Consider the following 72,089-nt stretch of genomic DNA (forward strand, 5'->3'; position numbering starts at 1 on the left):
ACATTCGCTTGAATACTTCAGCATCCATCCAGAGAATGATAAATAATATATATAAAAGATAGAAAGAAAAAATATCAAAATATTTCGTAATAAGTGACGAAATAATATACCAGCTGCCACAACCGCAAAGAAACATCATTCATAACTGCTATTTGAACGGGACGTTTATAAGTACAACCACTTTATGGCATACATACCAACCGATGCAATGTATCCATCGAGGCCACAGGTCGTGCTGCGATATACTGATAAAGGGAGCTCAAACCGCGATATTACCTATAATCTTGACATTATCACCGAAATGACATGGCATACCCCTTCAAAGCAGTAAGTTTCATTTAGTTTCCTCCTCCACTTTTTGGTTTTTCATTTTCTTGTCAGTAGTGTATCTCTGTCCTAAACAGTCTTGTGGTTTTGGTAAAATTTTGGTGTACAATCTGGAAAAACGTAATTTAATCCTCATTTATCGACTTCTTCTCACGTATAACGTCATAAAATAATGTTATAACTTCCACGAAATGTACTCCAGGTTCGACGTAAGATTCTCGATTTAAATGTTACAGAAGTAAATGAAAAAACTTCTAATACTCTTGACCAACATAATCGATATTTTTAGTGTCATCTACATTTGTTGTTTCTTCTGAAATGGACTCAGTAAATTTTAGACACACGAAATGCCGCATCCTGCTGTTAAACGTATAGGCACTGGGCACTGGAACCTGTTCTCGATCTTTCCTTTTCTATTGCGTGTCGGCGGAATCATTCGTGAAAAACACGTTCATTGTCTTCCTTGCCGCAGTAGCCGATGTTTCTTCAGTGTTTGACACTTAACGCGGGAGTTTTCCGTTAGAAATGTCTTTCGTTCGTCCACTATGATTTTGTTGTGTTGTCTGGTCGGGCGTGAGGACGGAGTGTTTACGCGGCTGCGCTGCTCACGTAAGACATATTAACAGCTCCGCGCCACTTCACCTTGGATCGCTCGCATGTTTCCGCGGTCATGCGGTGGGGCTTCTTAAGCGCCACATTCGCCACATGATATTATGTACATGCGAGACTTGCAGAGTAGTAAAATACACAGCTGCGTCAAAATCAGATGGCGTCTTGCACGTGACAGTCGCCTGGGGCAACGGTGTTTGATGAACAGCTCGCCTGGCGATTACGCTACGTCAGCGCCCCGCTGAAGGTCGAACCACTCGGCGCGACTTCCTTATCTGCTGCGTCTGTGCCGGTCGCACATCAGACACAGTAAGCAGTAACGGCTGCGGCTGCCATGAGGTCAGTTCACGGCTGCGGCAGCCGAGTAGCTTGCGTCGCTTGGAGGACGCGGCGGCGAGTTGGTGAGTGAGAGACTCAGACGTTGCCCCGCCATGTGGCTGTGGTACAGTCTGGTGCTGCTCGCAGTGGCTGCCGCGTTGTTGCTCCTCTACCTGCACTCCGTCAACCAGCACTGGAGGAAACTGAGGATCGCGCACCCCAAGCCGCAGCTCTTCTTTGGAAACACCCGCCGCCTGTTCCTCCTCAAGGAATGCCTCCCAGAGGCGCTGGACCGGGTCTATCACCAGCTGGAGGGACTGCCGTTCGGAGGCTTCTACCTCATGACGAGGCCGTGTCTTCTTCTGAGGGACGTCAATCTCATCAACAGAATCTTTGTCGGAGACTTTGGACATTTTCACGACAGGTAAAGTCTCAACCTACAAATGAGCGACTGTAAATTAATTTTTTTTAACGAGTTTCCTGAACTGTATAATTCAACAACCTCTTATGATTTCCTTCCTTGCGCCAACCTCTTCACCTCAGAGTAACATGTCTACATCTACATACATACTCCGCAATCCACCATACGGTGCGTGGCTGAGGGTAGCGGTAGCTCGTACCACAACTAGCATCCTCTCTCCCTGTTCCACTCCCGAACAGAACGAGGGCAAAATTAACTGCCTATATGCCTCTGTACGAGCCCTAATCTCTCTCATCTTATCTTCGTGGTTTTTCCGCGAAATATAAGTTGGCGACAGTAAAATTGTGCTGCAGTCAGCCTCAAATGCTAGTTCTCTAAATTTCCTCAGTAGCGATTCACGAAAAGAACGCCTCCTTTCCTCCAGAGACTACAACTCGAGTTCCTGAAGCATTTCCGTAACACTCGCGTGATGATCAAACATACAAGTAACAAATCTAGCAGCCCGCCTCTGAATTGCTTCTATATCCCTTCTCAATACGACCTGATAGGGATCCCAATCGCTCGAGCAGTACTCAAGAATAGGTGGTATTAGTGTTTTATCAGCGGTCTCCTTTACAGATGAACTACATCTTCCCAAAATTCTACCAATGAACCGAAGACGACTATCCCCCTTCCCCACAACTGCCATTACATGCTTGACCCACTTCATATCGCTCTGCAGTGTTACGCCTAAATATTTAATGGACGTGACTGTGTCAACCGCTACACTACTAATGGAGTATTCAAACATTACGAGATTCTTTTTCCTATTCATCTGCATTATTTTAAAATTATTTATATTTAGAGTTAGCTGCCATTCTTTACACCAATCACAAATCCTGTCCAAGTCATCTTGTATCATCCTACAGTCACTGAACGACGAAACCTTCCCGTACACCACAGCATCATCAGCAAACAGCCGCACGTGGCTATCCACCCTATCCAAATGATCATTTATGTAGATAGAAAACAACGGCGGACTTACCACACTTCCCTGGGGCATGATACCCTCACCTCCGATGAACACTCACCATCGAGGACAACGTACTGGGTTCTATTACTTAAGAAGTCTTCGAGCCACTCACATATTTGGGAACCAATCCCATATGCTCTTACCTTAGTTAGGAGTCTGCAGTGGGGCGCCGAATCAAACGGTTTCCGTCTGATACCCTTCATCCATGGTTCACAAGATATCATGAGAAGAAAGGGCGAGTTGCGTTTCGCAGGAGCGATGCCTTCTAAAGCCGTGCTGATGCGTGGACAGCAACTTATCTGTCTCAAAGGAATTCATTATATTCGAACTGAGAATATGTTCGAGAATCCTGCAACTATCCGATGTTAAGGATATTGGTCTGTAATTTTGAGGATCCGTCGTTCTACCCTTCTTAACACAGGCGTCACCTGCGCTTTTTTCCAGTGGCTCGGGACTTTACGTTGGGCAAGCGATTCGCCATAAATGCAAGCTAAGTAAGGAGGCAATGCAGCAGAGTACTCTCTGTAAAACCGAATTGGAATCTCATCAGGACCTGGTGATTTATTTATTTTCTAACCATTCAGCTGCTTCACAATTCCAGGGATGTCTATCACTATGTCCTCCATACGGCAATCTGTATGAGACTCAAACGGCGGTATGTTTGCACGATCCTCCCGCGTGAGGATGTCTTCAATTATGTGTTGAAAATATTCCAGTCTCCATCATCCTGTCCATTGTTTGCCCTTTATGCACTTCCTAGTACCTGCGACAATCGTCTCACTCATCAACTAATGTCTTCTTATTCTGTCACATGTTCTGCAATTGTATTTAAAGTAGCTACGATTTGAGGGCCGAGCATGCTGGATTTCTCGCGCCAGCGATGTACTAGCAACTTTGCTCCCATTGTCGATTCCCTCTTTGTTGCCGCTTCGCTGCGCAGAGCATCGTGCTTGCTAACTCTCTAATAGAAAACTTTCCCGGATGCGAACATTTCTCCTGTTCTGCCAAGAAACGTAAATAGAATCCTAATTAACATTAAGAACAGACCTTTGATCCTCTTACATACATTAAGATACGTTAGTCGTTCATTATCTCAATAACGCTTTTCACCGGTTTAAACCTGCATCATCAGGAGTATTTATTTATATTAATATGACCTAGGTGTGTAGCCTTAACGATTTTGGAGAAACCTGTGGCACTGTGCAGCACAGAACCAAACATTGCTCCATAACAGGGCTCTATTGATGTATTTCACAAAAAAAACTGAACATAAATGTAAAAGTGCAATTAAAAGGAGTAAAATAGAATACCTCCAGTGGTCACACGCTCCTTTCACTGTCTTAATACTAATCACTTATAAACTGTCACTCATTGTCAACAAAGATGGTGTCTAAAAATGAATTGCGCAAGGAAATGGCATACACAGAAACACAATTTCAAACTAGGAATAAAATACAGCAAAAAGAAAACCCTTATTTCGGAAGTTATTGGGCGGTGATGGAGTCACAAATCATTGAAACCTGTTGTGGAAATAAATTAAAGAGTAATCTGTTACAAAAACTTTTTGTTTCATTCGATATCAATAATAGTCCTAGTAAAGCCTTAAAAACGTTGATTTAAAAAAGAAAAGAAGACAAAAAAGTCCATTTTCCGAAGCTGGTACGTACTAAACGCAATGCGATGGGCTACTTTGAAATATAATTTGTCTATCTATGTGAGTGGAAATTAATGAAAATAAAATTTTAGCAATGGGTTCAACAGTTTGTGATATATAAAGTGGCGAGTTTTCAATTACTTACCAGACAGAAAAATTTTATTCGTAAGAAAATCCTAAACTTCTATATCTTGCTCTAATTAAAGTTTAGGAGATATATTGTATATGCTAGGAAACACAGTAGAAATCTGTAACATGAACACATCTTGTTATCTTTGTTTTGTTTTTGTAGCAGATAGAGACCTTAAAGCGATTTTTATCGCCGCAAAGAGCAATGTGCTACGCCGAAAAGACGGTGCTCGCAGATACAAAGTCATAACTTTGTTGCTTAAAACGTCAGATGCAAACTAATTTAAATTACAGTGTTCTCCATGTAAGAGTTTCCTCGATGATGCTACATAGTACCAAGCCATTTGTTATCTTATCAGTCTACTTAACTGTCACAATAACTCGGTAACACCACATTTAAATCACTTAGATATATCGATTTACTTCTTCAAGTATTTTCCATACTCTGTCATGGACTTTCACATAATGTTGTGCACCAGAGGTACATTCTCAGAGAGTTTGAAACGTCCCCTTAGAAAAATTTATACATAACTGTGCTTAAACTGACACACAATATTTTTAGCGCAACGCAATCTGACTTTCAAAAATCCCTACAAAAGAATGGCCCTGACTAACATTAACCTATACGTTTCACAAATCACTTACCTCACAAAAACCTTCGTTACTCAAGCTACTGCAATACTGTGAGCGCCACTACTGCCAGATAAATAAAAGATTCAAAGTACGCAAGGCACTAACTACTGATAGGTATAGGTAGCAAATAAAAGATTTTGATAGCGAACAAACAATGTATTTACCTTAGTAGTCATAATATATATATCACTTCATGACACCAATTCTTACAAATTTCAAAACTCCGCCATCTCTCTCCCCACGTCCACCACTGCTGGCGGCCCACCTCCAACTGCGCAACGCTACACGCTGTTAGCATCCAGCTGCCGCTGCCCAACACTACAATGGCGAGTATTACAACAATGCCAACCAGCCACAGACTGCACACGGCACAGCCAGTGATTTTCATACAGAGCGCCACGTGGCGTCGGCGTTAACAATAAAAAAACTTAAACAGCCTACTTACACAGCACCCATGCTCCCCACAAAAAAATTACAAATTGTTTTGGGCAGTGGCCAATACAGATTAGAAATTTTTTTCATAATTACAATAACAAAGAAATGAAATGCACATACTTTTCGATACAATGTTGGTCAAAAGCTAAAATTTTTTCACAGTCCATAAAGACAGTCCTGATCATTCATCACAGTAAAATTGCAGTGTTTTTCTCAAAGTCTGAGCAGTAAAAGAGAATGCACAAAGAAGTAGTGGATTTCCATACAGTCTTGAAGAAGTAGTGTTGTCCTTTCAACAAAACTCTTGACATGCAGACAGGTAATGGGCCACAACAGAGCAAACCCACAGCAGAGTCAGTCGAAGTTTTGAAGAATATTGGTAGGTAGATCATCACAGAGCAGACTCATTGTAGTCCTGGTAGAGATTATGGTATTGGTGGGCCACCAGAGGTGCAGACCCACTGCAGTCCTTGTAGAAATAATGGTATTGGTGGGCCATCAAAGATGCAGACCCATTGTAGTCCATGCAGAGACGGCCAGCAGCCATCTGTTGTGACTGTGCAGGTGCACAATCACCATCGAAGAGTTCTGCGCAGAATATAGCAAGTCCATAAACCACCACTTGTGCACTCACAAAGTTTTTGGAATTGTCCTTAGAACCAGCAATGCTGTTATCCAGTCCCTTGCTGAATTATTAACATATGTGCAAACACTATCAGTCCCTACTTCTCACATATTGTCCATATACTATGACTAACAGAAATGTGTCAGTGAAATGAAACTTAATTTGAAGAACTGGTGTCTATACAGTTATAAATTTACAACATAAGAATACAATTGCAAAGGTACAAAATACATCTTTAAAGAACATAACAATACAGATAACATTTGCAGTAGTACAGGCCTTACAAAAGAATCGAAATAGCAAATACATCAGTGTTACAAAAATTATAAGTACATACATAAAAGATCAGAATAACTTTTAAAACATCAACTTCACATATGAGCATTAGAACAAAACAGAATAAATAATGTGTAAACATCTTTACAAAGTAAATAACATGTTATTAATGCAAATTATATTTGAGGATAGTATTCCTCATCATAGTGAATGTAGCTTAGTATTACAAAAATTCTGCAACATAAGCCTTATCAGATAAACATATAAAGACCGGTAGAACATAAATACACAAACACATAGTGGGATAACACAAGTAAAGGACAGGGTTTGTTTTACTACAGTATTTTGCTAACAAAACTTCTTTTACTTCTCGGAGTTCTCCCTTCGTTCTTCATTATTTCCCAAAAGGCCTATCTATACCTGCTTTCTGTACTTTTCTCATATAACCTCTCAGTGCATTTCTTCAAATTCATTGCAACTCATTCTCTTATATAGGTTACCCCCTCTTAAGCTAACTTAAATCTACTGAGCTCAGATGCTTAACTAAGGGACGAGGCAATGCAGCAGCACAAAACAATTTACACAAACAGCAATGATAAAAAATGGAAATTGGCAAAAAAAGGCAGCAATATTACAAATAATATAAGGCAATCCGCAGCAAACAAGAAAAATAAATCAGTAATTAAATTGGCTTAACCTAGTAATACAAAGTGACATTCAGTAGCACTATGAATGGCAAACAGCCGCAGCAAATGCTATAAGTTATACCTCAACATAACAAAGCTCAAGCAGAAAAAATATTACACTAAAGACAACAATGCAGATAAGGGAAATGTATATTCACATCTTAATGTCTATGAAATTAAAGTGGCGCACTACAAAAACTAATTCTAAAAAAAATTACCAAGTACTGGAAAAGAAAATTATATATGTAGTTACTGTTACTAGTCCCTTCTTATTGTTCTTTCCTTTCCAAGTGCTCCTTTTTTTGAAGAATGTGGATCATAAAATTATTATCTAACATACCTTAATAGTCATAATATATATAGCAGTTCATGACATCCAGTCAAAACTTCGCCATCTCTCTCCCCACATCCACCACTGCTATATTCAAAATCTTATTACCAAACGGAAATCGTCGTCTTCATTATTCTTATCAATTGTGAAACAGTGATGGAGATATACTGCATCCTTGCCTATCTCCTTGACTCCCTTGTCTATATCATCTCGGACGGTGACTGCTTCAACGATTTTCTCCTTTGATATCAATAATGCTATATACGTCTTTAAATAACGTATCACTATATCAGGAAAGATTTGTTTCACGCTAATCGTAACTCTCTCTTTTGTATAACTATCTGCCGCTTCCCTACGGTCTGTTCCTGTCTTATCTTCTCTTCCTCAGTCTTACCATACGTCCCTTTCTTCACTGCCTATATTCCAATCCTAGTTTATAAATTCTTTGTGATGGCCTAAGAAGTGCTTCTTCTCTCTGTATTTTTTCCATCCCTAATTCTTTCCTTATTGTTTGGTTTTTAATTTTGTCTCATTTAGAGCAGCCTTTGACGGATGTTAGAAATTCTATATGTTTCTCCGCCTCCCAATTTCAACGTCTTGTAGTAAAGTGTATATTCATTTGTTTTCTTTCTTGTTTTATCCTTAAGTGTTCATCTTGTTGCGTCACATATACGACGGTGAATGTTAATTTCTGTCTGTACATCGATATTTTGCTCATCTGGTAAGTCACATCCTAAATAATGGAAACGGGCTACACGTTCTACCGCTTCATTATTGAATAATATTTTTGTTCGTATTGAGTGAGTACCTAGTTCTATTTACAGATGTAATAAGATTGTAGGTTGCGATTATTTAGCGTAAGCCATTGGTAATTTATCTTCGCTGTCCTGTATATTAACTTGATTATCTACAAGTAACATCATACTGATATGTTTACTCCTCGCTATACTTATGCCTTATGATATACTGTCTGTGATCGTTTCTCCGATCATGTCATTTTCATAGATATTGATTAATGTTGGTGACAAGCTATGAGTGTGTTTTACTGCTCAATTTCTATGTATTTCATGTGCTATGTCTTTATCCGTGACAGTTCTAATTGCGAAAACACCATCTTAGTGTGATCTTCTCTTTTGGACACCCGCTTATTCCTTCAATGAAATTATATACAACGAATTTCTGAGCCTTTTATTGATTACTTTACTGCAGATTTTGCAAGATTTTTCTAAAAAACGTATACCCCTCTAGTTGGATGTATTACCTCTCCCGTGTACTGGAGTGACCTTGGTTATTTTCCATTCCTGTGGTACCTCGTATTTTACCCAGCGCTTGTTAAAGGTTAAGTAGCATTCTTAATTCTAGCCAAATTCCTCTGTGGTTGATTAATTCTGAATTTGGTCTTTGTTTTCAATTTTTTGTAACTGTCTTCAATTCCATCATGTATATAAATCTATTCCTTGGGACTGTTAATTCTTATCCATTTCTTTGGCTTGTGGATTGTACCCTAGTCCTTCATAATTTTTAATCCAGTCAGACTGTTGTATTCTTTGCTAGTCTACATGCTATTTCTCGTCTCCCATGGATATCCGTAGATATTATGTTCATCTCTGCTTATAAATGTGTATACTGATCTTTATATCGCCTTCACTTCATTCTTTCCAGATGTTATCGCTGTTTACCTTTCAAAGATTTCTTTAAGGGCAGCATGTTACTCTCTTACAAAAACTGAAGTTTTATGGAATTGATGGCTTTACACATTATACTTAACAAAGAGAGTGCTAAACGGTGTGCTAAATAATTCAGACTATGTTGAAAGGTAGAAAATTTTAATGACTGGGGAAAGAAGTCCACAATGGGGGTTCCACAAGGTTCAATTTTGGGTCCAAACTATTGATTGCACAAAAGCGAGCAGTAATATGTGGTGTTCACCCAAGTGCGTCATGTATGCACCTTTTCGAGGAGCTAGTCTTTTTAGCTAGGCCGTCATATTAGATATAATCACTAATTAAATTGATCATAAATAGTCCAGCACAATTTCAGATGAACAAAAAGTCCTTACCTACAACACTGCAGGGAAAAATAAACTTTGTAATCCATTGTTAAAGCTTCCTGTGGCTCGGAAAGAAGTTCAGTTTGCCACCACAAAATTTTTTGATTATTTGCCCAACGACATAAAATGTCTAAAATGTTTGAGATGGGGCAAAGTAAGTTTAAAATATAATTTGAAATCATTTCTCCAGGACAACTCCTTTTCTGCATTAACAAGTTTCTTCTTAAAAACTGGTAGCCAGTACTAAAAAAAGTGTAGTTACATGGGTAGGACTGCAAATGATAATGTATTCATTAATGTTTAACATAAATTATGTATACTTACCCTGTAAACTGACTCGTTCCACGCCACTTCGATAAAAGAATCGATCAAATGGTCTATGATACATGTAATTAACAAAGTCCTCACACTTTCATTGTGAAAATTCATATATCTGCTTTTTCTATAGATACGTAGAACTATTTATTTTATTCTGTATCAGGCGCGGCTCGTACTTCAAGTCTCTGTGATGGAGCTGCTCCAAAATATACGTTAAAATACTCAGCTTCGTATTACGAAGTTTGAATTATCAGAACGTATTTCGCATATTTTCCACACGGATTTTAATATCACCAGCCAACGTTTTTGAACCTTAGACATGTGATATCAAGCAATGGTTTTTAAAGAGGTAGTAGCTAGGGTAAAGGTTGCTCCTTGAAGTGCCGCTTTGTTCTGTATAGCAGAGGTTCAGCGCATGCTTCTAAAGAATACAGCTTTTGCGGGCTACCCGAAGGCTGTTATCTTTCAGCCCAAAGGTGTGCTACCAACCTCCACACAATTTTCACGTTCAACTGCCTGCATTGATAAAGAATGAACAGAATTGATAATACTTTGCTAAATAACCCCTGTCTCTGTTTATCTCTCTTAAGCTTTGATAAATAATAAATCGACGTTTAGTATTGTTGTTTTGATAGTGTTTGAGATGGTGTTTTTCGTTTCTGCTATTGCCTACCTTATCCCCTGTTAGAATAAGTTTGAAAATGTTTCGCTAGAGTTAGATGCGGCAACATAAGTTTCACCACCTAATGAGGGTTTACGAATAATTAAAGGAAAACGAGCGTGAAGTATGTACCATTCATTTAGTTTCTACTATGTTGTGAATAACCGTAATATACTACAAGTCAGAAAACAGCACAATAACAGTTCATTGTGCAAATTATGAGAAAAATATTGAACATGAGCATAGGATGAAAGTGAAGGAACTTGGGGCACCACTACCCCATCTAAACTTCAGTCAAGTAGAGGAACAAAATTCAGGCAAGTGTATACAGGCAATTTTAACACTGCAATGTACAATGCAGTTGAGTGATGCTTCGGATGTGAAGTGAAAAAAAAGATTTTTCTGTTTCACTTGCCCAGTTACAAATAGTAGTGATAGCATCAGGATAGAGAGAGGTATTAAAATCTTTAAAAATTTTCAAGAGAAGCTAAAAGAACATAGTTTCAGTGAAAAACAGTTAAATGGTTTAACTGTAATTCCATACTAGGGATAGTGGACAGTTGTACCAATTAGTAGCGCTTATCGCCTTAATATAAATATATATAATGAAAATGTGTAAACAATCCGTATTATATTGAGTAAACTGACAGACTGCATTAAAATTTGCAGCCAATTCCAGCTTGCCTTAAGGGCAATGACGGAACAGAAAGTCCCGAAAACCCAGGAACCATTTGTATTGTAATTAATCTAACGTCAGAACTAGAGCGCATTTGCAAGCTGCACCCCGAAAAATCATAAAACAGGGTCTTCTTACCCCTGCCCAAAACAGTTCAACATTGAATCGCCTCAATCACTTTCTGAGGTATGCCTCAATCTTGTCTGAAGTGAACAGTCGAAGACGAATTTCCTCGCTGTCGAAGTTGATGGAACCACTGACTTGGCAAATTTTACATATCTCATCCTTATAATTCGGTATGAGCTACAGACGAAAATAGACGGAAGATTTTATATCCATTGTACAACCTCAAAGTCACAGCTGTTCTCTGAGAGCTAAGGGTAATAAAGCCTATGTGACGCCTGAAAAACGATCTCAGTGTTACGATAGTGCTCCTGTTATGAGCTGCCACAAAAGTCGAGTTGAAATAAGAATTAAAGAGATGTACGTAAATGCTGCCTGGATTCACTAGTATGTACGTAAGTTAAATTTAATTGTTGAGTGTTGTGTGATGGGCAATGAGCGAGTATGTATTTTCATCAGCAATTCGGAAGGAATTTCTTCCCTTTTTCCTCGTCTCATAAACTCAAGGCGTTCTTCGTTAGACAATGTAGAATCGTATTCCTACCTGTCCTCAGCACATCAGTTGGAATTTAAAAGCGACGAGCGTAATAACAGTTTTTTTAATACCAAAAGAAAATTGTTGATTGCTTGGAAAATATTATTGATGATGACGCCAACGACTATAGGACTACAAACAAGGCTATGGGACTGAAGAGTTTCCTACATGACAAAGATTTTCTTTCACTTACATTTTTAAAATAAAGTCATGGCTCATTGTGACATTCTGTTGAATCAACTACAGTAAGAGAATATTGATACAGTGAACACTACTTAATATGTATCTCACAGTGCATTTTCCTTATTGTTAGGTTCTCGCTTGACACTGACGATCACTTGGAACAGGAAGAAATATGCATAACACTAGAACGTTTCACTGAATCAAGAACGATGTGTGCAGGAGGGGTCTGCGGCCACATCATGACAGATCTGTGGCTGATACAGTTTGGTATTCACTTGTCATTTGCACAGATGTTTGAACCAAAACTGAAAGAGGGTCGTTCCCCACCACTGATCTTACAGCATACGCTCCATTTGTAATTGACACACTTTGTAGGATGTGAATACACTTAGTAGATTGAGCAGTGCCCAGAAGGAATGCGACGAAATGGGTGCTTAGAAATGCCAGCTGTGTACTTTACATGCATTCAAACACCGTGACAATCTCCAACACCATTTCGCAACCCCTGATAGACTTCTCGAAAATCCGCTGCAGCAAGTCAGGCGTAAGTTGTCCAATTGCGAGTTGGATTCCGGCCCCATGACCTCCCTGAAAACAGTCTAAACCGGACATTTTCCTTCACGGTGTAACCATGACTAAGTCTGTAAGTCTTACGAATAAGATTCGACGAATTTTTGAGGTTGTAAAGTACTTTCTGATATGCCCTATATTTTGGTTGAGCCTTCCCATTTTCCTTTTTAGATTTTATAGCTTTATTATCGCGTCGAACTCCTGTCATTCCAATCCACAATATTTTGTCAGCAGATGACCATTATAATCATTTCTTAATTATAGGTCTCCTGCCTTGTAAATACAGATTGTATGCTTTTAATGTAGTGGTCTCCGTTGCTTTGTACGTCCTCGTGCCGCTGATCACTGCAGGCTCTTCCATCATATAGAGGCAATTTCCTGTCCCAGAAGGTAGAAGGTGCCCCGAACCTCTGTTCAACTGTGTGTGAAGTCTTATGGGACTTAACTGCTAAGGCCATCAGTCCCTAAGCTTACAAACTACTTAACCTAAATTAACCAAGGACAAACACACACACTCATGTCCGAGGGTGGACTCGAACCTCCGCCGGGACCAGCCGCACAGTCCATGACTGAAGCGTCTGAGACCGCTCGGCTAATCCCGCGCGGCCCGGAACCTCTGTTCGCTCCTCTGCTCTCTTCGAGAACACAGTTGGCAAGAGTAGGGTACAATAGAAATCTTCGTTCACCAATGGTAATGATTTTCATTTCAAATTTAAGCACTGTCTTGGCTCGCGCTCAGGATTCAGGAGGTACTGATTACTGACCAGGGATGCTAACTCTAGACCACATGACCAGTCTTGATGAAATGACACTGTGGGATATGGCAAATCACCCTCTTGTCTGGGTTCTCAAATGCAGGCAATTTTCTAATCTTGTCCGCCGCTTCATGAAATGCAATTCTGTTGTAGGAAATACGACCCTGCTGAAGATTATAACGCATGCATTCATATGCACCAAATACTTCATAAGAGTATTTTTAGATCTATGGAAGGCCTATGAACCTAATTATAGAAATAACATCCTCGGATATGTCCGTCAGTGGGTCTTGTGGGGATAGCTACTTACCATTCTACAGCCCTTCATGTAAGGACCTTATTTCAGGTACCAAACTGGGGAATTCGTATCAGACCAGTATTAGCTGGAGGACGAAATGCCTCAAGGAGGCGTACTCTTATTCTGTTTTGTAATGATTAACTGTATTACTTCTCAATACGCTGAGAGCGAGAGGAGACTGTAGACGTACAAAGAGTATCGATGGACTTTCGTCATTCATGATACGTATATAGCAGTAGTAATAATAGGATACAATGTTATAAGCGTGAGATTTTAAACTTTAGGAACCTAGTTTTTAACGAAAAGATTTGTGGCTACCACACCTGAGAAACCTGGATCCACAGACTCTTAAAGCACACATAATGTTAAAGAACGCCTTCCACTTTCCTCGGGGCTTTGACAGAGAGAACATTAGTTCTTTATGGCTTCTGCGAAGTTCAAGCTGGATTAAGGCCGCCAGGTTTGTTGATATATAAACGGCATGCCGCATCATAACTTTTCTTGGGGCATGACAGTAGCTACGTCTATGTCTGTTAATGACTATCCAACATAACATGCGGCGTTGTCGCTACAAAGACTTCGTCAACGCAGTCTCAGTTTTAATTTAATTTCCCAAGTGATCATACTTCCATTAAATCACCAGTATATCTAGATGAACATTAACAGGATGGAAATAAACGAACCAGTGTCAGAGCGTAGTGTAGGGCTGGAAACCTATAAAAACTTACTGTTTCCTAATGCGAAAAGGAAAAGAAAATCAATCCCAAAATTTGTTCCTGAAATTGCCTCACTCTGCCCTGTAAACCTCTATTAGTGGCCGGTTCTGAATGCAAAGTGCCCCAAATTCTCATTACAATTACAACAGAGTAGCTGCCCTGAAAACCCCTATTAGTAACCGGCCCTGAATGCAAAGTGCCCCAAATTCTCACTAGGACTACAACAGCGTAGCTGATCAAGGCTCAAACCAGCTTGCTGTCTATCCCGTCATCCCCACCAACAGCACCACAGGACTTAAACTCAACCTTGCTCCGTATAACAAATGTGGAAAGCGTGTCAGACACGTGATACCTCACGAACGTCTCGTCGCACTGTTTCAGGATGAACTTCCCCCAATACAAAAAGGACCCGATGATGCAACACTTGTGCACCATGGGCGGCTCCATGTGGAAGGAGATGCGCCTCCGCATGTCGCAGGTGTTTTCCGTGGGTCACACGCGCCGCGTCTTCTTCGTGGTGCAGGAGTGCTGCTCGCGCCTCCAGAAATCCGTGGAGGCGGCCATCCGGCGCCAGCCCGGCTGCGAAGTGGAGCTCAAGGAGCTGGTCACCTCGTTCACCACTGACGTCATCGGAGTGTACGCCTTCGGCATCGAGTGCGGCGCAATTGATGACGCCAACTCGCAGTTCCGTCGCATCAGCAGCATGGCGAGTATTTTACTGTGGCTTTCGACGTAGGGGTACAATGAGCCCACAAGCTGCTTTGGGCCAGACAGGGGAAGCAGGGAATGTACACACTTAACGATGGTCCAGGAGAGCCATGAAGCGCTATTGTAAAACGGCCTTTTAATGAGTACTGACACGCATTTTTTCCTCGAATAGTTCCGCATGGGAAAATGAGGAATTTGTTGTGGGACATTGTAGAATATTCCTTCTGCAACCCCCATAGTTCCATGAAGTTCCAGTATATAGTAGCGCTATAGGTAGCCCCTTCGAAATGGCATCTGTTACTGAGGTTCATTCCAAGCAGAGAGCTGTCACTGATTTTCTTTTGACGGAAAACCAGAGCATCGAAAATATTCTTAGGCGTTTGCAGTGTGTCCTCGGAGACCTACCAGTGGACAAAAGCACGGACAGGAGTCTGTCGTAATCGCAACGAGATCGCGCAAACCTCTCGGATCGTCTATGTCCCGGCAGGCCGCCCACAGCTGTGACTCGTGCAGTGTTGGAACTTGCGGACAGTCTCATTTGAGGTGATAGACGGATCACAAAGACCTCGCTTCCCGACTGGACGTCTCTGTTGGTAGAGCTGACACACTCGTCCATCAATTGGGGTACTTAAAGATGTGTGTCCGATGGGATCCTGGTCGCCTAACAGAAGACCAGAAGGAGGAACAGAGGAACATATATGTAGAAGTGCTTGCGCGCTACGAGTTGATCGTGACAGTTTGCTGTCGAAGATCTTCACAGATGATGAAAGATTGTTTGATCACTTCGAACCGTAAACATAACGGCAATCTATGGAGTGGCAACTGCCGTTTCAGTCTCGTACAGATTCCCGTATGGAGAACATAGTGAAAGACATCCCTGCGGTTGTGAAGCAGCTGAATGGGTTGAAAATAAATAAATCGCCAGGTCCTGATGGGATTCCAATTCGGTTTTACAGAGAGTACCCTACTGCATTGGCTCCTTACTTAGCTTGCATTTATCGCGAATCCATTGCCTAACGTAAAGCCCGAGCGAATGGAAAAAAAGCGCAGGTGACGCCTTTATATAAGAAGGGTAGAGGGACGGATCCTCAAAATTACAGACCAATATCCTTAACATCGGTTAGTTGCAGGGTTCTCGGACATATTCTCAGTTCGAATATAATGAATTTCCTTGAGAACGATAAGTTGCTGTCCATGCTACAGCACGGCTTTAGAAAGCATCTCTCCTGCGAAACGCAACTCGCCCTTTTTTCACATGATATCTTGCGAATCATGGATGAAGGGTATCAGACGGATGCCAAATTCCTTTACTTCCGGAAAGCGTTTGACTCGGTGCCCACGGCAGACTCCTAACTGAGGTAACGAGCATATGGGATTGGTTCCCAAATATGTGAGTGGTTCGAAGACTTCTTAAGTAATAGAACCCAGTACGTGAGTGTTCATCGGAGGTGACGTATAACAAATGGCACCTCATACCACCACGCCGGGTGATGCGCCAGTGTGGCGATAACGAATAAACGCTTCCAATGTGCGTTCACCGCGATGTCGCCAAACACGGATGCGACCATCTTGATGCTGTAAACAGAACCTGGATTCATCAGAGAAAATGAAGTTTTGCCATTCGAGCACCCTGGTTCGTCGTTGAGTACACCATCGCAGGTAGTCCTGTCTGTGATGCAGCGTCAAGGTTAACCGAAGCCATGGTCTCCGAGCTGATAGTTCATGCTGCTGCAAAAGTCGTCGAACTGTCCGTGCAGTTGGTTGCTGTCTTGCAAACGTCCCCATCTGTTGACTCAGCTATAGAGACATGGCTGCACGATCCATTACAGCCACGCGGATAAGATGCCTGTCATCTCGACTGATAGTGATACGAGGCCGTTGGGATCGAGCACGGCGTTCCGTATACCCTCCTGAACCCATCAATTCCATATTGTGCTAATAGTCATTGGATCTCGACCAACACTAGGAGCAATGTCGCGATACGACAAACCTCAATTGCGATAGGCTACAATCTGACCTTTATCGAAGTCGGAAACTTGATGGTACGCATTTCTCCTCCTTACAAGAGGCATCACAACAACGTTTCACCAGGCAACGCAGGTCAACTGCTGTTTGTGTAAGAGAAATCGCTTGGAAACTTTCCTCATGGCAGCACGTTGTAGGTGTCGCCACATCTGCGGTCATCTGTCCCCTAGAGCTTAGAACTACTTAAACCTAACTAATATAAGGACATCAAACACATCCATGCACGAGGTAGGATTCGAACCTGCGGTTGTAGCGATCGCGCGGTTTCAGACTGAAGCGCCTAGAACCGCTCAGCCACACCGAACGGCGCCTGTTTCACACATTTCGCTCATAGCATAAGGCGTTGTGTTTCAGTTCTGAGAGCGTACATTGTTACACTCCTGGAAATTGAAATAAGAACACCGTGAATTCATTGTCCCAGGAAGGGGAAACTTTATTGACACATTCCTGGGATCAGATACATCACAAGATCACACTGACAGAACCACAGGCACATAGACACAGGCAACAGAGCATGCACAATGTCGGCACTAGTACAGTGTATATCCACCTTTCGCAGCAATGCAGGCTGCTATTTTCCCATGGAGATGATCGTAGAGATGCTGGATGTAGTTCTGTGGAACGGCTTGCCATGCCATTTCCACCTGGCGCCTCAGTTGGACCAGCGTTCGTGCTAGACGTGCAGACCGCGTGAGACGACGCTTCATCCAGTCCCAAACATGCTCAATGGGGGACAGATCCGGAGATCTTGCTGGCCAGGGTAGTTGACTTACACCTTCTAGAGCACGTTGGGTGGCACGGGATACATGCGGACGTGCATTGTCCTGTTGGAACAGCAAGTTCCCTTGCCGGTCTAGGAATGGTAGAACGATGGGTTCGATGACGGTTTGAATGTACCGTGCACTATTCAGTGTCCCCTCGACGATCACCAGAGGTGTACGGCCAGTGTAGGAGATCGCTCCCCACACCATGATGCCGGGTGTTGGCCCTGTGTGCCTCGGTCGTATGCAGTCCTGAATGTGGCGCTCACCTCCACGGTGCCAAACACTCATACGACCATCATTGGCACCCAGGCAGAAGCGACTCTCATCGCTGAAGACGACACGTCTCCATTCGTCCCTCCATTCACGCCTGTCGCGACACCACTGGAGGCGGGCTGCACGATGTTGGGGCGTGAGCGGAAGACGGCCTAACGGTGTGCGGGACCGTAGCCCAGCTTCATGGAGACGGTTGCGAATGGTCCTCGCCGATACCCCAGGAGCAACAGTGTCCCTAATTTGCTGGGAAGTGGCAGTGCGGTCCCCTACGGCACTGCGTAGGATCCTACGGTCTTGGCGTGCATCCGTGCGTCTCTGCGGTCCGGTCCCAGGTCGACGGGCACGTGCACCTTCCGCCGACCACTGGCAACAACATCGATGTACTGTGGAGACCTCACGCCCCACGTGTTGAGCAATTCGGCAGTACGTCCACCCGGCCTCCCGCATGCCCACTATACGCCCTCGCCCAAAGTCCGTCAACTGCACATACGGTTCATGTCCACGCTGTCGCGGCATGCTACCAGTGTTAAAGACTGCGATGGAGCTCCGTATGCCACGGCAAACTGGCTGACACTGACGGCGGCGGTGCACAAAAGCTGCGCAGCTAGCGCCATTCGACGGCCAACACCGCGGTTCCTGGTGTGTCCGCTGTGCCGTGCGTGTGATCATTGCTTGTACAGCCCTCTCGCAGTGTCCGGAGCAAGTATGGTGGGTCTGACACACCGGTGTCAATGTGTTCTTTTTTCCATTTCCAGGAGTGTACTTTTAAATCTGTGATAATTCATCTCCCGATAACACGACTTTTGTTTGATGTATGAGATGTTGTAAATATTATTGTCTGGGTAACCAAAACTGTCAAATCACTTATGCACCTCTCTAATAACGCCCTAAGTATTAGAGGCAGTCAAACAATATACTACGCTGACCGTGTCACAGCTAATATTTCTCTTCGACTTTCTTCAATATGTGCCCATAATGAAAATTCACAGCATCTTTGAAATACTTAAAACATCAATTCCTACGCTGTGAGACTGCCAGAAACGATGCTGAGACTACTAAATTCATTATCAAGCATATTTTCCTTAAGTAGAACACTGCGCTTCAGATTCGGTCTTGCTCTCAAACCATTAGCGCCGTATCTACGTTCTACGAGTTACTAGCTTCAAACATCTCAGTTTCGCACATTCTGTATATTTTATTCCTAATACACTCTAATAAAGTGAAAAAATCTGTTTTTGCATTCATCCATTTCTCAGCATTAATATCATTATATTGCTTCATCCAGGGACCTTGATGGAATGATAATATGCGGTGAATTCTTCTTATAATATGAGAGTTGTCTAAATTTCTGTTGCGAACCATTTGAATAATGCGAATATGAGTTTTTGTGGAACTCCTGGCTAGTGAATGCTGGGCTGTGGTACCATTTTCTCTGAGAATAATGGAAGGACATATTGAAGTTCATGTATACTTCCTGGACACTCAAGGTCCACGTATAAAATGTGACTTCTGCCTGAATCATGTGGAATGTTCATTACGTCAAAATTGGCGAGAGACAGCCATACAAAATCAGAGATTCGTAGCTATGGCAGATTGATAGGTATGGCATCATGGCTCAGCGTTAGAGACAAAATATATCGAGCTGTTAAACGTACGATTCGTCGTAGTATCTATTATAATCAGTTGTGAACCTATTGATGTCATTATCATTTCGATGTAAGCAGTGAACAGTGCCTGCCTCTGGTGCCTAGCACAACAGACTGTAACCATTTTGCGTCTATAAGTCGTTACGTTAATGGTTTTCAACGAAGTGCCCTACGGTAAAGCAGGTGAAGTCACTTAATAGTCTGGCTCCCGTTCGTGCATTTAGGTACTCAGTGTGTGGTAATTTGCTGAGACGTCTTCTAATAGCACTAAACCGTTTTGAAAATATTAGTCGGAGTAATCTCCTAATGTTCTGCATTCAAAGAAACACCACACTTGGCACGCTGTTTGGTATGGCAATTATTCCTCTGTGGTCAGCTAATTTGATGCTTCAATTGGTGACAACTGTTCATCCAACAAAAGAGATTCGGGGATTCGTCATTTATATACTCATATAAAAACTTGTCTTACTTATTAATTAAATGAAATTGTTTTCTCTCGTCCGATTTGAAATATCATACACATTATATTATGATATTCTTTCTAGGTCTCACACCACAAAGTTGAAGGTATCTATAAAACGAAATTCTATTCTGGTGTGTTCTCGGGGGTTTAACTACACTGAGATACTGTTGACTATGGGATGGTTTAGTAGAGCACATAAAATATAACTTGTTACAAAACTAGCTAATGACTTTTTAGTCCTGATGAGGAAAAAGCGTTTCGAACAGCAGAAATTCGCCAACTGTTCAACCATGCTTATGTGAAAGACAAAGATCATTGTCATTTTAGATGCAGATTTCGAGGTCCGACAAATACACACAAATAAGTTGGTGCATTATTAAGTAAGGGGAAGCGGTTGCCAAAGTTTCCTTTGAAATTCAGCAAACTGTGAGCGCAAATATTCTGCCTCTTACCATTGTGTCAAAAATCTGCAGATGCCAGTCAGTGAATGATGGCCCTTATTTAGACTGGAAAAGCGATGTGAATCTTCCTACACGTCGGTCAGGGGGCCTGAAGATGGCGTAATGTATTACCGTAACTGGTTACTCAATAAAATAACAACTGGAAATTTAGGTGATTGACGTGTGTTTTGATTCAACATTCTCAGTATTCTATTGGGTTATAATGTATAGTGAACAAATGCGGAACTTCGGTGTTGTAAAGTAGGAGGTTTTGTTGTAGGGTTCAGATTTTTTTGTTATACTTACCTACATCAGTAACCTACCGATCAACATGGCTTGCGATGCAAACTATTTTCTGTTTGCAGATGACAAAAGTGACTATCTGAATAGGGAAGAATTTAACAATTATGGTGCTGTTTAAATACAGATCGTGGTGGAGAACATCCACTATGTGATCAAACGTATCCGGACACCCCCATAAAGATACGTTTTTGGTAGTACGTGCATTTTGCTACCACCTACTGCCACGTACTCCATATCAGCAAACTCAGTATTCATTAGACATCGCGAGGAGCAGAATGGGGCGCTCCGCGGTACTCACAGACTTCACCATGGTCAGGTGATCGGGTGTCACTTGTGTGATACGTCTGTACCCGAGATTTTGACGGCCCTAAACATGCATAGATCCACTGTTTCCGATGTGATAGTGGAGTGAAAACGTGAAGGGACACGTACAGTACAAAAGTGTACAGTCCGACCTCGTCTCTTGACTGACAGAGACCGCCGAGAGTTGAAGAGGGTCGTAATGGGTAATAGGCAGACATCTGCCCAGACCGTCACACAGGAATTCGAAACTGCATCAGGATCCACTGCAAGTACTATGACAGTTAGGCGGGAGGTGAGAAAACTTGGATTTCATGCTCGAGCGGCTGTTCATAACCCACACATCACGCCGGTAAATGCCAAACGACGCCCCACTTGGTGTAAGGAGCGTAAACATTGGCGATTGAGCTGTGTTCAAACGTTGTGTCGAGTGACGAATCACGGTACACAATGTGGCCATCCGATGGTTGGGTGTGGGTATGGCGAATGCCCGATGGACGTCATCTGCCCGTGTGTATAGTGCCAATAGTAAAATTCTGAGGCGGTGGTGTTATGATGCGGTCGTGTTATTCATGGAGGAGGCTTGCATCCCTTGATGTTTTGCGTGGCACTGTCACCACCAAAGGCCTACGATAATGTTTTAAGCACCTTCGTGCTTCCCACTGTTGAAGAACGATTCGGAGATGGAGACTGCATCTTTCAACACGATCTAGCACCGCTTCATAATGCACGGCCTGTGGCGGAGTGGTTTCACGACAATAACGTCCCTGTAATGGCGTGGCCTGCACAGAGTCCTGAACTAAATTCGACAGAACACCTTTGGTATGTTTTGGAACTCCGATTTCGTGCCAAACCTACCGACCGACATCGATACCTCTCATCAATAGCAGGACTCCATGAAGAATGGGTTGCCATTCCCCAGGAAACCTTCCAGCACCTGACTAAACGTATACGTGCGAGAGATCGGAAGCTGTTATCAAGGCTAAGGGTTGGCCAACACCATATTGAATTACAGCATTACCAACGGAGGGCGCCACGAACTTGTGAGTCGGTTTCAGCCAGGTGTCCGGGTACTTTTGATCACATAGTGTATTTTGTGTTGTATTACATAAAAGGAATAGGGTGCCGTGTTCGAAATAGGAATACCATTCATCGGTAATTTTAATACTGAAAGACAAACAAATCATTACTGCAGGCGAATATCTTAAATCCTTATGACTGGGGAGATATGATACCTATGTGATTTTATCACATTCTGGATGTCTTATCATTCTGATTAATCTACACTGTTACTGAAAGTTCACCGGAAATTATATGTGATTTGTCTGCACTGTTTTTGGTAGTTCACCGGAACCTAAATTCTCAACGGTTTCCATTTGTCACTTACATAGCACAGTTCGTCATTGTAGTTTAAGCATTACAGTTTCCTGTCAGAATACACACTGCCGGAAAGAGAGGTAGTACTATGGGGAAAGACGACTTGGATTTTGTTACGATGACGGTGCATGCCAGTATGGGGACTAGTAGATTTAGTGATAATGGTATCAAAGTTGTCCGCCAATCAGAGAGCTAATTGGTACAGCTTCCAGAGCTCCATCTATGCCTACCTTCAAAAGGGAAACCTCACAGCCAGAAGGCTCAGTGTGGTGCAGAGGTGTGAAGAAAGCAGACAACCGTGTTACGGAGATCCACCCATGCTTCCTATAGGTAACTGAGTGAGTTTGGAAATAACAAAAATTGTGGCCTTCCAAGTGGCGCAATACTCCATTCGGCCACAGGCGTTGGACGTGATGCGTCGGTTGTGCAATGGTGCTGGCCTCAATGTTCACTTGAACATTCTCTAGTTCTGGATGTCCACCATCACAGACAACCGCCAGGATTTTCGTATTGCAAGAGCAGCAATGGCAGATCGTGCAGCTACCACAGCGCAGATAAGAGGACTTATGAGCCCAAACGTGTCAACATGAACTGTTGAAACTCGGTATTAGCAGTGGGAGTAGGGGTACGCACACCTCTAGCTATTCCACTCATGCTACAGCATAAACATGCATGGCTGGAGTGATGCCATGAGAGGGTCGCTATACATCTACATCTACATCCATACTCCGCAAGCCACCTGACGGTGTGTGGAGGAGGGTAGGCTGACTACCTCTATTGGTTTTCTCTTCTATTACAGTCTCGTATTGTTCGTGGAAAGAAAGATTGCCGGTATGCTTCTGTGTGGGCTCTGATCTCTCTGATTTTATCCTTATGGTCTCTTCGCGAGATATACGTAGGAGGGAGCAATATACTGCTTGACTCCTCGGTGAAGGTATGTTCTCGAAACTTCAATAAAATCCCGTACCGAGCTACAGAGGCTCTCTCCTGCAGAGTCTTCCACTGGAGTTTATCTATCATCTCCGTAACGCTTTCGCGATTATTAAATGATCCTGTAATGAAGCGCGCTGCTCTCCGTTGGATCTTCTCTATCTCTTCTATCAATCCTATCTCGTACAGATCCCACACTGCTGAGCAGTATTCAAGCAGTGGGGAACAAGCTATTTCCTTTGTTTTCGGATTGCATTTCCTTAGGATTCTTCCAATGAATCTCAGTCTGGCATCTGCTTTACCGACGATCAACTTTATATGATCAATCCATTTTAAATCACTCCTAATGCGTAGTCCCAGATAATTTATGGAATTAACTGCTTCCAGTTGCTGACCTGCTATATTGTAGCTAAATGATCAGGGATCTTTCTTTCTATGTATTCGCAGCAAATTACACTTGTGTACATTGAGATTCAATTGCCATTCCCTGCACCATGCGTCAATTCGCTGCGGATCTTCCTGCATTTCAGTACAATATTCCATTGTTACAATCTCTCCATATATCACAGTATCATCCGCAAAATGCCTCAGCGAACTTCCAAAGTCATCCACAAGGTCATTTATGTATATTGTGAATAGCAACGGTCCTACGACACTCCCCTGCGGCACACCGGAAATCACTCTTACTTCGGATGAATGATAAGTTTTGTTGTCTAGGAACTCTTCAATCCAATCACACAATTGGCCTGATAGTCCATATGCTCTTACTTTGTTCATTAAACGACTGTAGGGAACTGTATCGAACGCCTTGCGGAAGTCAAGAAACACGGCATCTACCTGGGAACTCGTGTCTATGGCCCTCTGAGTCTCATGGAAGAATACCGCGAGCTGGGTTTCACACGATCGTCTTTTTCGAAACCCATGTTGATTCCTACAGAGTAGATTTCTAGTCTCCACAAAAGTCATTGTACTGGAACATAATACGTGTTCCAAAATTCTACAACTGATCGACGTTAGAGATATAGGTCTATAGTTCTGCACATCTGTTCGACGTCCCTTTTTGAAAACGGGGATCACCTGTGCCCTTTTCCAATCCTTTGGGGCGCTACGCTCTTCTAGAGACATACGGTACACCGCTGCAAGAAGGGGGGCAAATTCCTTCGCGTAGTCTGTGTAAAATCGAACTGGTATCCCATCAGGTCCAGCGGCCTTCCCTCTTTTGAGCGATTTTAATTGTTTCTCTATCCCTGTGTCGTCTATTTCGATATATACCATTTTGTCATCTGTGCCGGCCGCGGTGGTGTCGCGGTTCTATTCGCGCAGTCCGGAAACGTGCGACTGCTACGGTCGCAGGTTCGAATCCTGCCTCGGGCATGGATGTGTGTGATGTACTTAGGTTACTTAGGTTTAAGTTCTAGGGGACTGATAACCACAGCAGTTGAGTCCCATAGTGCTCAGAGCCATTTGAACCATTTTTTGTCAGTTGAGAAACAATCTAGTGAAGGAACTACAGTGCAGTCTTCCTCTGTGAAACAGCTTTGGAAGAAGGAATGGCGAGCGCTGGTCTTCAGCGATGAAAGCACATTCTGGCTGCACAAATTTCACGGTTGATTTCACGTACGCCATAGACATGGTGAGCGCTGTCTCTTAGACCGCATTCGTTCGAGACACACTGGCCCCAAGTCAGATATCATGATCTGAGGTGTGATAGGCTAGAACTCTCGTTTAGCTTAGGTGTGTTTTGAGGGGACGCTAACCAGCGCTCGTTAGGGGAAAAATGTTGTTAAACCCGTTCCTTTCCGTTTTTGCTACTCGAAGGTGATGTGCTGTTCCAGCAGGATAACGCTCTCCCACACACTGCCGGTGAAGCTGTACGTGCTCTGCAAGGCGTGCAGCAACTTCTATGGTCAACACGAACTCCGGACAGTCGAGCACATCTGGGATATGATATGACGAGAAGTGACACGCGCGACTCGTCAACGAATTTACAGAAGCACGTGAACGAGGCGAGAAGGCAAGTCATACCGTATCCCAGGACAGTATTCGCCATCTGTACAATCGGCTGGATGCCGGAGTCAGCGCCTAAATTGCCACCCGTCGAGGCTACACTAAGTACTCTTATATGTGTTTCCGCATGGATCGATATATGGCACCTCAGTACCGCTTATGCTATTTGGTATGTAAATGTAATCATTTCATATACTCCATATGCCCAGGTGCAACAATAAATAGTGAGTGAACTGCAAAACTTTGAAAGGGTGTATTAACTTTTTTCCAGCAGTGTATTACGAGCATTTATTCCGACAGGAAAACTAATTATTTTTCTTTGTCAAAGGAAGGGTACGCAACTATTGGTTGATATCATTTCAAGGATGATTTGCAAAGGTAATTCGAGAATCTAATTGATGTATTTATTTTTCCAGGTGTTTGACACTTCGGCCACTAATGCATTTCGGCAGATTCTCTTCCTGATTTTACCAGCAATGGCCGCTCTTCCCGGCATGTGCTTCTTTTCTACGGCCGTGACGGAGTTCTTCGACAGAATCTCAGCGGAAACTGTGCAGTACAGGGTGGAGAATAAAGTCCTCCGCGATGACCTGGTTCACCTGATGATGACGCTGAAACAGAAAGGGCTCCTGGTCACGGAGGAAGGAGAGTCTATAGGTTGGTTTTTACTGTGTGTCACACTTATGAGCTCGCAGAAGTGCCGTCTGCCTTCAGATGACTATTAGTCGTGGGATAGCGATATACAGCTGCCGGTATGTTATCCCGTACGCGACGTATTTAAAGGCTGTTCACTGGCGGAGCTGTCCTATTTACTCTGATAATTCATGTGAAGAGGTTTCCGACGTGATTATGGCCACACCACGGGAATTAGCAGACTCTGAACGCGGGATTGTAGTAGGAGCTATACGCATGAGACATCCCATTTTGCAAATCGTTAGGGAATTTAATAATCAGAGATCTACAGTGTCGAGAGTGTGCCGAGGATACCATATTTCGTGCATAACCTTTCGCCGCGGGCAACGCTGTGACTGGCGGCCTTCACTTAACGAGATCGAGTAGCGGCGTTTGGATAGAGTTATCAGCGCTGACAGACAAGCAATACAGCGCGTAATAACCGCAGAAGTCGATGTGGGACGTTTGTCAGACGAATCGGTTAGCACTTTGCGGCAAAATTTGGCATTAACAGGCTATGGCAGCCGACGAGCGATGCGAATGCCTTTGCTAAAAGCATGACATCACTTGCAGCGCCTCTTCTGCGTTCGTGACCACATGGTTTGGATTCTAGACGCCTGGAAGACTGTGGCCTCCCGATTTCAATACATAAGAACAGGGTAGGTTTCTAGTGTTCCGCACACCGCACTTACCGAGATACACAGGTCGTCAGCACGCAATTGCGCAAGCTGGTAGTGGCTCCACAATGGTGTGTGCTGTGTTTAAATGCAGTGGACTGGTTCCTCTGAACCGATCGCTGACAGGAAATGTTTATGTTCCGTTGCTTGGAGATCATTTGTAGTCGTTCAAACAACGATGGAATTTTTATGGATGACAATACGCCATGTCCCCGGCCCACAATTGTTGTCGATTGGATTCAAGAATATTCTCGACAGTTCGAGAGAATGATTTGGTCAACCAGATGGCCCGACATAAATCTCATCGAATATTTATGAGACATAATCGAGATATCAGCTAGTGCCTTAAATTGCATGGCTTAGTATATCTGCGAATAACTTTCAACCACGTGTTGAATACTTGCCCATCGAATTGCCACACTACCCCGGGCAAAAGGAGGTTCGACATGACTTCTGTCACCTCAGTATGTAAGCTACAACTTAAGTTAGAATATTTGATGAATTGTCATGTTTTATTGTTTTCCATGAAATCTAAACACTTGGATTAATGATATGGAAAATACTAAAACTGCTAAACAAAGAAATAAGAGTTGTGTCTCTTAAAACTGAAATGCTCACGGAGTCACCTTTTGCGCGTTTTAGGTTTTTGCACTGAGTATTAGATGGAATCCTAAGACTTTTGTCACCTTAGTATGTAAGTTACAACTTAAGTTTAAATATTTGATGAATTGTCATGTTTTATTGTTTCCCATCAAAACTAAAAACTTTGATTAATGATTTGGGAAATACTTAAACTGCTAAACAAAGAAATAAGAGTTTTGTCGCTTAAAACTGAAATGCTCACGGAGTCATCTTCTGCGTCTTCGCACTGACTATTAGATGGTATCCCATAGCTTTTGTCACCTCAGTATGTAAGATACAATTTAAGTTAGAGTATTTGATGAATTGTCATGTTTTATTGTTTTCCTTCAAATTTAGACACTTTGTTTACTGATTTGGAAAATAATAAAACTGTTAAACAAGTTTTTAGCAAGGCGCGTCATTCCTCCATTACAAACATAATTAAAATTTCAAGTTTGTAAATATTGTATTTAGGCGTAACTCGAAATTTAATAAGTACTTGGTATTCTCGAATACTACTAATTAATTTTTCGAGTAGGTCTTTTACAGACCACGTTGAATCAATACTTCAACTCTTGCTGAATGGAGTCCTGTTGCACTTACTCAAATTCGTTTCGTACGTTCTGATGTCTTCTTCCGGAGCTGTTTGATGTTATGGGACTGTTTTCTTCTAGTGTCTTGTTCGTCCCTGAAGAAAATTTTCTGAACTTCTTAATAAATAAATTCAGTATGGTGTGTCCATCATGTTGATATTTGCTTTTCTGAGGTCATTCAGTGTGGGTAACAACCATTCCTTTGTTGTTTAAACTTCAGAACCTAGACAATTGCTTCCTCAGTACGTCATCATTCATTCTACTTCTTTTTTATGCAGTGGGTTGTATTAGGATTCCTAACAGATCCTAGATTTCTTTTTTAGGTATGGTGTGTTGTATTCTATTTATGCCGTCCGTGCGCCAAGTAAGCATCTAACCAGCTTTCTTTCTTCGTTCATAAGTTTGTTCATACCATTTTCCTGCACCAGTTTCTGTTTTTGCACTACCTTCAAACTTCTTTATGCTTTACATTTCTGAGCCTTGAACAAATTTCATTGTTCAGTCTGAGTAACATTTACGCGCAGGCTCCAGAAAGTGAGAGTAGGAACCCCTCTGTCCATCAGCTTGTGTGGCGAATTATCGAGTTGTTAGTACGCTAAAAGCACATTTACTTGTGTGACACCTCTGTGCATTTGGTGTCCTCTCTGAATTCCGTGCGGTAAGTATTCAATGGGAGGACGGACTAGCTTAGTGTAAGCAGTTCAAAGACTGGTTTTGTTGCACATTACTGGTGTTCATAATTCGAGTCTCTGTTCCACAGAGAGTTTTACTTTTCTGTGCCTTCGATGTGCGTCACTCCCAAGTAAGGAGAGTCCCTTGCCTCAGGTGTTGTTGCACTTACTAGAGATATGAAGAGCACACCCCTCTGTTCCAGAAATCAGCGACAAATTTATGGCAGCGCAGCTGCACATGGTGTTCGCGCTCGGCTTCGAGATGACTTCCACGGCGATGAGCTTCTGCCTGCACGAGCTGGCCATGAACCCAGGAGTGCAGACCAAGGCGCGAGTCGAGGTAGACGCAGTACTCAGCCGACACGGTGGCGAAATCACGTACGAAGCACTCCAGGAGATGCAGTACCTGGACATGGTGGTTGCTGGTAAGGAATTCGCCTCCCCATAGCAGATAGCATTCTCTGTCTAATTTGTTACTTTAGTATAGTAGAAGTTAATCTTGACTAGAACCCACTCTGGGTTGTATATTATGAACTCTACCCTCATACCTGGTGTTATAATAATACTGGGATTCGAGCCAGAGAAGGCAAACTGCAAAAGGTCGAATATTTAAAGCTACCATAAGCTTACGTGAAGTCATTGCCGAAAGAGGAGAATGACATACATCAGAACAAACAAATATTATATTAATTGTTACTGCATATTAAATAACACAATTATACAGTTGTTCAGCACACCTCTGTGCCGCCTGGCCTGGATGGCACACACATCGTGTGTTAATTATTATATTTTTTGTGTCATCGTTTTGTTTGAACGTGGTATACCACCACTTCCTCTCTTCTGCCAGCTTCTTCACCTCAGAGTGGCATAATTACTTGTTAGATATATTGCAGTCTTTGTCTTATCCTATGACTTCTATGATTCCTCGTCATACGAAATATTTACTTAATGCCGAGTATGTATCTTGTCATACGGTCGTTTCTTCTAGCCAGTGTTTTTCACATCTTCTATTCCAACTCGATTTACTGGAGGAACTACTCATTTCTCACCTTATAAGTCCACTTAATTTACAGCGTCCTTCTGTGGCAACAAACTAATCCATTCGCTTCACTTTCAGTTTTTCCGTAATCCATCATTCACTTTGAAACAAAAACTCTGTATTTTCTATTGGTGAGCTTCTTTCTATAGCGAATGATGTCCACTTCTGCTGGGCAAGTTTTTCTTCTTGTATGTCTTTGCTTTAAAATCAGCTTTACTGTATGATTAAATGATGATGGCGTCCTCTTGGGTAAAATATTCCGGAGGTGAAATACTCCATCATTCGGATCTCCGGGCGGGGACTACTCAAGAGGACGTTGTTATCAGGAGAAAGAAAACTGGCAGTCTACGGGTCGGAACGTGGAATGTCAGAGCCCTGAATCGGGCAGGTAGGTTAGAAAATTTAAAAAGGGAAATGTATAGGTTAAAGTTACATATAGTGGGAATTAGTGACGTTCGGTGGCAGGAAGAACAAGACGTTTGGTCAGGTGAATACAGGGTTATAAATATAAAATCAAATAGGGGTAATGCAGGAGTAGGTTTAACAACGAATAAAAAAATAGTAGTACAGGTAAGATACTACAAACAGCATAGTGAACGCATTATTGTGGACAAGATAGACACGAAGCCCACGCCTACTAAAGTAGTACAAATTTATATGCCAACTAGCTCTGCAGATGACGAAGAAATTGATGGAATGTGTGATGAGATAAAAGAAATTATTCAAGTAGTGAAGGCTGACGAAAATGTAATAGTCATGGGTGACTGGAATTAAAGAGTAGGGAATGGGAGAGAAAGAAACATAGCAGATGAATATGGATTGGGGCTAAGAAATGAAAGAGGAATCCGCCTGGTAGAATTTTGCACAGAGCATAACTTAATCATAGCTAACACTTGGTTTAAGAATCATGAAAGAAGGTTGTATACATGGAAGAACCCTGGAGATACTAAAAGGTATCAGAGAGATTATATAATGGTAATACAGAGATTTAGGAAACAGGTTTTAAATTTAAGACTTTTCCAGGGGCAGATGTGGTCTCTGACCACAAACTATTGGTTATGAACTGTAGATTAAAATTGAAGAAACTGCAAAAAGTTGGGGATTTAAGGAGATGGGACCTGGATAAACTGAAAGAACCAGAGGTTGTACAGAATGTCAGGGAGAGCATAAGGGAACAATAGACAGGAATGGGAGAAAGAAATACAATAGAAGAAGAATGGGTAGCTTTGAGGGACGAAATAGTGAAGGCAGCAGAGGATAAAGTAGGTAAAAAGACGAGGGCTAGCAGGAACCCTTGGGTGACAGAAGAAATATTGAATTTAATTGATGAAAGGAGAATATATAAAAATGCCGAAAATGAAGCAGGCAAAAAGGAATACAAACGTCTCAAAAATAATACCGACAGGCAGTGCAAAATGACTAAGCAGGGGAGGCTAGAGGACAAATGTAAGGATGTAGAGGCTTATCTCACTAGGGGTAAGATAGATACTGCCTACAGGAAAATTAAAGAGACCTTTGGAGGAAAGAGAACCACTTGTATGAATATCAGAAGCTCAGATGGAGACCCAGTTCTAACCAAAGAAGGGAAAGCAGAAAGGTGGAAGGAGTATAAACAGGGTCTATACAAGGGCGATGTACTTGAGGACAATATTACGGAAATGGAAGAGGATGTAGATGAAGATGAAATGGGAGATACGACACTGCATGAAGAGTTTTACAGAGCATTGAATGACCTGAGTCGAAACAAGGCCCCGGGAGTAGGCAGCATCCCATTAGAACTACTGACGGCCTTGGGAGAGCCAGTCCTGACAAAACTGTACCACCTGGAGAGCGAGATTATGAGACAGGCAGAATACCCTCAGACATCTAGAAGAATAAGTTGTTGTTGTGTGGTCTTCAATCCTGAGACTGGTTTGATGCAGCTGTCCATCCTACTCTATCCTGTGCAAGCTTCTTCATCTCCCAGTACCCACTGTAACCTACACCCTTCTGAATCTGTTTAGTGTATTCATCTCTTGGTCTCCCTCTACGATTTTTACCCACCCCACTGCCCTTCAGTACTAAATTGGTAATCCCTTGATTCCTCAGAACATGTCCCACCAACCGATCCCTTCTTCTGGTCAAGTTGTGTCACAAACGTCTCTTCTCCCCAATCCTATTCAATACTTGTTCATTAGTTATGCGATCTACCCAGCTAATCTTCAGCATTTTTCTGTAGCACCACGTTTCGAAAGCTTCTTTTCTCTTCTTGTCCAAATTATTTATCGTTCACATTTCACTTCCATACATGGCTACACTCCATACAAATACTTTCAGAAATGACTTCCTGACACTTAAATATATACTCGATGTTAACAAATTTCTCTTCTTCAGAAACTCTTTCCTTGCCATTGCCAGTCTACATTTTATATCCTCTCTACTTCGACCACCATCAGTTACTTTGCTCCCCAAATAGCAAAACTCCTTTACTACTTTAAGTGTCTCATTCCCTAATCTAATTCTCTCAGCATTACATGACTTAATTCGACTACATTCCATTATCCTCGTTTTGCTTTTGTTGATGTTCATCTTATATCCTCCTTTCAAGACACTGTTCATTCCATTCAATGGCTCTTCCAAGTCCTTTGCTGTCTCTGACAGAATTACAATGTCATCGGCGAACCTCAAAGTTTTTATTTCTTCTCCATGGATTTTAATACCTACTCCGAATTTTTCTTTTGTTTTCTCTACTGCTTGCTCAATATACAGATTGAATAACATCGGGGAGAGGCTACAACCCTGTGTTACTCCCTTCCCAGCCACTGCTTCCCTTTCATGTCCCTCGACTCTTACAACTGACATCTGGTTCCGTACACATTGTAAATAGCCTTTCGCTCCCTGTGTTTTACCCCTGCCCTAGTGAGATAAGCCTCTAAATCCTTACATTTGTCTTCTAGCCACCCCTGCTTAGCCATTTTTCACTTCCTGTCGATCTCATTTTTGAGACGTCTGTATTCCTTCTTGCCTGCTTCATTTACTGCATTTTTATGTTTTCTCCTTTCATCAATTAAATTCAATATTTCTTCTGTTACCCAAGGATTTCTACTACGTCTTTTTACCTACTTGATCTTCTGCAGCCTTCACTACTTCATCACTCAAAGCTACCAATTCTTTTTCTACTGTATTTCTTTCCCCCATTCTTGTCAATTGCTCCCTTATGCTGTCCCTGAAACTCTGTAAAAACTCTGGTTTTTTTAGTTTATCCAAGTCCCATCTCCTTAAATTCCCACCTTTTTGCAGTTTCTTCAGTTTTAATCTACAGGTCATAACCAAAAGATTGTGATCAGAGTCCACATCTGCCCCTGGAAATGACTTACAATTTAAATCCTGTTTCCTAAATATGTGTCTTACCATTATACACTCCTGGAAATTGAAAAAAGAACAGCGTGAATTCATTGTCCCAGGAAGGGGAAACTTTATTGACACATTCCTGGGGTCAGATACATCACATGATCACACTGACAGAACCACAGGCACATAGACACAGGCAACAGAGCATGCACAATGTCGGCACTAGTACAGTGTATATCCACCTTTCGCAGCAATGCAGGCTGCTATTCTCCCATGGAGACGATCGTAGAGATGCTGGATGTAGTCCTGTGGAACGGCTTGCCATGCCATTTCCACCTGGCGCCTCAGTTGGACCAGCGTTCGTGCTGGACGTGCAGACCGCGTGAGACGACGCTTCATCCAGTCCCAAACATGCTCAATAGGGGACAGATCCGGAGATCTTGCTGGCCAGGGTAGTTGACTTACACCTTCTAGAGCACGTTGGGTGGCACGGGATACATGCGGACGTGCATTGTCCTGTTGGAACAGCAAGTTCCCTTGCCGGTCTAGGAATGGTAGAACGATGGGTTCGATGACGGTTTGGATGTACCGTGCACTATTCAGTGTCCCCTCGACGATCACCAGAGGTGTACGGCCAGTGTAGGAGATCGCTCCCCACACCATGATGCTGGGTATTGGCCCTGTGTGCCTCGGTCGTATGCAGTCCTGATTGTGGCACTCACCTGCACGGCGCCAAACACGCATACGACCATCATTGGCACCAAGGCAGAAGCGACTATCATCGCTGAAGACGACACGTGTCCATTCGTCCCTCCATTCACGCCTGTCGCGACACCACTGGAGGCGGGCTGCACGATGTTGGGGCGTGAGCGGAAGACGGCCTAACGGTGTGCGGGACCATAGCCCAGCTTCATGGAGACGGTTGCGAATGGTCCTCGCCGATACCCCAGGAGCAACAGTGTCCCTAATTTGCTGGGAAGTGGCGGTGCGGTCCCCTACGGCACTGCGTAGGATCCTACGGTCTTGGCGTGCATCCGTGCGTCGCTGCGGTCCGGTCCCAGGTCGACGTGCACGTGCACCTTCCGTCGACCACTGGCGACAACATCGATGTACTGTGGAGACCTCACGCCCCACGTGTTGAGCAATTCGGCGGTACGTCCACCAGGCCTCCCGCATGCCCACTATACGCCCTCGCTCAAAGTCCGTCAACTGCACATACGGTTCACGTCCACGCTGTCGCGGCATGCTACCAGTGTTAAAGACTGCGATGGAGCTCCGTACGCCACGGCAAACTGGCTGACACTGACGGCGGCGGTGCACAAATGCTGCGCAGCTAGCGCCATTCGACGGCCAACACTGCGGTTCCTGGTGTGTCCGCTGTGCCGTGCGTGTGATCATTGCTTGTACAGCCCTCTCGCAGTGTCCGGAGCAAGTATGGTGGGTCTGACACACCGGTGTCAAGGTGTTCTTTTTTCCATTTCCAGTAGTGTATAATCTATCTGAAACCTGTCACTATCTCCAGGCTTCTTCCATGTATACAGTCTTATTTTGTGATTCTTGAACCAAGTGTTAGCCATGATTAAGTTGTACTCTGTGCAAAATTCTACCAGGCGGATTCCTCTTTCATTTCTTTGCCCCAGTCCATATTCACCTACTACGTTTCCTTCTCTCCCTTTTCCTACTACCGAATTCCAGTCACCCATGACTATTAAATTTTCGTCACCCTTCACTATCTGGATAATTTATTTTATTTGATCATACATTTCTTAAATTTTTTCGTCATCTGTAGAGCTAGTTGGCATATAAACTTGTACTATTGTAGTAGGTGTGAGCATCGTATCTATCTTGGCCACAATAATGCGTTCACTATGATGTTTGTAGTAGCTTACCCGCACTCCTATTTTCCTATTCATTATTAAACCTACTCCTGCATTATCCCTATTTGATTTTGTGTTTCTAACCCTGTATTCACCTGACCAAAAGTGTTGTTCCTCCTGCCACCGAATTTCACTAATTCCCACTATATCTAACTTTAACCTATCCATTTCCCTTTTTAAATTTTCTTACCTACCCGCCCGATTAAGGGATCTGATATTCCACGCTCCGATCCGTAGAACGCCAGTTTCCTTTCTCCTGATAACGACATCCTCATGAGTAGTCTCCGCCAGGAGATCCGAATGGGGGACTATTTTACCTCCGAAATATTTTACAAAAGAAGAAGTCATCATTTTTTAATCATACAGTAAAGCTGCATCCCCTCGGGATAAATTATGGTAGTAGTTTCCTCTTGCTTTCAGCCGTTCGCAGTACCAGCGCAGCAAGACCGTTTTTGTTATTGTTACGTGGCCAGATCACTTAATCATCCAGACTGTTGCCCCTGCAACTTCTGAAAAGGCTGCTGCCCCTTTCGAGAACCACACGTTTGCCTTTCCTCTCCACAGATACACCTCCGTTGTGGTTGCACCTACGGTACGGCTGTCTGTATCGCTGAGGCACGCAAGCCTCCCCACCAACGGCAAGGTCCATGGTTCATGGGGGGACTGTATTTTATTTAAATCCCAGTCGTTCTGGTAGCATTGATACCGAATGTTTTGATAACCTTATTTCCTGTCAACTGTCATGTCGTGACGTACGTAATTTTGTTTCACGCACTGCCATCCATTGTGTTGGTTCAGAGTTTTTATGCTGTCGCCCCCTATCTTATGTAGTTATTGTGCGATGGGCGTCGAGACATAGTATACTGTGCACATGCAGATTCCAGGGAACACTTTGTCGAGGCACGTATCTGTCAGCCGTCGTCATTGTTTACTTGCTAGAAAATTAAATTTATTTGACATGAGGTTATAAAAATAAATTTTAAGACTCTGTGTAATTATCATGCTCACCAGAGCGCCACTTCTGTACATTTCCTACTTTTGCTCGAGGGATTCCTATTTTAGTTCCCAGAGCATTGACAGTTACGTGGTGTATGAACCCACCAGTAACGTAGCAGCCCGCATCTGAATTGCTTCTATCTCTTTCCTCTGTACAAAGATTAGGTGTTATAGTCACCTGTTCAGGTTTGTATCATCTTCTTATCAATTCTACCTTGTTCTCCCTTTCATTCGACCGAAAATTAATAATTTTTTGGAAGTCTGTTTTCTGACATTCTATCAACATTTCATTCTATTCTCTTCTGTCTTGCCATTAGCTGAAAGGTTTAGAAGTCCGTTTAAATATTTATTTTACCCATTTTATTACAACCCCTCACAAATTTCATGAACTTAATCTCGGCTGCCTGTATACATAATTTTTGTTATAGTCCATGATTCGAAACGATAAACAAGAATAGGTAGAGCCATAACTTTACATTTATGACCTGTTTCTTGTTTTTCTTCCATAAGTCCTTCTAACTGTTCTCCAGATACCTAGAAATTTACTAGCGTCATTGTCAATGTCTTCGTAATTCAAGTGTTCTAAAATAATTTCATTTATTAGTCCTCCTGATCTGATTGGATTCTTCTCTCTGAAAGCCATTATCTTTGAAGTGTTTGATTATACAGCTAAACTGTAGTATATTCGATTGTAACTCAATTTTTATACTAATCTTTGTAAGTTATCTACTGCTTCCTTCATAATTATCTGATAATCAGCATATAATAGATTATTTAATGTTAAGCTAGATCCTATTTTATGTTCTGTCTTTCACCTTTTCACCTTGTAACTAGGTCACCAATAGTTAAATCAATTGAATTTGGCATAGACTATACTGTTGTCAAACATCTTGGTTTATTACAATTTCATTCAATATTTTTGAACCTATAATTGTAAGCATTTTCGAATTTAGATAGATTGCGTGAATATCCCTTCACAAAAATTCATTGCTTCTCGATCATTGTTCTCATGAAATTAATGCATCAGTTATAGTTTGCAGTCTTCGATTAAGAATTTTTCCATGGCTGTAACGAATCGTGCAGTCGTTGGGATCTCTGAGTCAACAGATGGGAACGTTTGCGTGACAACAACCATCTGCACGAACAGCTGGACGACGTTTGCTGCAGGATGAACTACCAGTTCAGAGACTGTGGCTTCGGTTACCCTTGAAACTGCATCATAGACAGGAGCGCCTGTGATGGTGTACTCAACGACGAAGCTGGGTGCACGAATGGCAAATAGTCCTTTTTTCAGATGAACCCAGGTTCTATTTACAGCATCATGATGGTGGCATCCGCGACATCACGGTGAACGCGCATTGGAAGCGTGTATTCGTCATCGCCATACCGGCGTGTCACCCGGCGTGATGGTATGGGGTGCCATTGGTTACACGTCTCGGTCACCTTTTGTTCGCATTGACGGCACTTTGAACAGTGGACGTCACATTTCAGATTTGTTACGACACGTAGCTCTACCCTTCATTCGACCCCTGCGAAACCCTACATTTCAGCAGGATAATGCACGACCGCATGTTGTAGGTCCTGTACGGGCCTTTCTGGACACAGAAAACGTTCGTCTGCTGCCCTGGCCAGCACATTCTCCAGATCTCTCAGTAATTGAAAAAGTATTGTCAATGGTGGCCGAGCAACTAGCTCGTCACAATACGCCAGCTAACCTGTTGTATCGTGTTGAAGCTGCATGGACAGCTGTACCTGTACACGCCATCCAAGCTCTGATTGACTCAATGCCCAGGCGTATCAAGGCCGTTATTACGTCCAGAAGTTGTTGTTCTGGGTACTGATTTCTCATTATCTATGCACCCAAATTGCGTGAAAATATAATCACATGCCAGTTCTAGTATAATATATTTGTGCAATGAATACCCGTGTATCATCTCCATTTCTTATTGGTGTAGCAATTTTAATGCCCAGTAGTGTAAGAATCACCATAATTTTGATTCGGTTCAGGCTTTTGTACTGTTTTAGATTTGCATTTTAGAGAAACTGGTGAAGCGTAAGAGCTATATATGTGTGAAAAATTGGTTACTTCCTTGAAGGAGTTACACTGAGCTCGCAGCTGCTGGACCCCATGACTGTTTTCCCCTCGGCAGAGACTCTGCGCCTGTACCCGCCACTTGGCTTCCTGATGCGGCAGTGTACTGGGGCGTACCAGGTGCCGGGCAGCGACCTGCGCCTGCGCGTGGGGGACGTGGTGTACGTGTCGCTGCTGTCGCTGCACCGCGACCCGCGACTCTTCCCTGAGCCGCTGCGCTTCAACCCGGAACGCTTCAGCAGCGGACACGCCCACCCAGCCTACCTGCCGTTTGGTGACGGACCACGAACCTGTCTCGGTGAGTGAGCTATCATTACAGACACGTCTTGGCTCATATACGTGGACAGCCATTAATATGCATACAAAAAGGAAGAACGAATTGTTTTTGTGGAAATCGAAATATTATTTCTGAAATTACACCTCCTACAAAAAAGTTAAGCACGCAGATGACAGGAGTAAACGGAATGAAACTTCACGATTTGAGAAGGAATGTGATGTTATTTCAGCGATTACAAAATCGAGTCAAAACTTGGCGATGTGAGCTCACTTATCAGTAGGACGTTGCAAATACTGTGAACTCGATGCATTCACTGATTCTTTTGTAAAGAGTATCATAATTAACTTCCATTTTCTGCTATGGCAAGATGGAACACGTCTGTAGTACAACTCAGAAATATAGAAAGGTGATGGTCGCACAGCCGGCCGGTGTGGCCGTGCTTTTCTAGGCACTTCAGTCTGGAACCTCGTGACCGCTACGGTCGCAGGTTCGAATCATGCCTTGGGCATGGATGTGTGTGATAGGTTAGTTAGGTTTAAGTAGTTCTAAGTTGTAGGGGACTGATGACCTCAGAAGTTAAGTCCCGTAGTCCTCAGAGCCATTTGAACAATTTTTTTCTTGGTCGCACAATTTTTCCAAAATTTCATTATCAGACTGAAGCTGTACAATGATGAGTTAAAAAAGTTATTGGCAAAAATATACATAACTGTCCACCTAATTATTGCAACATAAAATAGTATAGTCCTTACATAAAAATCAAATTTTGAAGATGGGAAAAACGACAGAGAAATGAAGGAGCAGAGGAGAAAAGCGCAAGAGTTTTGGAAGATTGTCAGAAGTCTGATATGGAGCAAGGGTGTAGCCCAAATCAGCAAAAAGGTTATATACTGGTTATGCTATGTCCCGATTCTGACATATGCATCAGAAACCTGGGCTATCAAAGGAAGAGAGAAAAGCAAAGTATAAGCTAATGAGATGAAATTCTTGGGAAACAGTATTGGAGCGATAAAGATAGACAGGTTAAGAAATGAGACGATCAGAGAGTTAATGAAGGTGGATCAATTACAGGAGGAGATAGAGAAATCAAGGTTGAGATCGTATTGACACGTTATGAGAATAGAGGAGAAGAGGATACTCAGGAGGATACACGAAATGAAACTGGAAGCAAAGAGACGAAGAGGAAGACCGAGACACAGGTGACTGAAAGGAGTAGAGGAATGCATCCTGAAGAAAGGAGAAGACTGGACCAAGATGAAGACACGGAGATAGTGGCAAGACAGATGATGATGGAGAGGCCTATATTCCACACAGACTAGGACAGAGGCTAGAAACTGTCCAAGATTAATGATGATGATCATGATGATGTTGATGATGATGACATAAACTATTACAAATGTCAACATGTTTTACACAAAGCCCTATAACCAATTTTATTGTACATTATTTACTTGTGCACAGAGGTAGTTGGCGTGATGGTACATTCACAGATCGTATTCCCTTCATTTCATCAGATACAGAACATTCTAGCGAGAACAGTTGGAATCATAGTATCAGTATATCATTTTACATTTGTTGACAGAATGCAACGTTCTGTGTAACAGTGCAGTCGTATGGCACAAAGGGACAGGAGAAAAAGGATTTATAACGCAGTAGCACAAAAGTACGTCTGTTATCTGTCCTAAAGAACTTACAGTGGCTAGGGTGCTCTTACAAATATTGCAATAGTAATTTTGCGATCCACTTCAGTGCTTATACATAGCAACAGAAAGGAACAAAAATGATTGCACATGAACCGATCCAACAAACCAACCAAAAGCACAGTAAAAAAATACTATTAGAAATTACTCTGTTCTGCAATACTTAGATACACTTGTGTACTTTATACCACAAACTTTTTGTACATTTTATTCCTCAGCTTCAGTCTGACAATGAAATTTTGAACACGTAACGTTTCATAAACAATTGTCCGATCAAGTCCTTTCTATATTTCAAAGTTGTGCCAAATCCTCTACTATGGAAGTACATCTACATTACGTAACTTGACCTTCTTACCTTGCGTACTGGTACTGCAATGGAATAGATATCGAAGGTGGTGCCATACAGGGACAGATCTGGCCATCTTTCTGCCCATGGGACTACCTCAAAAGCACACAGATAGTTCAAAGCGTGCCATTTGTGAACGAGAATTGTCCTGTTCAAAAATAACAGCTCACCGTCGCATCTGGTGTAGCATTTGAGAAGTTACAATGTCCATGTGACCTATTGTTGTGCTGTCAGCATTCCCTCAATGACTCCAGTGGTGACTTGAAGTCATATCGTGCTTTTACCAACACCGATATATCAGAAGTATTCAATATCCTCACTATAAGATGATTGAAGGGCGATCTGTTTCAGTTGCTAAATGCCATTGAAAAGCCAAGATCGCACAAAATATTTTTTATCCAACACAACTGGTTTCAATAGCCTTTGCTGTCATCTTAAGGTCTTAAACATCTTTTAGTAGTAAAACATGTTCATTTTACGCTGAACCTCATGCACAAGATGTCAAGTGGATGACAAACGTTTGTAATGTGCTGAGGTTTATCCATTTGAAACCTCGTGCGTGAGTTTCAGCGTAAAATGGACATGCTTTACTACAAAAAGATGTGTAATACCTGAAGATGACAGCAAAGACTGTTGAAACTGGTAGTCTTGAACGAAAGATATTTTTTGTGCTCTTATCTTTTGAATGGCTTTTGACACCAGGAGTAACACCACTGTGGCTCCCCAAAGCAGTGGAAGAATGGGACCTCTTCCAGGTCACCGCCATCCTCACGATCCAACGCTGGACATTATCTATTCGTAACATTGTCTATTCATCAACAAGCACCAAATGGAGATCTTGAGTTTTTGCAGACATATTCTGACACATCTAGCATACAGTTAACGCACCACTCTAGACCCGTCCTTTGTGTTCTGATGTGAATGATAGCCTGATATTTAGACAGAAGTTCCCTAGTTCAGATGCTGCTCTTCTCTACCCAGTGACGCATAACTACACAGAATGTTGCTCCGAGTCTATTACTTGTCGCCGGATGACAGCTGAAGACGTGAAATGGTTGCCATATGGCTGGCGCACGATACGGCGCTCCTCCCTCCTAGTGGGCAGACGTGGGTGACCAGAACCTCGACAATGACTATGCTTGCTCTCACGTTCCCAACAGTGGGCCACTGTTACACCTGCATAATACACCTCGATATCCCACGTCTCGACCACCTCACTAAATGGAGATCCAAGATGACGCCCCTTTCTTTGCCATCACCTGCTGATAACATCGTCTCTTGCGAAAACGCGATGACTTCATCGCCTACGCAGTGACAGCCCAAAAATCTGACCCCATTCATGCCCCTTGTACATCTTACGAGGTCTGCTAACAACACTAAAACTGAACGACGCCAAAGCTGCCTGGTACCCATTCCACCGGCCAGAGAAATTTTCGACTCTACTCGCTTACATACCTTCCGATAATATGTATATGCACTAAAATTGACTTCCACTCTCGTCTTCCGAGTACTTCAGTTTTTGGCAGGCAGTGTAGTTTTCTTTAAAATATGTAAACTTCTTCATGCCCTCGTAGTATTTCAGGAAACTTTTTTCTTTCCACTTTCCTGTTGTTACTACAAAAAAAAATTTTTTTGGATGTTTCAGCAGGTTTTGAAGTCATCAGAATCGCTATGCACTTAATTCTTGTGTAGTATAAGCGAACAAAAACAATTCCTTACTCGATATATTATATGGATACCGACAATGACGCATTAATTCGATATTTCTCTCCGTCAAACACTTAATGGTTTGACGTGCTGTCTGTCACATAGCACTGTAACAACGAATAACAAGTGCTGTGATTACGAGAGTATTTCGCATTTCTTTGGTGCATTCTGACAAATTATTGGACATCATTGAGAGTTAATTATTATTTGGTCCTTGCAAGCAGTTAGCGAAACAGACGATAATTACGTTAGAAATACATCACAAAGAAACTACTTTAATTGTTTTCAGTTCATCTTGGACACTCCAGAACACCGTGTGAAGCTTAAATTTCTATTACAGCGTTACATAATGTTTCTCCATTTTATGAGCATTTCCTTACTGCAAACGACATTCGGCTATATTTGAACTTCGATCAAATGTCTTAGATATGTGTACGTATGGCTCCATCTTGTACCTAGTAATACACATTCCGATGCTCTTCAGTCTTCAATGTACGTCGCAATGTAACCCAATTTTGGTTGAGCTTCACGAAATTCATCGTAGAGACTAGCAGGACCACAATGAAATGTTACAAACCAATTGTAAGTGTAAACAGTCTCTCCTGAAGATGCTTCATTTGCAGAATATTTATAGTTTCTCTTTTTGTCAGTTACATTCAATATCTCCTGTGTTATCTAAGGATTTCTACGAGGCTTTGGCGTTGTACCTACTTGATTCTCTTCCGCTCTCACTATTTCATATCTCAACACTACACCATTCATCTTCTACCGAATTACTATGCCCTATTCTAGTCGACCAGTGTCTACTGCTCCCTCTGGCCCTCTGTTATTCTCAGCAGCTAATAGCTCCTTCAAATTATCCAGATGTCATCTCTTTAATTTTCTATCTTTTTGCAGTTTTCGAGTTTTAATCAACAGTCCTTAATCAATAAACTGTGTTCGGAATCCACATCTGACCCTGCAAATATCTTACACTTTAAAATCTTTTTTATAATTCTCTGTCTTATCATTATAGAATCAATCATACACCCTCTGGGTTCTTCAGGTCTCTTCCAAACATTCAACCTTAGTTCACAATCCTTAAATCAACTATCAGCGATTTATAAATTATGCTCTGTGCAAAATTCTACCAAGTGGCTTTCTATTTTACTGACATCCCGTCACTCACCATACACATAGGCCTACTGTTGTTCTTCTCTTCCTCTTCCGACTATCAAATTCAGGTTACTAATCACAATTAAGATTTCGTCTCCCTTAACTATTTGAATAATTTCTTCAATTCCTTCATCTGTGGAGATACTTAGTATATAAACATGTACAACAGCGGTTTGGTGTGTCTATCTTGGCTGTGATAATGAGTTCACTATGCTATTCCTAGTAGCTTAGATGCATCCCTATTTTCTTAATCACTATTAAACCCAGACCTCCATTAGCCCTATAATCACCGGACTAGAATTCCTGTTCGTCCTGTAGCCGAACGCCACTAATTCCCACTATATCGAACATCAATCTATCCATTTCCTTTTTTAAACTTTTTAACATATCTGCTCGGTTACAGGACCTAGCATTCCACACTCCGATCCATTCCTGTAATCACACAACCCCCATAACTAGCTCCCACCTTGAAATCCGAATGGGGGCTCTTTACGTCTGTACTAATGGTGCCTTGCTGGTGCCACATTTATAACATCGTGCTGTGACTCGCACACACATAATCACCTGATGGAAGGAAAGCAGTGATTGAGAGGGGAGCATGACAAGATCGTAATCTACATCTGATGATATTTAATCTGTATATTAAGTGGAAAGTAGAGGAAACCAAAGAAAATTTGAATATGAATTCAAATTTACAGAGAAAGAATTTGAGAATTCCTGATGACAATGCAATTCCATGAGAGACAGCAAATAACTTGCAAGAGAAGATGAACAGTATGGACATTGTCTTAAACACCAAAAAAAAGCACAACAAGGATAATATAATGCATAATCAGGTGTTGCTGAGGAAATAAGATGCACACTAGTATATGAGTTCTGCCATTTGGGTAGCAAAATGACTATTGGTGGTCAAAAAAGAGAGGATATATAGATTAGAAAATATTTTCTGAAAATATTTGTATAAGTGTAGTCATGTATGGAAAAGAAATGTGAACTACAATTACTTTACATAAGAGGAGAATAGAAGCTTTTGAAATATGGTGCTACACAATAATGCTGATGTGTAAATGGGTTGATCGTGGGTACTGAAATGATTTGGGGAGAAAAGACATTTGTGACATGACTAGAAGAACAGATCGGTCATAGCATACATTCTGAGTCATCAATGGATCAACAGTTTAGCAGTAGAGGGAAGTGTGCAGGGTAAAATTCATAGGAGTGTAAGGTGTGAGGCAAATCCAACACCTTCCATGAAAACCCTGACATAATTAACAAATCCAGTAGTATGTCACATAGCTCCGAATAAATCGTGACATTAAATTAACCAAAGTAATACGAGTAACGAGTGAGCAAATGGAATACCACAGACTAACACAAGAATGCCTAAATGCATGTGATACCTTCCCACCGTGAGACAGACGGAGTTCCAAGGGGAGAAACGAGAATAAAAGCCAAGAGCAGAACCGTGTTAAGTTAGAAGGCCCTACGATAAGGGACGGACCACCACGTTGCCAGCTAACCGTTAGGACCACCCCCCAGCTCATGTTAAAAGCTAGAGCCTTAGCGTGAGACTTTTTCCCGTCTCTGTTATATTGTAAACTTTAAAAACATTGCCCCACCACGAAAAGTATAACGTTTCTCATTGGATAGACAGTATTTTTGTAGGCGGTGCTTAAGGTTAACATTGAGACCCTGATTGGTCAGATGAAAACACAGCCAGATAGCTTTTTTTTTAAACCTTCTTCGGTAAATTGTAGTAAGGAGAAGTTAGGAGAGAGTTGCTTCTGAGACGGCGAGGTGAGCGGAGCTGTGCTGCCTGCCGCCCCATGACGAACACAGTCAAGGTAATGAACGCACGCGATGCCGCATAACAGCGCATAAAGCTTCACTCAGAGCTGCAGAAGTCTCATCTGTTACAGCCCCTTTTTGCGTAATAATATTGTCGATCGTAAATTAAAGCTCATGGTGTTCACATTTACCACTTCAAGAAAAATTCTGAAATGCGATGATTTTTCTGTTATATAGCTATTGAGAGGCCACATCAGCCCCTGTAATTTACGACAAGTTAGATAAGTAATTAAAGATAATTGAGGGTCACTGTAAACCATTTTGATAGTTTTCTCTTTTGTTAAACCTAATTTAAACCTAGATTATAGATGTGATATGGCATAGGTCATCCTTCGATGCATTGTAGAACTAGGAAACCCTTTGAGGGAATATTCGTTCACGTTTTTGTTGAAGACAGTTGCTATTTTACCATCCTGTATTAAAACATTTGCTTTTATCAATAGTGCAATTTATAAACAATGTTTTGTGAGTAGAATAAAATTTCCAATGGTAAACTTAACTGCTTTTTCGACGTTATTTTACCAGCTAACTAAAAATAGGAAAGCCTTGAACCCCTTCCACTAAATTTCGTTAGTATTAAGATTCTTTTACAGGGAGTTCAGTGGAGCTGACGCTGAAATCATTAAGTATTTGGTTATATCATCGCTAGTCTCACTGAACTCTCCTGAATTCTACATGTCATGTGTGGTCTGACGTCTCCTTACCAGTAACATGTCCCAGGTTCAAACTAATCCGATGAGACCGATGACCTTGCTGTCTGGTCTCCTTCCCTAAAACAACCCAACCCCAATTCACTAAAAAAAACACCCTCAGAGCGTCGTGGCGCGAAAGTGGTAGGGAGACACGATACAGAACAAACAGACACCACGCAGAATGTTAAAGGAGACCAAGAGATGAATACAGTAAGTAGATTCAGAAAGTTGTTGTAGTTATTTAGAGATGATGAGGCTCACACGTGATCGAGTACCACAGTGAGTGGCATCAAACGAGTCGCCGGACTGAAGACTACAACAACACAACGTACTGTTTAAGTAATCACTGCTGTTGTTAAAAAAATTTTGAGACTCCTTTGCGTAATTCTCGTTATCTGTTATGGTAATAATATCTCCTTTTACATTAATGTGCCTGTCGTTTTGTCTGTAGAACAGCTTGATGTTAGTGAGTGGTGCTGTTCTACAGGTCAGTCGTTCTCTCTGGTCGAGGTGAAAGCTGGGCTCGCGGCTCTGCTGTCGCGCTTCGAGTTCTGGCGGTGCGCTCGCTCAGCTGGCAGCCCAATCCCTCTGGAGCCTCGCAAGGTCATCCTGGCGGCAGCCCATGGGCTGTATGTCCGAGTCACACCCAGAGCGTGGCTGCCTGTCAACTGAGAGCCTGAAAATAAGCAACAGTTCTGAAACGTTGCGCTGCAAATTCAGGCATCTCTATTACGTCTGTCCTAGTAGTCGGTGGCAGGTGCCACATTTGTACCATTACCAGGCTGTGACTGGCGCTTACATAATAAACTGAAGATGTATTACAGCAGGGGTATAAGCTGTTATGGCATATCTGTCCCCCTAGAGTAATTTGAGATTGTACTTGCATCACAGAGGGTGGAACTTACTTTTGTAGTCCAGGAAGTGAGCATCTCACAACAACAAATCTGGAGAAATGAGTATGTCAAAAAAATACAACAGTTGGTGCCACTCAGTGCTGTACTCTTTCTTGCTATGTCCCAGCTAATTCAACTTCACTCTGGTTATACATATCATGTTCCTGACACAGACTGCTCTACACGCAGCTGTCGAAGATGCTCTGGGGTATGCAGCTGCTATAGTGCAAGCGGTAAGTCGGCTCCTACTCTTGCAGTGCCCCAGGCCCAGTTGAGTGGCATGACATAATTCCTTTTCACTAACGCTCAGTTATGCAACTGAAGGTAAGTGTCTGTGCAGAAATTTTAATCTTAGGTCTGGTGTTGTGATAAATCATCTAGAAACACGTCCCCACAGCAGCTGCACAGGGTTTCCCCCTTAGCAGATGGAGGTTGGACATTGTGAAACATCTTGAGTACATTTGCCTGTCAAACGAAGAGATGCAGACTCTCCGGACAACAGAATTGATGAACTGATGTTCTGTTACTGGTCTCCTGACATCAATGCCACAGACCATAAAGCTCATTTAATGGAAAGTCTACAGACCTGTGTCCTAGACTCACATGAAATGAGTCGCCTCGTCATAAATGAACACTGTATTGCAGGTATCTGTTATAGATCAGTATTGATATTCTTGTCTTATGCAACTATAACTGAGTGGGGATCCTCTGTTACAGATTTTATCTTTCGTTTATGCACTTAGGAGGATCTGACGCTAGCAGAAGGGGCTTGCTTGTTTCAGATATGCGAATTCTGTCCACTGATACGTTCATTATACTTCAAAAATGGCTTAATTATATATGGACATACTGTGCGTGCAGTCACATTAGAAAGTTGTATCCTGACACAATAAATCTGCCGCAATACATCTGAAAGAGTAGACGAAATAGTCAAATGGATGAGAGGTAATTATATTTTAAAGTTGTGAGACATCACTTCGTTTAAAGGGCATTTTCAGATACAATTTACTCTTCTAATAGTGCCTTCATTTCATTGTTGTAAGTTTCCAAGTTGTAAATAACAAATTACATTATTTATATGCTGTGCTGATTAAATGGAACCATGGTTTTAAAAATTTCATTTTTATCTCATGTAAATGCCTACCCAATGTCATATACAATGATTTCTGTTTGTACGTTCATTTCTTACGTTAACTGTTTTAGTTTGTTGTTACGTTACACATATGCAGGCGAGCGATTTGGCCGCTTAGAGTTGGTACGTGGAGAGGTGAACCTGATTGCATGGCTGAGTGCGAGTCAATGGGGCTAGAAAGCATGCGGCCTCATCAGGTAAGCTCAGGTAACAAAACAATCTGCCTCAGTTGCTGGAAATGGGTACATCCTAATGGAGATGAAGATGACAATGGTGACACACATGGTTGGTGTAGGAGATATAGGAATGATGGCGTACTTACGAGAGTCTGAACTAAGGCAGCTTATAGCTCATAGAAATACTACAGTAAATGACAGTTACATAATAAAGCAAACCTGAATACAGCAGCTATGTCAGAAAAATGAGGCACATACAGTAAACCAATAATATTTTCAATAACTTGAAAACAAAATAATTTAATATTTTACAGTCACTAAATATTTTCACAACAGCATTTGAACTAACGACTTTTAAATGAAACATCCTGGCAGATTAAAACTGTGTGCCTAGCCGAGACTCGAACTCGGGACCTTTGCATTTCACGGGAAAGTGCTCTCCCAACTGAGCTACCCAAGCACGACTCACCCCAGTTCTCACAGCCTTACTTCTGCCAGTACCTCGTCTTCTACCTTCCAAACTTTACAGAAGCACTCCTGTGAACCATGCAGAACTTCGGAGTTAGTTTGGAAGGCAGGAGACGATGTACTGGCAGAAGGAAGGGTGTGAGAACGGGGCGTGAGTCGTGCTTGGGTAGCTCAGTTGGTAGAGCACTTGCTCGTGAAATGCAAAGGTCCCGAGTTCGAGTCGCCGGCACGGTAGCTCGCGTGTTCAGTCAGAGGGTTTAGCTACCTTCTGTAATAAAAAAACTGAGCGAACGGATCAACGAACAACCAGAACAAGTATCATCGAACGTCCGCAACGAACGAAGTCAACGAACAATATAGAACAAAATGGGATTTAAATAAAAAAAAGTCTCGGTCCGGCACACACTTTTAATCGGCCAGGAAGTTTCATATCAGCGCACACTCCGCTACAGAGTGAAAATCTGATTCTAGACTTTTAAATGGTTCAAGCAGCTTCAACAAACGATGCCTCAGATGACAGCTTTGCTCTATAGCTACCACTCCTGAATTTCAATCGTCTGTATCTACTTTGTTTATTGATTTATTATGTTTGGAGATCTCTTAATTATGCAGTTGTTTGTCCAAACATCATAGCTTGTACAATAACTAGCATTAATAATCATATCTTGTCGTATGTGTGTAGTCATTCAAAGAATATGTTTTCCATGTTTGCCAGTAACTTAAGTTAAACATAATTACAACCGCATAAAAAAACGATTTAAAACTGGTCGGTCACATATGTTAGCTGACACCGCTACTGGGAAGAGTACCAAAAGACGTTTCTACCTACCATACAACAATAATTGTGTAAACAATATGTAACTAAAAGCTGTTGTCATTGAATGTGAGTGGACTTACGTAAGAATACCTGTCAGTTTATTTATGAACAAACTTAAACTTTTATTTATTATAAATGATCTGAATGTGACTGAATGTTTATATCAATTACTTATTTAAATATTGTGGTTATAGTTCAGTTTAGGGCAGAAAGTGTGAGTCTGAGTCAAAACCGTGTCTCGAGAATTTAAGAAAGATGTACTTTTGGTGGTGGCAGCCTTTAGCCAATGGAGAAGCAACCAGTGGTGGAATACTAATGGATTCAGTACAAATACTTTTAGAGTGGGGCGCTCAACAGAACGATTGGCAACATTTACGCCAGTTCTTGAAGAAGGAAGAACTGCCGGCGAGTTAGTGAGATTTTTGTTCGTGTGGGGGATTGATATTGGATGAGGAACTGCTGCTACAAGACCTTAACTTTTAGTCACTTTCCATTGATATCTGGTGGAAGACGGAGCTGTCTGTGTAACATGGGCTATTCGATCGTGTGGGTAATTGATTCTGGGTGGTGAACGGTCCTTACAATACTTTAAATACTTATGGGACATTGACTTTCATTAGGAACAAATGTGCTTCAGTCCAGAATTTTAAATTATCCGCTTGCATTACAGAACTGAGAGTATAGAGAATATGAGTTCATACTCGTTATCTCACGCGGCAGGCTGCGCCAAACCAACCAGGGGACATACAACTATAAGGAAACGTGTTTAAATTAACTGGTAAAAATTATTTGAGTGATTCGAGTGTAGATTTAAATTGTAAGTTAAAAACATATCTTTTCAGTTCTTAAATGTATATGCAACAATTAATAACAATTTTTGTTTGAGAATATTTGTTTCTCTTTCTCTATCATGCTAAAAACCACAAACGTCAGCTGCTCACAACGATCTACAAATGGTTCAAATGGCTCTGAGCACTAAGGGCCTTAACTTCTGAGGATATCAGTCCCCTAGAACTTAGAACTACTTAAAACCAACTAACCTAAGGACATCACACACATTCATGCCCGAGGCAGGACTTGAACCTGTGACCGTAGCGGTCGCACGGTTCCAGGCTGTAGTGCCTAGAACCCCTCGGCCACACCGACCGGCAACGATCTACACAAGGGTTTGGTGTGGGGAAAGTGGGTTACGTCCGAATTATTTTTACAAGTTACTTCATAAATACAATCAAGGTATAGTGTTGAATACACGGAGAATTACTTAAAACTTGAACCGCAAATATTGTGGAAAGGAAAAGTGTTATTGACGTGCGGTTTTCACAGAATGGATTAGTAGTCAGGGGCTCTTATGGTTAGCAAATCAAACGACTGTAATAATTCTTAAAAAGTGCATTTCTTGTGCTTATATACACTTTCTTAATGGAACAAGCGTACTGACATTAACAAACTGAAGCTAGGGTAAATTAGAATTTCAGAGGCGTTGGTTGCAGGATTCTAATGTGAGTCTTCTACGAGATATGTTAAGAAGTTTCCAGACTGACACTTGTGCAGCAGCTGTGATAGCACACACTAAAGAACAACATGCAGGAGCACACAGAACGAACTGAAGCTCTACGCTGAGTGAGAGGAGAAAAACTTGCAACCTGAAGAAAGAAGAGGTACAAGATGTTAAGAACGCCGGCAGGATCATATTGGTACTACCTGCCGATAAGGGAAATGCAACCGTCGTAATTAAGACCGAAGATAATGAGCAGAAGATCCGGGACCCATTAGATCCGACGACTTACCAAAATGTACGCGCTGATCCAACGCAGCGTATCACACTGAATACGAATCGATTAATCAAGACTTCTTTTCTACCGACGTACTTACAGAGGAGCCTGCGCAACACAGAAGCCCTACCACCTCGGCTGTATGTATTACTTAAGATCTAGAAGGAAAACGTTCCACTATGACTAATTGTTAGCGGTCCTGGCTCACCGACGTATAAACTGGCAAAACACTTGGCCTCTCAGCTCCAGCCGCACGTGGGGAAGACTGACACATACATTAAGGACTCAGGACGTTTCATTGAGAAGCTGAAGAAATTTAAACTTACGACAAACGACATCCTGGTCAGCGGTGATCTTTCTTTGTTTACAAAAGTGCCACTGACGCAAGATATCACAATGCTCTTTCAGGGATGTCTCATCTCTAGCTATTTCTGGTGGAATGGCAACTTCTACGAACAGCTGGGAGGCGTCGCCATGGGCAGTGCTATGGTGCTCCACTTCAAAGCACAGACGTTGGATTTGGCACCTTGTAAGCCTAAAGTGTGGTACAGATACGTCGATGATACCTTCGTTGTGTGGAGCCATTGTGAAGAACAGCTCGGTGACTTCCTGAGACACTTGAACAGTACTCATGATAACATATAATTTGCTAATGGAAGTAGAGAAGGACAAAAAACTATCTTTTCTAGATGTGCTGGTACAAGAGACAGTGAAAACCTGGGACACAGTGTGTATCGAAAACCGACACACACTGACCGATACCTACACAAACTACCAAATCGCCACAGGAGCCAGAAAGGTAACATGATTAAGACACTCGTAACGCGGGGAAGACGATTATGTGAGCCACAGCACCTCAGACGCGAAATACAACACTTGGAAAGCATTCTGTTGAACAATGGCTACTCGACAAGTTGTAAAAGAAGTTAACAGAGTCAAGCAATTGGCGAAGTGACACATAGGAAAAAGAAATGTCGGCTGCGGTCGTTCTGCCATATATTCCCAGAGTGACAGCCAGAATCGGCCTTATATTGCGCAAACACGGCGTTAAGACTATTTACAAACCGACAAAAAAAATCAAAGAGTGTCTCTGTTCGGCAAAGGAGAAAAGGGACCCACTTGCAATGTCAGGAATATACCTCATACCATGCACATAAGGAAAAGTTTATCTTGGAATGACTGGACGATCAGTCAACACCATGATTACAGAACATAAACGTCATTGCAAATTGCGGCAGGTGGAGAAATCTGCTATGGCAGACCACTCGCTGCGTGAGACCGACCACGTAGTAAAATTCGCCAACACGGAAGTTCTGGCTGTAGAGAAGTACTATCACACCCTCTTATTCAGAGAAGCTGTAGAAATACACGAACACGAGAACAGCTTCAACAAGAAAGAGGAAAGCCTTAAGGTAAACGGATCCTCTCTTGTAATTCATCATGCTTTCCCCGCGATCTGTTGACATCTTGGATATTCGGGAATCCAGCCGGATATTTGCGTCGTCCTCCACGATATTTCAAGAGCGTGCCTCGCTGTCTTCTTCAGGTGCTTCCTGAGACTGGTCCTACGGTCGATCGAGTAGAGTATTTATGCCTGGAAGGAGCTGGGCGTTCCGTCTTCGGTCCGCCCCGAGTCGAGTGTTCCCTGTGTGGTCCGCGCCCGCCAGACTCGGCTTCAACGGACCCCTCCAGTCGCGGATGTTCCGACTGCCGTCCGCGCCCGTTTCGGTCGTCCCCAACGGTTGTGGCCGTCATCTGAGGTGTGTCAGACCCGATCTGAGATGCTGGGTACTCTGTCTCATGACAGTTACTATGATTTCCACTGCTGTTTCGTGCTGGGCGCTCCCTAATCGGTCCGCGCCGGGTCGTGTGTTCCGTCTGCGTTCCGCGCCCGCCAGCCGCGGCTACATTGGCCCTCTCTGGTCGCCAGTGTTCGGCCTGCCGTCCGCGCCCGGCCTGGCCGTCTTCTGAAGTCGGGTTCATGAACTGGGGTGTGTCAAATCTGGTCTCTAATGTCGAACACCTTGTCTCACGGCTGTTCTCTCTGTCTCCGCCTCTGTTTCTTATAGAATCCCAGAGAGTCCTGCTTTGAGTTTTCACAAGCTCAAGTGCTGGATTCCAGGCAGTGCTGATTTGGTATCCCGAGTCACTGTTGATTAGATCATCTGTGACCTTAATCTCAATGGCTTCTTTAATGACACTGTCCCAAAATCTTGAGGTCTGTCACAGACAGATAGCAATGTCGTCAGCGAATCCTGCCATTGATATCCTTTCACCCTGAACGTTAATTTCACACCTGAGACTTTTTTTTATTTTTCTCATTGATTCTTCGGTGTACAGATTGAACAGTAGGGGCTGAAGTCCACATCCCTGTGTTACGGTCTTTTCAATCTGAGCACTTCGTTCTTGGTCGTCCCTTCTTATTATTCCCTCTTGGCTCTTTTAGATATTGCATGCGTTCCATCTCTCCCTATAGCTTACTCCTGTTTTTCTCAAAATTCCTAACATCTTGTTCCATTTGACATTGGCGAATGCCTTTTCGAGGTCATCGAATTCTATGAACATGTCTTGATTTTCCTTCGGTCTTACGTCCATTATCAACTTGGATGCATGAGCTGTTAAGCACATTGTGTAATTGTCAGCTCTTGCTATCTCCGGATCCGTGTGGATGATGTTTCTCCGGAAGCCAAATAGTATATCGCCAGACATACATTCCCACAACAATTTTTAAATTCTGATGGAATGTGAACTATCCCTTCTGCCTTGTTTGATGTTAAGCCTTCCAAAGGTCTTTTAAAGTCTGGTTATAATACTGGATCCCCTATCTCTTCTAAATCGACACCCATTTCTTCTCCTATCACATCTGAAAAATCTCCTCCCCCCCCCCCCCCCATAGAGGTCTTCAATGTATTGTTCCCACCCCCTTCTCGACCACGTTCAAGCGCCTGACCTTCCCCACCCCGATTCATACAATCTTATCCTTTCGGTGGTATTCAATCTTTCTCTCATGGTCACCTCCCCCTAGGCGGTCTCCTCACGAAGATACGTGCTGGGGAAAGTACCGGAATTTTTTGCTAGTGGTTAGATCATGGCACTTCTCCAATAACACCACACGTGTTACATGAATATACATGGTGTCTTTAATGCAATAGTTTACATTGGCTTCTGCATCCTTATGGCGTTGATCGTTTCTGATTCTTCTACCTTTAGTGGTAGTTTCTCACACCAGAGACACTTAACAATGTTATTCCCATGGCATTATTAGTGCAACCAAACTTATTTTTCATTTCGCTGAAATTGGTTTTGACTTTCGTATATGCTGAGTCGGTCCTTCCGACAGTCATTTCTGTCTATTTCTTCACGTTTTTCACGGAGCCATTTTATCTTAAGTACGCTACAAGTTCTATTTATTTCATTCCTAAGGAACTTGCATTTCCTAAGGGACTTGTATTTCCTAAATTCCCCTGAATATCTTTGTACTTCATTCTTTCCTCGATCGATTGAAGTGTTTCCTCTGTTACCCACTGTTTCTTCACTGTTACTTTCTTAGTACCTATCTTTTACTTTCAAACTTCTGTGATTGCCCTTTTTAGGGGTTACTCAGTCCTCTTCAACTGAACTGAGTGCTATGTTATTCTTTATCGGAGTATCTACACTATTGGCTATTAAAATTGCTACACCGAGAAGAAATGAAGATGATAAACAGGTATTCATTCGACAAATATATTATACTAGAACTGACATGTGATTATATTTACACGCAATTTGGATGTATAGATCCTGAGAAATCAATACCCAGAACAATCACCTCTGGCCGTAATAATGGCCTTGATACGCTTAGGCATTGAGTCAGACAGAGTTTGGATGGCGTGTTCAGGTACAGTTGCCCAAGTAGCTTCAACATGATACCACAGTCATCAAGAGTAGTGACTGCCGTATTGTGACGAGCCAGTTGCTCGGCCACCATTGACCATACGTTTTCAGTTGGTGAGAGATCTGGAGAATGTGCTGTCCAGGGCAGTAGTCGGACATTTTCTGTATCCATAAAGGCCCGTACAGGTCCTGCAATACCCAGCCGTGCATTATCCTGCTGAAATGTAGGGTTTCGCAGGGATCGAATGAGGGGTGGAGCCACGGATCATAACATATCTGAAATGAAACGTCCACTGTTCAAAGTGCCGTCAACACGAACAAGAGGTGACCGAGACGTGTAACAAGTGGGACGTCATGCCATCACGCCGGGTGATACGCCAGTATGGCGATGACGAATACACGCTTCCCATGTGCGTGCAACGCGATGTCGCCAAACGCGCATGCGACCATCATGATGCTTTAAACAGAACCTGGATTCATCTGAAAAAAATGGCTTTTTGCCATTCATGCACCAAGGTTCGTCGTTGAGTACACCATAGCAGGAGCTCCTGTCTGTGATGCCGCGTCAAGGGTAACTGCAACCATGGTCTCCGAGCTGATAGTCCATGCTGCTTCAAACGTCATCGAACTGTTCGTGCAGATGGTTGTTGTCATGCAAAGGTCCCCATCAGTTGACTCAGCGATGGAGACATGGCTGCACGATCCGTTACAGTCATGCGGATAAGATGCCTGTCATTTCGACTGCTAGTGATACGAGGCCGTTGGGATCCTACTTGGTGTTCCGTATTACCCTCTTGAACCCACCTTTTCCATATTCTTCTAACAGTCATTGGATCTCGACCAACGCGAGCAGCAATGCCGCGATACGATAAATCGCAATCGCGATAGGCTACAATCTGACCATTATCAAAGTCGGAATCGTGATGGTACGCATTTCTCCTTCTTACACGAGGCATCACAACAATGTTTCACCAGGCAACGCCGGTAAACTGCTGTTTGTGTATGAGAAATCTTATGGAAACTTTCCTTATGTCAGCACGCTGTAGGTGTCGCCACTGGCGCCAACCTTGTGTGAATGCTCTGAAAAGCTAATCGTTTGCATATCACAGGATCTTCTTACTCTCTGTTAAATTTCTCGTCTGCAGCACGTCATCGTCGTGGTGTAGCAATTTTTATGGCCAGTAGTGTATAATCTTAGAGATCTTCAATCGTATTTCCTCACTCCTGACTACTTCCGTATCCCTCTTATTTGCGCTTTGTTCTTCCTCATTTGTGGCTTAGACTTCAGTCTGACATTCATCATTGCTGAATTGTGACCTGAATTAATATTTGCTCCCGGATACGCCTTAGACCCCAATATCTCATTTCAGAATCCCTGCCTGACCATTATGTAATATAACTTAAATCTTTCCGTACCTCCTGTATTCGTTTCTTCTACGCCTTGCCCTACAAGCGCATTCCGGTACCCCACGGCTATTAGATGTTTAACTCTATTTAAGTACCGAATAATCATTTCAATTTGCTCATATACTTTCTCTGAGTCTTCGTCTTCAGCTTGCGACATCGGCGTATATACCTGAACTATCATGTCGGTGTGGGTTTCCTGTCGATTCTGATGAGAACAACCCTACCACTAAAATGTTTACAGTAACACTCTCTGCCGTACCTTCCTACTCATGTGGAATCGTTCTCCAGTTATACCATTTTCTGCTGCTGTTGATACCACCCTATACTCATCTGAAGAGAAATCCTTGTCTTCTTTCCATTTCATTTCTCTGACCCCCACGATATCTACAGTGGGCCTTCGAATTTAACTTTTCAGATTTTCTGGCTTCTCGACCACGTTCAAGCGCCTGACCTTCCCAACCCCGATTCATAAAACGTTATCCTTTCGATGGTATTCAATCTTTCTCTCATGGTCACCTCCCCCTAGGCGGTCTCCTCACGAAGATACGAGTTGGGGAATGTACCGGAATTTGTGGCTAGTGGTTAGATCATGACGATTCTCCAATTACACCACATGTGTCCTATGGATGTACATGGTGTCTTTAATGCAATAGTTTACATTGGCTTCTGCATCCTTATGGCGTTGATCGTTTCTGATTCTTCCAACTTCAGTGGTAGTTTCTCACACCAAAGGCAAGAGAGAGCCCTGAAACTCTGTCCGGTCTTGCGCCTTCTTAGACAGGGCCGTTGGTGCAATGAGGACGAATTCTTATGCCGGAAGTCTTCGGCCGCCAGTAATGATGTTATTTATTCAAAATTGGTGTCAAGGTATAGCATTCCTATATTTATAAATGAAGAGTTGTCCCATTCATTTTATGCTTTCAGTTTTTGTTCATTTACTATATTTGTTAACCCTCATACAACAAGAGGCTTACTTTTTGTCTCATGCTTAACATTGAAGTATAGATCGTATATCTGTGTCACGCTGTAAATATTGTGTACATTGATTTCCTCCTTCATTCCCCCACCCATTCTCATCACTGTTTTCTCCATCTACATAATCATAATATCTCACCACAAACGCCACCTCCTACATCTCCCACAATCCTCCATGCCTTGCCTATGCCTTACTTGTGATTTATTTCTGTTAACTGCAACCTGCACTTTACCTTCGCCCACTATGTCCCCCTTTACCACTTTTTCCCTTATTCTTTTTGAATGCTTGGTCTTTTATAAGAATCTCTAAGGCTTTTTCGTAAAGAGGGTTGCAGCTTTTAACAATGTTGATAACAATTTGTTTTATATTTTGAACGAGGTATAAGAATTCTGTTGTATAAGGAGATGTAATTTTAACTATGTTTATAACTATTTTTTAACCGACCATGTATCAAATACTTAACTATCTCGCAAGACTAAATTTATGTCTCTTAAGTTACGACGGTTTATGTCACGACCTTGTGAAGTTAGTTCTCCATGCCTTATAATGTACACTCTGGCATCTTATACCTATTGTAAAGATAATGTAACCAGTTTTTTAAGTAAATAGTTCCACTGCCTGGTTCCCTGGCGCACCATAGATTACGTGGTGCAGACTTTGATGTCTCCATGACGATCTTTGACGATCGTTTCAGTTACGTTTATGTTTGTTGCTGCTTAGACACAGTGAAACGAAGTATGAAACTGTGATATATTCATCAGTTTTACTTCACGGCCTTATCTTGTTAATATGTCATATAAGTTACCAGCCAATTAACATACCACAAAAATGTTACCCAGCGAAGTAGCGCAGTGGTTAGACACTGGACTTTCATTCGGGAGGACGACGGTTCAATCCCGCTTCTGGCCGTCCTGATTTAGGTTTTCCGTGATTTCCCTAAACTTTTAAGTAAGAAAACATATAATGTAATCCATGCATTAAAAAAAATTTGCCCTGATTTTCTGCTACATTCTTCCTATTTTTACTTTTAGTGTGCATTTATTACAGTCGTAAAAATTGAAAATGGTCGAAGGCTGAAATCTAGATCGCGTAATAAAGCGTATCATACAGTCAAATGGCGGTTATATCTTTCCGTAAATACAAACATACGTTGCTTTGTTTATTTGCAGAGCCACACGATATGTGATAGTGCTGTTTTATTTCCGTACCCACAATCATTCCCGAATATAAATTCTCATTAGAATCAAATCACTCTTTTCCTTCCTAGTCAGTTTTAAAGCTAGCGAGGAGGAAAAAATCCGAGACGCACGAGGAGCCATGTTTTCCATTCTTCCGAAATCCTCTCTGATGTGCTGGCGGACATGCTGGCGTAATATGTTGACGTGACCGGAAACGGTTCCACGTGCAGCTGCCAACATGGCTCCTCGAACCTTGAAAAAGGCGGCGTCGGTATACACTACCAGTTTAAATAAATGTAAGACGCATTTTACATGAGGGAACGACACAAGTGCTGAAGGGTGTTCTCCTCTACTGAGATGGGGTGGCTATAAAGTACTGCACCGGGAATTGTAATACTTGTAAAATAAGCACATAATCAAATTTTCGTCATGCTTGAGTCGTCCGAGAGCAGATTATTTCGCCGGTTTCAGTCTGTTCGGAGAGGCGTAGTAAGCTGCGATATAGCTTGGGCTACGACGAATGAAATACGAGGATCATTTGGAGAGTAAGGAACGTTTCGTTTTGACATGTCACGACGTCCCCCTACCACCACTGCCAACCAACCACTGACCTAGGTAATCATCCGCTTCTGTTAGGTGAAGCTGCAGTCCAATACGGTTGGTTACTGTTTAGCTGCGCAACTTTAAAATGTGTGACAAAATTGGCGATACAATCAAGTTTAAGGTGCGAAATGTTATCCGCTTTTTAAACGAACATAAGGTCCGACTCATCGAAATAAATAGACAGATAACCGAGGTTAACGGTAATGTGATAAACGAAGCGTCAGTTTGGAAGTGGACTATCATCAGTAGAACGCAGAACCAGACCAGATTTGCAAATATTGCTTTTGTTATTCACTCGATGAGACCCATTTTCAAATCGTCGTATGCTGTTGTTGTCTTCAGTCCTGAGACTGGTTTGATGCAACTCTCCATGCTACTCCATCCTGTGTAAGCTTCTTCATCTCCCAGTACTTACTGCAACCTACATCCTTCTGAAACTGCTTAGTGTATTCATCTCTTGGTCTCCCGCTACGATTTTTACCCTCCGCGCTGTACAATGCTAAACTTGTGATCCCTTGATCCCTCAGAACATGTCCTACCAACAGATCTCTTCTTCTAGTCACGTTGTTCCACAAACTTCTCTTCTCCCCAATCCTATTCTATACCTCCTCATTAGTTATGTGATCTACCCATCTAATCTTCTGCATTCTTCTGTAGCACCACATTTCGAAAGCTTCTATTCTCTTCTTGTCCAAACTATTTATCGTCCATGTTTCACTTCCATACATGGCTACAATCCATACAAATGCTTTCAGATACGACTTCCTGACACTTAAATCCATACTCGATGTTAACAAATTTCTCTTCTTCAGAAACGGTAGCCTTGCCATTGCCATTTTACATATTATATCCCCTCTACTTCGACCATCATCAGTTATTTTGCTCCCCAAATAGCAAAACTCCTTTACTACTTTAAGTGTCTCATTTCCTAATCTAATTCCCTCGGCATCACCCGACTTAATTCGACTGCATTCCACTATCCTCGTTTTGCTTTTGTTGATGTTCATCTTATATCCTCCTTTCAAGACACTATCCATTCCGTTCAACTGCTCTTCCAAGTCCTTTGCTGTCTCTGATACAATTACAATGTCATCGGCGAACCTCAAAGTTTTTATTTCGTCTCCATGGATTTTAATACCTACTCCGAATTTTTCTTATGACCTCGGGGAAGATCAGTTTGGATTCCGCAGAAATGTTGGAACACGTGAGGCAATACTGACCCTAGGACTTATCTTAGAAGCTAGATTATGGAAAGGCAAAACTTCGTTTCTCGCATTTGTAGACTTAAAGAAAGTTTTTGACAATATTGACTAGAATACTATCTTTCAAATTCAGTGGTGGCAGGGGTAAAATACAGGGAGCGAAAGGCTATTTACAATTTGTATAGAAAGCAGATGGAACTTATAAGAGTCGAGGGGCATGAAAGGGAAGCAGTGGTTGGGAAGGGAGTGAGACAGGATTGTAGCCTCTCCTCGATGTTATTCAATCTGTATATTGAGCAAGCAGTAAAGGAAACAAAAGAAAAAATCGTCGTTACATAGTCGAAATTGGGATTTCCAAAAATATGAAAACTTCGTCAAAGAGTGCAACAAACAGTTACAACTCATACAGATAACTTTGTACTTGTTTTTCATTCCACCGATTAAAAGAAGTTGCTGACCCACGGTTAATCCAACATGCTGTACTGATTATATAGTGTGTTGCAACGTTGGTGTTTTATTTTAGGTGTTTGAAAATGATGTAAATGGTGAATTCGTCCGACCGCATTTTTAATAATGACTAAGAGTGCATAGTATGAACCACGTTTTGCTTTATATTAATACCATTGACTGCAGCGAGAAGAATCCTAGCGATTATGGTATCTCACAGTTCCCAATTTACAAATAAACATTACACGGCAGCCTTATCAGAAACGATGATTTTCTGAGAGATGAAAAACGTGGTATTACTTGAAATCAAAGAGAAAATTCCTCCAAAATCGTAGCCGAAGAGTTTTTGTACTATAAACGACTTGAGTGTCTTACCATAAAAAGTTTGAAACTTAAAGTCACTTACATTTTGTAGGGAATCCGCCAAACGCATCGCAGCTGCACTGGATTCGGCAAATGGGATTCTGAGAACACTTGCTTCATCCGATTTGCACCGTAAAGGCTTGGTAGACTGCATTCAGAGGGATGAGGCGCAGTTTGCTACTGAATACAGTTTCTTTCACGTTTCCTTAGCCGAAGACACAGAAGTCTGATGCCATTTGCTGACTCTGGAAACTTCTAGCTTAAAAGTTCTTCATATATTGTGCCTGACATATTTATGAGGAGAAGTCGAGGAGACTTGAATAATATCTCACCAGAAGTTTGAGAAAATTCTCACGCCATATGACACAAGCGTTCTATAACATATCAGAAAACGCAACGCAGGGAGAATTTCATGGCGACGATCTAACAAGTGTAAAGACAAAACACATATAAAGAATCTGCATAATCCAGAAATAACTACCTCATTTTCGTTCGATTCAGTTCAACAATTTCGCTTTTGCAAATGTCGCTTTCCTGCAGACATGAAATGGGTTTGGCGAGTAAAGGATACCAGTGAGTTTATCGCCGGATAATAATTGTCATCTCGTAATACAGTTACTTATCTCGACATTGCTATGAAATATTCGTTAGTTTTAACATCACGAGATATACTATCACACCCAAAAGCATCTGAACGACCTGAATTGCGTTTCGGGCGTATTTGCATGCAGCGCACATAACGTAGCTGTCTTGCAGGTCCTCTAATCTCTTTGCAGTACTGTGGTTTGACTGTACAAAATAGGTATTACAAGAGAGAGCACTGCTCTTTAATGTGATCAGCCCAGATGTAAATCAAAACCAATATATTAAAGTTACTAGGAAATACGTTCTTAGAGATGAGACAGTTCGTAACGCTTGTGAACTAAATTCCACAAAAATAAATGACATTTAAAAACCACTACCACACTCGTTGGAATTTGGGTCAACTAGCTCCGTCACGTAAGTTATCCCAGCAGTCTTTAGTAAATTAAATATTTTTATGAATAAGAGATTATGAGGCAATACCTGGAATTTTCTATGACAATTCGAAGTGTTTTTCCTCTTTAAAAGGATTTCGGCATCTGTGTAATGACGTATCTGATGCGAGTGCTTTTAAATAAACCGAATGTTGAGCTAACCAGTTAAAAGCAACGTGATTCACAGCAGCAAATATCCCATGGAAGCGACAAAATTAACATCATATGGCCAGAAATTTTTCTGTATTCATGGTTAAGCAAATATTTGTGCACATTTTTGAGCTTGAAAGGACATGAATTTTTTCTCCTGTATCTGTATTGAAACCAAGCACTCATAACCACTGGAAGTAAGCGAAGCTATCTTTCCTGACCGAAACTAGATCATAGTAACGTTCAGCATGCGTCACTAAGCGTAAAAGGTCGTGAAATATCTGCCTGGAATCCTGTCCAGACTATTATCTCACTGTTAACTAACCACGAAAAGCGTTTAGTATTGTAACTGACAATGTTTACACATGTTTAAAACCAAATACCATGATCCAAACTTTTGTGACAGGGGTCTCGAACCTTGCAAGTAATCAAACTGCTAATTAAGTAAAATCAGATGTTAGATATCTAATTTTTCACAAGCAGCGAGATGTCTGCATTTGGAGTGGGGAGTCAACTCATTTGCCTGACCGGGAATTGAATCCGACATTGCCAGCGTTGTCTTCTGTCCACGAATTGTTTGCTAAGCAGTAGGGGATGTGTGCATGTTTGTCTAGAAATAACGGCACCAATCGTTATTGCTGACAACACTTGACGATAGTTAAAAATGAAAATTTTTTTCAGTAGTAGTTTGGTGTGTATACGGAGGGGCTTGAAATAAAACCGCGGATATTTTTGTGCTGGACCAGAATTCGAACATACATAAGTGCCTTTCGTGGAGACCTAACGGAATTTGTAATTTGGAGAAGACAACGAAACTATGTCGTACTGTGTGGGGCAGATACCATGAAAGAGGAGATTCAAATTCGGATCTCAGTCCAGCACCAAATTTTTCTACATTTTAACTTCAAATAAAATAATTGCTCTGTGACATTAAAAGACCATTAGCTCATTAAATAACGTTTCATGTGTAAGGAAGCTCACTGCCGACAGAGTTTCTGTTTTTTGTAACTTCCGCCTCTGCTATGGCAAAGCGTAAACCGGCTATGCCCCATTTGTTAACGAAGCTGTATGATGGTTACAACGCTGAATCTGAACGATGGTGCAACCTGGAGTTCTTCACTTGGCATTACTAGAGCTGACGGAGATCTGTTTGCGTGTTTTAAAATAAAGGCCGGAAGTGAGAATCAAACCCATATCTCACAACTAGAAACTGGGATGGCTACTCCAGAACTCTGAATCCCACCGTTATTACAGTCATGCTTGTGTCTTAACGCATTATGCGCTTAGTTTACAAAACAGACAAGGTGAAACAATTCGGTTCTCTATTAACTAGTTATTTATCAGCAGGCTCTTGACACGGAAATTATGCTAACCACATATCAGTCGGATGTAAAGATGATTTTAGCCATCTTAGCCTCGATTCGACGCCATTTTGAAATTCTTAGTGTTTCAAGGAGTCTCTTAGATCGATAAATACTGTTCATGAGCATGAAGTTAGCAAATACTTCGATTATTACTGCCATTATCGCTACTGGCTTCTTCATTCCGCTGCTGCTACACTTCAGCTTGAAGGAAATATTTAATTTATCTAGGTCATTCTCAGAAGCAGTGGCCCCAATACAGCGACTTTTTGTTCGCAGAAAATGGTTGCGGCATTCTGTGGGAACTGGACAGTCCTTTTTCCATTCATTACTACTGAGAAATAATGGTCAACGTAATGCGTCCTGCGGTTCTTTTGAGACTTTCGGGTGGCAAATTAATCTTATAAGATGACCGTTTTCCTGTCCATACAGCAAACTGTGTAAAACACTGTTTGAGGTGAATAGGGTCGTTGAGTTGTTGGACTGGCCTCCCAAAGATGCTGACCTCAGTCCCATGGAGCACGTATGGGCAGAGATTGAGAAAATTATTAGGTACAGAAGACCATCGCCGACAACCAAGTCATCGCCGTCCGAAGCAATGGGAAGAGTGATTTATTCGGAAACAAGGTTTACATGTGCTGGACAGATAAGAACATAAGCTTTCTGAATGCGACGCTGTAAGTATTCTGCTAGGATTTATCAGATTTGCCCATTTGGGATGTGCTGTGTGTGGGTGAATGTCAGAACTTAACAGCTGCTAACGGAAGTGCCATAAAACTTAGACACAGTGATGGCAAAGTTACTGTTGTCGCAATTGCTGGTGCAGAAAATAGCATGAGAAACTTTGAAGTATATATAGTTTCTCACCATGATCGAAATGTATCAGCAAATGGAGTTAAATTATATACTTATTGTATCCATCTTACGACGGAAGTTTTATGTAATGAAAGAGAACGGTTCGTTTCAGTAAAATTGTGAATTGATTCAACCATATCACACAATAATCAAAATGTATATTTACAAGGAAAATGTATCTCATCCTATGCAGATATAAAAAGAAAGAGATGAAAAAGAGTCCAGTTCTGCTGTTCAACACTTTTTTCACATCCAGAGTCACCTTGGTATGTCATACAGCTTCCGTAACGTTTGTCTCAGGGAATGATTCCATAAACGACAGACGACACATAGATAACTGTCTTTAAAGGTCCCTTGGAGTCTTTTCTGAGTCTTTCAGTGAACTAACTCAGTATATCTAAAACAGTCACTTCTGCTCAGTCATTCAATGTACTGAATGGAGGTTGAGAGATGGATTATGCTGCAGAACGTGTTTTATGATTTAGTCACTGAATTTCGTCCCGGTCGTTTGCAGATGGAATAAAGAAACCGAGGAGAAGATTTACAAACTGCAATGTTTCTGCAGGGCAATCCGAATAAATTTGTATACCAACAACCGCAGTGAAAATCTAGTGTGTTACCACTACCCCAACATAACATTGCTGCGACATACATTTTTTCTATACGTCCATATTTTCTAACGTAACATTAGAGAGCAATCTTAGCTTAGTTGCCAAACGTCAAATATGGGTTCAGACAATTAATTTCGCATGCTAATTGTCACTTTACTTAGAATATTTAATCGAGATGACAAGAAATTGCATTATTACACATAAAACCCGACTCAGAGACGAAGTCTGAGTCTTCGCTTAAGGCAGCCAATGTTTCCGGTTGCCCCTCAGAATTCTAAGTCGTGCCATATGAAGGATTTGGCAACACTGCAAGAAGCGAAATTATGGATAAAGTTCTCGAGGTGTTACAGAAACCTATTTGCTCTTGATAAGTTTCGTGACTTATAAACGTAAGATAGAGCATTCGAGTTAACCCATTCCCTAGTTCCTTCAACTCGGTTATCTGCTAAAGTTATCAGTCTTGTCAAAACTCATACATAATTTGTTTCATTTTCTAATCCACCTGCAATAGCAAAAAGTTCCAGATACATTTCCGCCAAAGAGCTCATTGCTGCGTCGAGAGCACATCAGTTTTCGCTCTAGAGTTTCATTTGCCCCTCAGCAGCTACCGGCTAATGGCCATACGCCGTCCGCCATCGTCGCGCGGCCCAATGAGTAGATTTATCAACGGTTATCATCTTATTTGGAGTTCTCGTATTTATCTCGCAGTAACGATTTGGCAATTGCATGCCTGAAGCTTATAAATATAGTTCAAGTGTCATAAAATATAGTCGCACATGAAAAATGGTCTAACATTTGCGACATACTGTTCGCTTTGGGTTTAGTAAAGGGGTAAAGACAACAGGGGCAGCTCAAAACCTTCGTATTGCGTTTATGGTAAATCTTTTGGGCAAAACACAAAAGAAAAAAAATTTACTATAAGAAACTTTCTGGCATGAATGATTTTGCACATTCAGGAATCCTCGATAACAGACATATGTGATGCAGTGCGACCATTTAAGCGTTGTGTGACGTCTGAATTCAGTAAGCGTGGTTCAGAAGTTGGGAACAGCAGTACTGCATGGTCTGATTCAAAAGGGTTTACTATCAGTGCGTATTTGCTTGCTCGTCATCAACTGGTTCATTAAAAATTCCAATGCAGTATTCCTACTGGGGACTAGTTATGATGTTAACTTCATAAGAAGAAATAATGGGTCATCTCTAAGAAGTGACATATTCTCGAGAAGAGGGTAGTGTGAAAATAATATTTTGCCCATGGTGGCACAAAAAGGATGCTGTGCTTTAAAAAAACCTTCCCAGAGGAGACTATACTTCAGTTGGCATTTTTTTTTCCAACGGCTAAGATACGTATCGGTCGCGGTGTGAGAAAAACAACGTACAAAACTTCATCACGTGTTGATACCACACGATATCGCACGTTGCTCACTTCACTGACAATACTGTCCACGAGTTTGAAAAGTCATTCTTATTCTTCTTATCTTACGCCCTCACATGTTTACCTTTCGAGCTCCTTATCGAAAAACAGTTAAGATAATTAATCTCTGGACGAAAACGTGCTTCAAACCTGGTTTTACAACATCTTTAACTCAGATCCATTAGTTTTCTGCATGCGTGGAACTTTAATAAAACATAAGGTGTCCGTGACAGGAATATCCCTGCATCAGAATTAATTACTAAGATATTACTTATTCTTGATTTCGAAGCTGTCTATTTTTACTTGTTGTCCTGTGTCGCAATGAAATAGTATGCAATGTGACATTTCGTAAATAAAATAAATAAAGTTCCCTTATTGATTCTCGATCTGTCTGATTGTAGCTATGTCAGGAAACGGCTAAAAATATATTATTGAGCGAGCCAGGAACCAGGAACCAAACGATACCCCAATTTACTGGTGACGTCCTTAGCTCAGAGTTGGGGAAACGCTGTGGTCTTCAGTTCTGCCTCGTCGCTCTAGTGCCGGCTAGGACAGATACTTCCACAACGTAAAAGCCGAGACTGATGCAATTTACACGTTGAATGACTCACCTGAACTCAAAACTAAACTTTGATATTTTGATTTCACACCTTATGGGAAAACCACTCATATTTTTTTATGGAAATGATGCCAACATATCAAATGAATTTTGTACGTTAACACTGTGTCATACACATAACTCTTCGGTCACAGGGTTGCCAAATATCCTACGTTGTTTCCAAGTTCCAGTTATACTTCTATCAGGAAATACCACTTTTGGATGGTCTAAGAAGTGACTACAGTTTCTGTCTCAAAGACGTGGCGGCCGAGCGCCGATATACACAAAGTACAAGTCAGTGAGACTTATTTACGTTTCTGTAACTGGGTTTAGGGCTACGAGGTCGTCACTAATAAAACTCAGATGCGCCGACTGCAAATTGAACGACATAAATGGCTTCAAATGGCTCTGAGCACTATGGGACTCAACATCTGTGCTCATAAGTCCCCTAGAACTACTTAAACCTAACTAACCTAAGGACATCACACATATCCACGCCCGAGGCAGGATTCGAACCTGCGACCGTAGCAGTCGCGCGGTTCCGGACTGAGCGCCTAGAACCGCTAGACCACCGCGTACTGAAACTAGAAATCTCAGCCCCTCGCCAGACATCTTTCTCATTTTTAGAACATCTCCGGTAGTTATACTGTAAGCTTTATGAGAAGGCAACACATCTTATTTATAATAATAAACTTGGAAAATATTTTCCTTGAGATCGATGCCAACGCCATTTTTCATGAAAGCCTGGCACACAAATGAAGAGAAAACAACACAGCATCGATCGCAAAATGTAACATCCACAGAGACATTTCGTGAGCTATGATTAACGTGCAGTTCCAAATCAAGAAAGGCTGCTATGCCGCAGACCATATGAAATGACAGAAAATATGGGCTTGAAGTTCCGTTGACATTTAAACAAGCGAGTGTAGCAGTGCAATTTCTATTCCAGCTTCCAAGAGAAGTTATCAGCAAGTGGAACAAGGAACACAAAACACTGACAGTAATGTCTAGAATAAGTCATCTTTAAGTAAAACTGTCATTTAATGCGCAAATACCAAAAGAATGGTAAGTTTGATCTATTCATTGTCATTAGAATGCATCGGCTGCTGAAGCTTTGTCAATTAAAGCGAAAAGCGCCTATGTTGAAGAGCTTTTCAAAGCGCTATGTGCTAAAGACAGATAGAACCCGAAATAACAGTTGGCCCTCCGAGCTGAATATGGTGCTGAGAATGTATGCATCGCTTGCGCAGAGTATTATTAATTTTGCCCCTAACGTTTCAATACTAACGACGCCTCTTGGCTATCACAATAGTCATACGAGAATCATCGAGTTCTGTTGCGGCGGCACAATCGAGCAGACGGCTTTCTAATTTATAGAGACTATCTTTCACAAACTATCCATACGCTGCTGAATCATAAGGCCAAACTACCACTACATTAGATTATAGGCCATACTTAATTACTAATTACGGAAGAATTGCTCAACAGTGCCTGATTAGCATAAGATTTTCTGAATGAATATTCTACCAATGCTCTCAAGAGAAATATTTCAAGGAAATACGAATATTCTCTATGGTCATCATCCAATGTTTACATTCTTCCAGGTCCTTTACGCCAAAAGTTGTGAAAATTAGAGACAAAGAAGCACGTATGAAATAATAAACAATAATCAGTGTGATGAGGCATACTCCTACAGTCATCTGAAGATTGTAGAAAAACTACTCATTGACCTTCACAGCACTGTAGTACAAACTTAAGGATTCCGTAGGAATCTGTTACTTTCATTCGTTGCGGTCTTTATGACTTTGGACAGAGGAGGAGGAAAATATATGGCTTTAAATATACTATTCCAGCGGGGTTTGAGCCTACGACTTTAGCACTCTGCTACTGGAGTAGTACAGACTACGACGTAGAGAAGTGTGTTTTGCTCGTCATCAGGGACTTACGCATACAGAAAACTGTTACACAAAGATAAATTTTCTTAACCTAACTTGACATAGAACCGTTTTCTTCACTGTTCGCTGCTGGTGGGGCTATTAGAGTATTTGGGTGTGGGGGCGTCAGTGGGTGGCCAGATTCAACATCCAGTTGTGCCTTATGCTGGCATGGAGCTGTGCCGTTGTGACTGACGCCGTAGGCTGTGTGGGAAACATGGTTTTCCAGCAGTTATTGTGGTTCGATATCGCGTGATGATAAGAAATCAACTGTCTCTTAATAAATTATTGGATTTAACTTCAAAGCTAAAAGATTTAAACTTATCTTTAGGACGAGAAGACTTTATGTACCACTTTTTCATTTTAGAATTAGGCTTCCCAAACTTCATTTGCTTTCTGGTACTCTGGAGGAGCTGTGTTGTGACATTACAGTGTTGCACTGATTAATCTGACACTGATTTGATCGTAATTATTCCACAGAGTCTTGGTGCCAAAATCTAGCAAGTGTGCCAACAATTAATGAAGAAAGAAGCAGCTTTCTTACAGAGTTCTATATGTGCTTCGAGTAGCCCAGGTGATACTCTGTTCGCATATGCGACGGACTATGTCGAACCACTATAGTGGATAAGATGTGACATAACATGATGTGAGCGTAGGGTAATATCAACAGTAACATAAAATAATATAACGAGAGAGGGAATCCTTATGAATACCTAGGTAGTGTAGAGAGAGTGTTACTGACAAAACTTCAGTGATAAGGTTGTTGTCATCAGAATCGACAACAAACCAACAGCTGCAACGATGGTTTATTTACGGATGCCGACGACGCAAGCTAAGAAGAAGAGAAAGAGAAATTATGTGAGGACATTGAATGGGTAATGCAGCATCTAAAAGGAGATGTCTTGGGGGACTGGAATGAGGTCGTAGGTGAAAGAGTAGAAGAAAGGGTTACGGGTGAGAATCAGAGAGGAGAAAGACTAAATGAGTTCAGTAATATAATTCAGCGAGTAACAGCAAATGCTACATGCGAAAACCACAGGGGGAGGAGGAGGTATATTTGGTAAAGGCTAGATTATGTCGTGGTCAGACAGAGATTTCGAAATCAGATTCTAAGGAGTACCTAGAAACAGATATAGGTTCAGATCAATGAAGTAGTGATGAGAAAGGGCTGAAGTTTAAAATATTATTCAGGAAGTATTAATACGAAAATAAATGGGGTACGGGAGTACTAAGGAATGAAGAGATAGGCTTGAATTCTTTAAGGATATAGATGATGCAATAACAAATAGCTTAGTAGGCAGCACTCTTGAAGAAGGGCAACCGAGGAAGTTTGTAAATAAATATTGGTACTAGGAGGTTAACTGTGAAGAAGCCATGGGTAACAGATGAAATACCGTTGTTTATCGATGAAGGAAGGAAGTTCAAAAATGTTCAGGTTAGTTCAGGAATAAAGAAATACAAATTGCCGAACAATGAAGTAAACAGTAAGTGCTGGGAAGCTAAGACGAAGTGGCTACATTAAAGAAGAAATGACAGTCGGAAGGACTGACTGAGCGTTTAGGTAAGTCAAAACAACCTTCGGTGAAATGAAAAGCAAGGGTGGTAACATTAAGAATTCAGTGGGAATCTCCCTATTAAATGCAGAGGACAGAGCTAATACGTGGAAATAGTACAATGAAGTGCTCTGTGATTGGAAAGATTTGTCTGCTGTGAAAGAAGAAGGAACAGGAGTCTATTCGGAAGAAGTAGGTGATCCAGTTTTACAATCAGAATTGAAAAGAAGTTTGGAAGACTTAAGGTCGAATCCACCAGAATTTCTAAACTAATTGGCTGTAGGGCCAACAAAACGACTGTTTATGTTGCTGTGTGCAATGTATCAGCCTGGCGGTTTATCATGTGTTCTGACAAAATATCTCCCACACAGTTCTGAGACTGCAAGAGCTGACAAGTGCGAGGGTAATCGCCTAGTCAGCTTCATACCTCATGCATCCAAGTCGCTGACACAAAATAATATACAGAAGAATGGAATAGAAAACTGAGGATGTGTTACATGAATATCAGTTCGGCTTAAGGAAAAGTAAAGGCGCCAGAGAGACAATTCTGACGTCGCGGTTGAAAATGGAAGCAACACTAAAAAAAATTCAGAAGACGTTCATAGAACTTGTAGACTTGGTAAAAGCGTTCGACAATGTCAGATGGTACAAGACGTTCGAATTTCTGAGAAAAACAGGGTCTACACCACTGGTCTGGTGCCTCTTTTTCACTATATGTACTGTGACGTCTTCTTAACATTAAAAGAAAATGTTATCTATTTCGTGCTTTCGTCGGTATTGGCGTTCCGCCTGCGTGCAAACAAGAGGAGATAAATTAATATGATGTATTTTCTCGTCGTAATAAAACTGTTCTTTCTCCTTGATATCTTCATAGGTATTGATGCCAGGCACCATGTGGCAAAAAAAGAATGAAACCAAAAAGAAACGATGTCATGATCGTTTCGTGAAATAATTTAAAATTAAGAGTGTATTGAACGACTGAAAAGAGTGAAACGGACAGCCTAGTTTTTGTGTATACTGTGCTCAACAAGAGAGGTAATACAAACTAATACTGCTCCTCTTCCAGAGAGAACAAAACATACCTTTCTCGTAAACAATTTGTACCTAACAACACAATAATTTAGTGGCGTGTATAGTTTTCAACCTGCTCTGCAACTGCATTTAGACCATTAGGAAGAGAGACAACAAGTTTCCTGATCAATCTGTTATTCTGTGACAACTCTACTAATGCACACTGAGTGCTTCGAATATTGTTCTCTTGGGTGTCGAAGTTGGTCTTCTGCAGGTAATAATTTTCCCAATTTCTGCCCTTACGTGCTCGATGAGACTGAAGTCAACACATTTGGGAGGCCACTCCAACACCCCAAAGTATTCGTCCATCTGGAACCAGTGTTTTACACAGTTCGCAGTGTGGACAGGGAAA

At 41.9% G+C, this 72,089-nt stretch overlaps 1 protein-coding gene across 1 annotated transcript; it reads left to right on the forward strand.

The window, feature by feature from the left end:
- Positions 1–1,014: 1,014 nt before the first annotated feature.
- On the forward strand, positions 1,015–47,875 carry LOC126335044 (cytochrome P450 6k1-like). Its single transcript, XM_049997914.1, has 6 exons — positions 1,015–1,678; positions 14,723–15,047; positions 25,994–26,234; positions 29,015–29,236; positions 38,204–38,443; positions 46,355–47,875. The coding sequence occupies exons 1-6, from the start codon at positions 1,368–1,370 to the stop codon at positions 46,537–46,539; spliced, it is 1,524 nt and encodes a 507-aa protein (XP_049853871.1). The 5' UTR covers positions 1,015–1,367; the 3' UTR covers positions 46,540–47,875.
- The last annotated feature ends 24,214 nt before the right edge of the window (positions 47,876–72,089 follow it).

Source organism: Schistocerca gregaria, chromosome 2 (assembly GCF_023897955.1).
Source record: "Schistocerca gregaria isolate iqSchGreg1 chromosome 2, iqSchGreg1.2, whole genome shotgun sequence".
Taxonomy (NCBI): Eukaryota; Metazoa; Arthropoda; class Insecta; order Orthoptera; family Acrididae; genus Schistocerca; species Schistocerca gregaria.

Bases quoted from the DNA above. Each gene is read 5' to 3' on its own strand.
- LOC126335044 (XM_049997914.1), top strand. From the start codon at position 1,368: ATGTGGCTGTGGTACAGTCTGGTGCTGCTCGCAGTGGCTGCCGCGTTG. The intron at 1,679-14,722 runs GTAAAGTCTCAA...GCACTGTTTCAG, and splicing joins TTTGGACATTTTCACGACAG to GATGAACTTCCCCCAATACA. The intron at 29,237-38,203 runs GTAAGGAATTCG...TCCCCTCGGCAG, and splicing joins CCTGGACATGGTGGTTGCTG to AGACTCTGCGCCTGTACCCG.